General features: G+C 43.8%; 1 protein-coding gene across 1 annotated transcript; it reads right to left on the bottom strand.

Annotated features, from left to right (window-relative positions):
- Positions 1-35,772: 35,772 nt before the first annotated feature.
- Positions 35,773-69,633, bottom strand: LOC143988860 (cytochrome P450 2G1-like). Its single transcript, XM_077488762.1, has 9 exons — positions 69,457-69,633; positions 68,696-68,858; positions 67,670-67,819; positions 62,782-62,942; positions 52,217-52,393; positions 50,218-50,359; positions 41,949-42,136; positions 37,527-37,668; positions 35,773-36,015 (listed from the first exon to the last, which is right to left on the bottom strand). Exons 1-9 carry the CDS (start codon positions 69,631-69,633, stop codon positions 35,828-35,830), a joined length of 1,488 nt encoding a protein of 495 aa, XP_077344888.1. The 3' UTR covers positions 35,773-35,827.
- Between the last annotated feature and the right edge of the window lie 2,456 nt (positions 69,634-72,089).

The raw sequence follows: 72,089 nt of genomic DNA, 5'->3' as shown, positions 1-72,089 counted from the left end.
GCAATACAGAATTTTGGGTCGAATGTAGTCCATAGAAATTCAGGTCGAATGTCATCTATTCAAAAAACCAATTATTTCAACAAATTAGATATATAAACTATACAAGGGAAGAAAGAGAATAAAATATTCCGGGGCATATTTAATAACACACAAGTACCAGGGAATTCATCCTTCAAAAATGTATATTATTCTTGGATATAATACTAAATTTTAATCTTTTTCATTTTCATATATAATTCTGCACAATTTACGCAACCTGAGAGATCCTTTGTATCAAGCATTTTTTATCAAGTAATTTTAATCATAAAAATTGAACCTTCGCCTCATTTCAATTTTAATTTATTCATTTTCATCCAATTCATTCCCATTTTTATCCTTTATTTCTATTTTTATCTTTACATATATATATGTTTTTATTTTATTCCACATGGTGATTTCCGCCCCGGCATATACTGAGTGTTGCCAAGAACAGGTCCTCCTTTGTTTAAATTACCAATCACAATACACCTCTTTCCCTCAAATAATACATTGAAATTAAAACACCATAGACTAACAAATATTTCTATCATTATTCAATATTTAATATTTTTTCCCTAGGTCCCAATTGTCTTAAACATGTTTTTATTTCATTTCATTTTTCATTCTTATCTTATCTCAGTTTTATTTTATTTTATTTTCATACTGTTAGGTCGCCCGACTTCTCCTTGTGGCCTAGGCTCTTGGAGATGGCTCAGTGGAAGTCCTCGCCGGCGAGATAACCAATGACTCATACACAATTGTGATGCTGAAATGGTTACAATCTTTAATTCTGGTTTTGCCGTTTTATACTATTTTTACAAGACTCTGCCCCAATTTTGGGGACCAATCAAAATTATACACATTAGCTCACATTATTCATTAGCTCATTATTCTGTAATGTCTTGTGACCTTAACCTCTGTATTTCAAAGCTTAAGTTCAATTACTCCTTACTTTCTGTTACCGTCTGCTGACCATGACGTGCCAGCCACAACTTCCTAAAAACCAAGTCTAGCCTTTCCATACCCAGTAACAGTGTACAGAGAGGAAAACCACAAACAGATGCGTCCTGAAACAAAGACATTTTTACAGAAATAGATAGACATGATCATGAGATAATTCAGTATTAAGCAATACTATCATGAGATAGATTTTCTAAATTGTATCAAGTAAAGTTTCTTTAAATCACTTAAGCAGATAAGCAATCCTGTATTGATTTGTATTGTATTGATATAAGCAATATATCTCCAGGGTAAAAGCAATAATCAGAATCAACAATCAATAACGCAATGTATTATGGAATCTCCTTACAATCCTCCCTTTGACCATTCGATATTATCGAAATGGTCATTCTCTACCCTCTTCGTTAGGCCTCATGGATTCATATCCTCCGGCCTCATGTTCCTGACTCTCGTACCATACAGTGGGATCTCTGGAAATGGAAGTCAGCTTCATGGTTTCGGAACGTGCTTCGCTACCCTTCCTGCAGAGGCATTTGAGTAACATGAAGCATGCATACAAGAACAATAGGGGGTGTTCCATTCAGGAAAGGAGTGATGTTTAAGGGAATGGCCATTAATGGGATTCTGGCTGTACTAGGGTGGAGTTTGCTGCATATCCAACATTTCTTAAAACCAGACTTTTGTGCATAACTGTACTTAAACTTTAACAACAACATTCTGTCGGTGAAACCTGAAGGGGGTTCAGTGGGGTGTATACTTCTTTTATATTTTAAACTAGGTGGTGCATTGGCTGTCTGTGCTTTCCCACATATGCCTTCTAATAGCCCTGAATCTTCTGGATGGTACACACAATTTGCTATTAACCAAACAGGTATGAATACTATCAGAATCAGACATGTCCAGAAGCATAATGTTTTTCCTGACACAAAAGTGGAAATCATTTTTGTCAGGTACTGTGTACAAAGTTCTGCTACTCGTTTCTTCCTGTGGGTGAGGGATTTGTCTCGTCGTTCAGAGAGATTTGCTTTATGCCTTCTTGAACGTCCTTCAAGTCTGGTTGCTGTTCCTGGTCAGAGGAGTCCTGGGGTGCTGGAGGCGGGTCTGGGGTCTGGGGTTGCTGTGGACACTTCTTTAGCCGGCTGGCGTGGATCCAGGTGTTTCCTAGATCGGTCAGTACAGCAGTTCTGGAAACCTTCTCTATCTTCCAAGGTCCAGAGTAGATTGGTCCGATCCTCTTTTTGTGGGCCAGTTGCTTGACTAGCACTTGATCTCCTGGGATGAAGGGGTGTGTCGGCTCTGTGGAAAGAGGAGAAAAGGTGACAGAGACATGTTCGTTCATTTCCTGTAGCATACTTACCAGATTTTTCACGTACATTTCCTGTTGGGAATAGATGTTAATGTCAGTGTTTTGATCTAAGTTGTTTGTACAGAAAGACTTTGTGTATATGTTTGTTAGGGCGGTGGTACCTATATGTCCTGGACCATGGAGATAGGAAAGTATGAGAACACTGCTTGCTTCTGGTATGCCCAATATCTTCCCCTCTTTTGACCAAAGACCTTCTTGGTCCTTGGTCAAACCATTCTTGACCCAAAAAGAAACATCCTCCTCTGTAGCTAGTCCCTGTATCTGTGCCACAATGGTTTTAAAGTTGGGTGATGTAAAATGTTCTTTGAAGAACATTGTTGTGGGGGCTGGCTGACCAATGTATAGGGCAGCGGCCTTTTTTGCTTCTCTGTCTGCCAGCGCGTTTCCTTTGGAAATTCTGCTGTTATTTGATGAATGTGCCTTTACCTTGATGACCGCTATCCGCTTTGGGAGAAGAATCGCTTGCAAGAGTGCTTTAATTTGCGTAGAGTTAGCAATTGGCTTGTTGTCAGCAGTTTTAAATCCTCTATTTGCCCATATTACGCCATAGTCATGCGTGACCCCAAAAGCGTACCTACTATCTGTGTAGATGTTTACCTCCTGATCTGAGAAAAGTATGCAAGCTCTTGTGAGCGCCTCCAATTCTGCTACCTGTGCCAAGGAGGGTGGTAAAGCTTTTGCTTCCAACACCACATCAGGGAGTTGGACAATGGCGTACCCTGTCAGGAATGTTGCATCAGAGGGGCGGGAGCAGCTGCCATCTATGAAGACGTCCTGTACTCCTGGCAGGGGAATATCAGTGAGATCTGGGCGAGGGCTGGTTATTGCTGCAACCTGTTCAACACAATTGTGTTTCTGATCAGGGTCTCGTGGCAGCCTGAGCAAAGAATGCAAAAGGCGGACAGTGGGATTACTTGGTGGTGCGTGTTTGAGGGTGAGGTTATCAGTATTCAGAAGTGTGATCTCATACCCACTAAGCCTTTGTGCTGTCATATGCTGCGTGTTCATGTTTTGCAGGAGGTGAGTCACTGAATGAGTAGTGTAGAGAGTCAGCTCATGGCCTAATACTGATTTGTTAGCTTCTTGAACTGCCATTGCACAAGCAGCAAGGTTTTGTAAACAAGATGGCATCCCTTGTACTTGGGTAGGCAACCTTTTTGAGAGATAGGAGACTGGCCGGTACCCGGTTCCATGTTGCTGTGTCAAAACCGCAGCAAAAGAATTTCTCGACACCACACAGTATAATTGAAAAGGTTTGCCATATTCTACCAATCCCAGGGCGGGGGCCTGAGTCAGACTTTTTAACAAGGCCTGAAAAGCATGGAGCCTTTCTGTTGTCCAATCTATTGTCTTTGGGGCGGTGGATAAGGTAGCCTCCCTCAGAATGCCATCATAATATGAACAATCTGGGATCCATTGGCGGCAATATACGATTGCGCCCAAGAATGACAGCAAGGTTGCTTTGTCTCTCGGAGGACTGAGAGCCTGCAGGGCTGCGGCACGTTTGGGGGATACTAGCCTGGTTCCCTCCTTCAAAATGCATCCCAGGTATTCTACCTGACTTTGACACCATTGTATCTTCTTCCGCGATGCTAGGTGGCCAGACCTGGCCAGGTGATGTAACAGAGATGTGGAATCGACCGCACAATCTTCAGCAGATCGACTGCACAGGAGCAAGTCGTCCACATACTGTATTAGTACCGACCCGCGCTCAGCAGTCCATGACTTAACTGTCTCATTAAGGACCATGGAGAAGGCTGCCGGACTGTCCACATACCCCTGCGGTAATCTTGACCAGGTCAACTGCTGAGCCTTTTTTCCCCATTGCCATGAGAACGAGAACATGGGCAATACCCCTTCATCGATCGGTATGCTAAAAAATGCATTTGCCAGGTCCACTACTGTGTAGCAAAGGGAATCAGCAGGTATTTTCAAAAAGATGAAAGAAATATCTGCCACCAAAGGTGGCAGAGGTATAACCTGCTTGTTGACGGCCCTTAGGTCCTGTACAAGCCTCCACTCCCCATTCGCCTTTTTCACAGGGTAGATTGGTGTATTCCAGGGGCTTATAATGTGTTTCAGAATCCCTTTTGCTATGTAATCATCGATTAATGGTGTGATGCCTTCAATTTTTTCGAGTGGCAGGGGGTATTGCTTGTGATATTGTACTTTGGCGTCTGGACGCATTTGTGGTGTGTAAGGTGTACAGTTAATAAAACCCACACTCCCTTTGTTTTCTGCCCATATGGCATGTGTTTCTAGAGTGGGTGGTAATGATGCAAAGAGTCCCCTGTAAGTGTGTCTCTTTGGAGCATGTAAATCGCAAAATGGTGAGCTGGCAGTGAGGGAGCCCCCTCTGTCAAATTTAATGGTGATATTCAGTTTTGAGAGTAGGTCCCTCCCCATTAAAGATACTGGACAATCCACAAGGACAGCAAAACTCTGGGTACATAGTTCCTGCCCTTCTGGAGTAGCCACGGGCAATGGTGGAGTGATGGGGTGGGTAATTGATGTCCCATTTATGCCAATAGAGTTTCCCTCAGTACAGTGCGGTGTGTCATATATGGCATCATTCAAACTACTGAATGTAGCCCCTGAATCTAATAATAGACATATCAGGTGATTGTCTACCCGCAATAGTACCTGCGGAAGACTTTTCCACGATGGATTATAACACACAAGGCTGAGGGACGGGACATTCTCTTGGCATCCCTATTGTGGGGTCCGCCGAGCGGATGGCCACTGCATCGGGATGCGTGGGGGTGGTCTATGAGGCTGAGGCTGGTATTGGGGTTGTGGTGGGTGAGGATACCTGATATCCTGAAGGCGATGTGGGGCGGTGGTGTTTAGATTCCTACCTCTTCCTCTCTGAGCGTTTGTTCCAATTCTGTAGGGACATTGGGACTTCCAGTGTCCCAGTTCCCCACAGTTAAAGCATCCCTTGTCTGGTGGGTAAGCCTGATCTGGGGGATAAGATTGCATTGGTGGATAAGGTTGCATTGTCATTATGTGGGTGGGCGGAGTCTGGGTTGGTGTCAGGGAGGGAAAAATGCCACCCTTCTGCTCAAATACCCCTGATGTTTCTCGTGATCTAGTATCCTTTCGTATGCCTCTAAATCTTCCCTTTTCCTCTGTATCCTTTCTTCCTCTACCTGCTGTCTCTTATTAAATTCTTCCTGTTTCTCCTCCCATTCCTTTTCCCTGGGGCTCAACTTCCCGACTCCTTCCTCTTCCCCCTCTTTCAGGGTCTTTCCATCCCTTTCTTCCTTAGTTATCGCAGAATATTCTCTCATCTCACCTTCCCTCTTATCCAGCTCTCTTTTATACTCTTCCAGCTCTTTCTCCCTCCTAGACATTTTCTGCTCTATTTCCTCCTTTCTTTCTCTAAGCTCTTTTAACTTCTCTTCTAATTCCCTTTCCATTTTTCTAATCCTCTCTTCTTCCCTACTTTCTATACCTTCTGTCCGGACTTCCTCTTTCCTGCTTCTACTTTCGTTTTCCCATCGTGTAACTTGTGCCTGGTCAGCTGCCCCATACACTATGGTGGCCAACACTGCTGAGTCTAAGGATGGATACAGCTGAAGACATGGACCCAATGTTCCATCTTCCTGTTTAACCATCACATAAGGGGGGGGGTGGTGGTGCCTCAGGTTGCTGAGATAGGGCGGGTGAGTTTACAGGCTTTACTGTGGGGACTTTAGTTACATACTTTGTTTTGTACTTAGCTAAGCATTTATTCCATGTTTTGTAACAATCTTTCATGTACTGGGTGTCTTCCCATTTCCCAGGTGGATAAGAGTGCTTGTGCACCTGACACACCTTGCTCACCTCTTTCCATTCATCCTCTGAACAGGGACCTAGTGGTCCTGGGTCATGTATTCCCAGCTGTTGGCACCGTTCTCTGACCTGTGTCCAAAAAGGTTCTACCTGTGGCCCTGGTAGTGTGTTTTTAACATACTCATAGGGGGATGGGTTGGCCGTGGTCTGGGTTGCTGCAGAATTCCCCATCTAATAACCTTGGTAGGGTGTGTCTAGTACAGGGACACAGATGAAAGCAACCTGTTTGGGCTATAATTTGTTCCCTGACTTGTGAATATGTCCCCTCGTCTGTTATTGCTGTGGGGCTGCTATAGCTATGAAGGTTAACCCTCAGTACTCGGTATAGGAAACCCCTCCTCGTGGTAGGATATACTCCCCTTGCACCAAGTCGGTATGAGAACCCAGTTGGTCTAGTAGTTAGCAGGATCCACGTCCTGTCAACACTAAGGAACAGTAAACCAAAGGTGCAACGTGGGCAGGCGGGCGCTATCTCACTACAATCGGGTTCCTGATTTATGTTGTTCATTTAGTGCATATATGTGTAATGCCTTAATAAAACCCTTCAAATCAATGCAATACTTTACATTCAGTTATCGTACATATATATACCATACACTTATCTCTAATTCTCTATACACCCTAAATACTTACGGTGGTACCTAAAAGAAAAACAAGCAAAATCATATATATATATACAATGGCCAAACAAATTTACATTATATCAACATGTTATTATAAGTGCACTATATTTCCCCCAAAAAGATTGGGCGTCCACTCAGCCACTCCTTATACTGCGGGCGTATCCTATACTTCCCGAGTTTTAAACACACTTATTATATATATACCTCTCAATACAGTCAGACCAGCCTAGTCAGACTACTCAAAAAACCCAAAATACCTGCGAGCCCCTCTAACCTCCCAAGGGGCCAGCCTAGCCCGTTGCGAAGGCACAGTTATGTAAGTGGGTGGATATACAAGGTTATTTGAACAAGGTAAGCACCAACACCAGTTACCAAAAAATAGGTAAAAAGGAGCAGAATGTGCCTTACCTGTTCAAACAAACGCAAGACCCCACTCTCCTGGTACCAAAACTGTTAGGTCGCCCGACTTCTCCTTGTGGCCTAGGCTCTTGGAGATGGCTCAGTGGAAGTCCTCGCCGGCGAGATAACCAATGACTCATACACAATTGTGATGCTGAAATGGTTACAATCTTTAATTCTGGTTTTGCCGTTTTATACTATTTTTACAAGACTCTGCCCCAATTTTGGGGACCAATCAAAATTATACACATTAGCTCACATTATTCATTAGCTCATTATTCTGTAATGTCTTGTGACCTTAACCTCTGTATTTCAAAGCTTAAGTTCAATTACTCCTTACTTTCTGTTACCGTCTGCTGACCATGACGTGCCAGCCACAACTTCCTAAAAACCAAGTCTAGCCTTTCCATACCCAGTAACAGTGTACAGAGAGGAAAACCACAAACAGATGCGTCCTGAAACAAAGACATTTTTACAGAAATAGATAGACATGATCATGAGATAATTCAGTATTAAGCAATACTATCATGAGATAGATTTTCTAAATTGTATCAAGTAAAGTTTCTTTAAATCACTTAAGCAGATAAGCAATCCTGTATTGATTTGTATTGTATTGATATAAGCAATATATCTCCAGGGTAAAAGCAATAATCAGAATCAACAATCAATAACGCAATGTATTATGGAATCTCCTTACACATACATTTATGCTTCTTATATTACATTTCTCACAATACGTTGTTATAACATCCGTATGTGTACTTTTCTTTTGTATTTTTAGAGCAGGCATATTTGCTTGTATGTTTCTTATATATATGGGTTTCTGCAAAACCTTCAGTGGGTTAAATCACAGTCCCAGCAGCCGGAACATAATCACCATCGCGCTTCATTGTATTATGAGGGCATTCCCATATCAAAAATGGCGGCGATTGTCCGCGCATGCGCGATAGGTGTATTATGCTCTATATAGAGCGTAGGGTGTATGAAGATGGCCGCTCCAGATGACGTCCGAGTGACGAAACGCGTAGGGCGTGGCCTAATCGACATACACCTTCAGTATAGACGGCGGGGAAGCCGAACGGAACGCTCGTAGCTGCTTTAAAGCAATAAGAATAACTTAACAAAACCGCTACTATTCCTACTCACAATTTTAAGTAGTTTTAATCTTTTTCAATAAAACTGTTTCTCATACGGTATCACACTATGGATGGTCCTCTTTTTTAACATACATACCGTGGCACACTCCACCTGGAAATAACGAGGGATCCCCAGCACTTTACCAGAAGCAAGCCAGAGAGCGACACAATAGCTAATATTGTGAAGGCTGATCCACCCCGGATGGGGTCTTCTTTCCGGTGAGAGCACAACCTAGAAGTGACCACAATGCATGGAGAATAAGATCTGAATTTATTACACCCCCTCCCCCCATTCACGGGACAATCCCATCAATCCTATTTCACCAGAGACTTTTTATTTTTTATATTTTATATTTTTTATACTTTTTCATTTTTCAATTTTTATTCTGCACGGTTCACTTGAAGCATTGATATTTACCACTTATTTATTGTATCATTTTACTTGTTGCATGAATTTTATATAAACTTCACCGTCACGTTAGTGCACTAACAGTTTTGAAGACAGCACAGTCTGTCTCGGTTTTATACTTACTGGTACTAATTTATCAGCAATAGAATAGCACTAGCACTTTATTTGTACTAGCAATTGTCACAACCCTTTTGGGATTATCAGTTTTCATTATTTTTCTGTTTTTTCACTTACATAGCCAGCACGCTGGAAAATATTTACTGGTTTTGAAAAAAAAATTTTTTAAATTTTTTTAATTTTTCTTATTAATCTTTTTATTATATTTCACCAGTCCTACACTAAGTGGTAGGATGTTGTACACTTTAATTGAGCTGGTTTAACACTTTTTATTTTCATTTGTACACTGATATAACCAATCCCATTTCCAATTACCACCCGCCATTATGCTGAACACTTCGGATAAATGAGTCCCTAAGTGACACATTTTCTGACAATATATAGGTATAGCGCCAGATCTATTCACTGCAACCCCCTCTGGACTTAAAGGGGAACCCCAACGCCGAAAAAAATCGGCGTGGGGGTCCCCCCTAAGTCCACAACAGACCCTCGTCCGAGCACGCTACCCGGCCGGCCAGGAAAGGGGGGCTAGCGAGCGCCCCCCCCCCCTCCTGAGCCATACCAGGCCGCGTGCCCTCAAGATGGGGGGTGCCTTGGGGAAGGGGGGGCCGCGCGGCCCCCCCACCCCAAAGCACCTTGTCCCCATGTTGATGAGGACAAGGGCCTCTTCCCGACAACCCTGGCCATTGGTTGTCGGGGTCTGCGGGCGGGGGGCTTATCGGAATCCGGGAGCCCCCTTTAATAAGGGGGCCCCCGGATACCGGCCCCCCACCCTATGTGAATGAGTATGGGGTACAATGTACCCCTACCCATTCACCTGTGAAAAAAAGTACAAAAAAAAACACAACACAGGGTTAAAATATTTTATTGCACAGCTCCGGGGGTCTTCCGTCTTCGGGGGTCTTCTCGCCGGACTCCTCCGCTATCTTCTTGTAGCTCTTTTGCTAGCGGAGGAGTCTGGCTTTCTTCCTCCCCGCCGCCGGCCTCTTCTCCCGACTTCGGGGGTCTTGTCCCCCTCTTCGGTTCTTCTGCCGGGCCACCGCGCCTTCTTATAGCTCTTTTACAGGCGGTGGCCCGGTCTTCTGTCGCCGCTGTCGCCGCCGCCTTCCGTTCTTCTTCTTCTTCTTCTTCTCCAGGAGATGTTGCCTCGACGATCTCTCCGGCCAGAATGCCAGAGCCGCGCTGCGCGGCCACTTATATAGTGACAATGGGGCGGTGTCACATGGTATATGTCACATGGGTTGGTGTCACATGGTGACCCCGCCCCCTTACAATGTCATAGTCCCCATGTGACATGAACCCATGTGACCAACCCATGTGACATATACCATGTGACACCGCCCCATTGTCACTATATAAGTGGCCGCGCAGCGCGGCTCTGGCATTCCGGCCGGAGAGATCGTCGAGGCAACATCTCCTGGAGAAGAAGAAGAAGAAGAAGAAGAAGAAGAACGGAAGGCGGAGACAGCGGCGACAGAAGACCGGGCCACCGCCTGTAAAAGAGCTATAAGAAGGCGCGGTGGCCCGGCAGAAGAACCGAAGAGGGGGACAAGACCCCCGAAGTCGGGAGAAGAGGCCGGCGGCGGGGAGGAAGAAAGCCGGACTCCTCCGCTAGCAAAAGAGCTACAAGAAGATAGCGGAGGAGTCCAGCGAGAAGACCCCCGAAGACGGAAGACCCCCGGAGCTGTGCAATAAAATATTTTAACCCTGTGTTGTGTTTTTTTTTTGGTACTTTTATTTTACAGGTGAATGGGTAGGGGTACATTGTACCCCATACTCATTCACATAGGGTGGGGGGCCGGTATCCGGGGGCCCCCTTATTAAAGGGGGCTCCCGGATTCCGATAAGCCCCCCGCCCGCAGACCCCGACAACCAACGGCCAGGGTTGTCGGGAAGAGGCCCTTGTCCTCATCAACATGGGGACAAGGTGCTTTGGGGTGGGGGGGCCGCGCGGCCCCCCCTTCCCCAAGGCACCCCCCATGTTGAGGGCACGCGGCCTGGTACGGCTCAGGAGGGGGGCGCTCGCTCGCCCCCCTTTCCTGGCCGGCCGGGTAGCGTGCTCGGACGAGGGTCTGTTGTGGACTTAGGGGGCACCCCACGCCGATTTTTTTCGGCGTTGGGGTTCCCTTTTAAGTCCATACCAGGCGGCGGGGCCAGCGACGTCTCCGTCGCGGGCCCCGCCTACCTGGATACCCGCTCGAAATGAGCAGACTTTTCTCCGGGCGGGAAAAGTCCGCTCATTTCAAAAGTTGGGCGGACTGGCATACACACGGGCGGATTGTCCGCCCAAATGCGAGTCCAGCGGACAGTCTTTCCAACATTCCGAAAGACTTAGTCCGCCAGACTGTCCGCTGAAAAAGTCCGCTGAAGCCCACACACGAACGGACTGTCCTCTGAAATGTGTTTCGGCGGACTAAGTTGGGCAGACAGTCCGCCCGTGTGTACGCGGCCTTAATGGGACATGATGCTCTTTTTTTAATTAAAGCCAAACCTCCCAACATTTTGAGATAGGAATGAGGGACACCTACTAGCAAATGTATGTAGGCATAGGACACACCCCCTGTCAGCCCTTGTACACACGGTCGGAGAATCTGTCGGAATGAGTCTTATCGGACCGTGTCGTCAGATAATCCGACTGTGTGTGATATGCATCGGACTGATTCCGTCCGAATCTCCATCCGACCCAATTTTCCAACATGTTGGAAATATTTCCCGACCAACTGGGCCGGACGGACCTAATCCGATCATGTGTAGAGCATTTTCATCGGACCAAGTGCCACGCATGCTCAGATCAAATTCCTACATCAAAGCTATTGGCTACTAGCCTGAATGTAGTCCCATCGTAACGAAATTACGTCATCACGTTCTGAAAGATCTGATTTTTCACCAACTTAGTCCGACCGTGTGTATGCAACAGTTTCGGACACAATCCGTCGGACTAAATCCGACGGGCAAAATCCGACGGATTTGGTTGGCAAAATCTCCGACCGTGTGTACGTGGGCTCACACCCCTTTAAAGGAGAATTAACCAAAAAAAAAGGTTAATTAAATCCACAAGGTTTTTTTTTTTTACCACTACTATTCCTTTATAATGGCTTTTAAAATTTACAAATGTAGCAATTTAGAAATTGGATGAAAGGTTTAGCGCTAGGAGACACTTTTTGAAAGATAAAAAGTACATTTTATATACAACTATATAGATTAGACCAAAATGAGGGACAAATGAGGTGGAATGAGGGACAGAGGGACATTGCTCCAAATCAGGGACAGTCCCTTGAAAACAATTGGAAGTGGTCTTTTGTTTGATGGTATTCTCAAATTGAAAGTGAAGGGGGTACTCACCATCAGAATTCAACGTCAGAAGTGACGTAACGTGTTGAATTGTTTTGTATACGTTCTTTCATTTCTGAGCATGCCTAGTCTTGCTCTTCAATTTTTTTTTGGTCAGAAAACCATACTAATGAAAAGAAAATCGGACATTGTGGTCACATCAGACAAAAAATTTTCAAGCCTGCACATCAAGGTTTGTCTACCAAAAATTCGTAATCGGCTGTCAAAAGCAGTATACTAACGATCAGAAAATCTGCAGATCGTCCATCGGATGAAATTTATCTTCAGATTTTCTGACCGGCCTTAAGTCTTAGCCCTTGTACACATGGTCTAACATTCCGACGGAAAATGTCCGATCAGACCGTGTTGTCGGATAATCCGACCGTGTGTGGGCTCCATCTGACTTTTTCCGTCGGAATGTCCGACCAACAAAGTTTGAGAGCTGAATATAAAATTTTCCGACAACATGATCCGATCAGACTTTGTCCGATCGTTTGTAGAGAATTCTGATCGAACAAAGTGCCACGCATGCTCAGATTAAATTACGAGACCAAAGCTATTAGCTACTAGCCTGAACGTAGTCCCGTCGGAACGAACGAACGCCATCACGTTCCGAACGATCCGATTTTCCGACAACTTTGTCCGACTGTGTGTATGCAACACCAGTTTCAGACAAAATCCATCGGAAAAAATCTGACGGATTTTGTTGTCGGAATGTCCAACCGTGTGTACAAGGGCTTATGCCTTGTACACACGATCGGACTTTACGCCAACAAAACCGTGGAATTTTGTCCGAAGGGTGTTGGCTCAAACTTGTCTTGCATACAGAAGCTGTAGAGAAAAATGAAACAAAACAAAACAACGTTGTATATTAAAAACAATACAATACGCTGCTGTCAACTATATAAACCCCTGCACTTCCTTGTGACCCCGATATTGCACTCTTATAAAAATTAACTAAGCCGGGTATAGGGCACAGCAATACTTTCTAATAACCTCCTAATTGACCGCACCAGACCCATAATATGGAATATATTAGGATCTCACAGGTGTAGGTATGTGACACACCTGTGGGATTTCTTTTTTAGATGTCTGTGCATTTTGTTTTCAATAAAGTTTACCTTTTGATGATCAAAATATAATACTTTGTTGCTCTCTTTTCCCGTTGTGAGCAGTCTTTCAGCTCTTTAGCGCCACCCTTTGGGCTCCTTCTGCTAATTTCGAGTTAGTAGAAGTTTGGTGTTGAGTGTTGATTTGCACTTTTCTTTTTGCGTTTTTCATTTAGAGCTTTTCATTTCGTGCTTTTCAGTTCATTTCTGAACAGCCGTTCGTCAACCAGCCATTTTTTTTTTTTTTTTTTTTTTTTTTTCGCCTTCCTCTGGATCAATTGTGGGCATAAAATTGGGTATCTGGATTGTATGATTATTTTTTATTTTATTTATTTGTTTTTAAGGTTGAACTGGATGGACTTGTGTCTTTTTTCAACCTGACTAACTATGTAACTATGTAACTATGTATGTAACTATGTAGCGGAATTAGAGGAGATAATGTGTTATTTATTATTGGCTTTGGATCTATTGCTTTGACGTTATTTTTTTTTATTGGCAGATAGATAGCATATCTAATTTATTATTATTTTGTTTTTAATGAACAATAAAAAAAATTGTGGAGAATAATACTTTGCTATGTTACATAGTTACATAGTTAGTCAGGTTGAAAAAAGACACAAGTCCATCCAGTTCAACCTTAAAAGTGTATTACATCAAATGACAGTTTGGGAGTAGGCAGTTACATTTTAAAAAATACAATGTAAAATGAACAAGGGACACCAACATAGTTGTATCTTTGTTCTTAAAAAATACAGGATAATGGTGTTGCGATAACTTGCACAAAAAAAAGCATAATAATATTATTATAGAAAAAAAAGCCTTTGAAAACATGTTTGCAATAACTCCATCAGTATCACCAGCAATGCAGTCTCATCATTATCCCAATAACCACTTCAGCCTTGGAATAATTTACCCCCCTCCTAACCAGAGCACTTTTTGCGATTCAACACTGCGTTGCTTTAACTGACAATTACACTGTCGTGCGATGTGGCTTCCAAACAAAATTGACGTACTTTTTTTTCCCACAAATATAGTTTTCTTTTGGCGGTATTTGATCACCCTTGTGGTTTTTATTTTTTATAAACAAAAAAAAGAGCGACAATTTTGATGAAAAAATTGCATTATTTTTTACATTTTGCTATAATATCCCTCAAAAATATATTAAAAAAAACTTTTTTTTCCTCAGTTTAGGCCGATATGTATTCTTCTACATATTTTTGGTGAAAAAAAAAAAATCGCAATAAACATTTATTGATTGGTTTGCGCATAAGTTATAGCATTTACAAAATAAGGGATAGTTTTATGGCATTTTTATTCATTTTATTAATTTAATATTTTTCTATTAGTAATGGCGGCGATCAGCGATTTTTATCTATGACATTATGACAGACACGTCGGACATTTTTAGCACATTTTTGGGACCATTGTCCTTTATATAGCAATCAGTGCTATACAAATGCACTGATTCCTGTGTAAATGACACTGGCAGTGAAGGGGTTAACCACTAGGGGGCAGTGTAGGGGTTAAGTGTGTCCTGGGGCGTATTTCTAACTGTGGGGGGCGTGCCTACATGTGACACGTCACTGATCTCTGCTCCCAATTACAGGGAGCAGAGATCAATGACACTGTCACTAGGCAGAATAGGGAGATGCTTGTTTACATTAGCGTTCTTAGCGTTCTTCCTCCCGTGAGGCAATCGCGGGTATTCCTGCGGTGATCGAGTTCACGGGACCCACGACCCGACTCACGGAGCTTGCTGCGGGCACATGCCCACTGGCCGCCTCTTAAAGGGCAAAGTACAGGTACGTGATTCTGCCTGTATGAACCCTTCTGCCGATGTATACTGGCGTGAGGCGGTCAGCAAACGGTTAAAGAAGAAGAGAATGTGCGCTGCATTTGGAGATTTCATAATTTGCCATATCACAAATGTTAATTCTCCATTACAAACACTAGTTTACAGGACCGAGCGCTTCTGCTTCCGAGCATGCCTGTTTGTACTTTGGACTTTTGTCCAATGAACTTGTGTACACACGATTGGAAAATACAACACACAATTGTTGGCGGAAAATTTGAAAACATGCTAGCCAACATTTGTTGGCGGAAAGTCCGACAACAATTTTCCGATGGAGAAACACATGGTCGGATTTAGTGAGTGTACAGCTTGTATAACAGTGTAAATTTGCTGTCCCCTCAGAATAACTCAACACACAGTCATTAATGTCTAAACCGCTGGCAACAAAAGTGAGTAAAACCCTAAGTGAAAATGTCCAAATTGGGGCCAATTCGCCATAATTCCTCCCCGGTGTCATGCGACTCGTTAGTGCTACAAGGTCTCAGGTGTGAATGGAGAACAGGTGTGTTAAATTGGGTGTTATCGCTCCCACTCTCTCATACTGGTAACTGGAAGTTCAACATGGCACCTCATGGCAAAGAACTCTCTGAGGATCTGAAAAAAAGAATTGTTGCTCTACATAAAGATGGCCTAGGCTTTAAGAAGATTGCCAAGACCCAGAAACTGAGCTGCAGCACGGTGGCCAAGACCATACCACGGTTTAACAGGACAGGTTCCACTCAGAACAGGCCTCGCCATGAACTACCAAAGAAGTTGAGTGCACGTGCTCAGCATCATGCCCAGAGGTTGTCTTTGGGAAATGGATGTATGAGTGCTGCCAGCATTGCTGCAGAGGTGGGGGGTCAGCCTGTCAGTGCTCAGACCATACGTTGCACACTGCATCAAATTGGTCTGCATGGCTGTCGTTCCAGAAGGAAGCCTCTTCTAAAGCTGATGCACAAGAAAGCCTGCAAACAATTTTCTGAAGACAAGCAGACTAAGGACACGGATTTCTGGAACCATGTCCTGTGGTCTGATGAGACCAAGATAAATTTGGTTCTGATGATGTCAATTATGTGTGGTGGCAACCAGGTGAGGGGTACAAAGACAAGTGTATCTTGCCTATAGTCAAGCATGGTGGTGGGAGTGGGGAAGGGGATCACCACTGCAGGTGGAAATGTGGATATAGAACTCTCCTCGGAACTGGAACACCAGGTGCTGGCTAAGCATATAGCAACCTAGGGCAAAAAGCAAGTTCTGGACAGCCCCACTCCATAATATAGCCTTTATTTGTAAAATGTCCAACAGATACAAGTCACAGCAAAAAATGGGACAAACAAACTGACGCATTTCACACTTAACAGTGATTAGTCATAGCCACATGGTGGTGAGAGTGTCATGGTCTGGGGCTGCATGAGTGCTGCCGGAACTGTGGAGCTACGGTTCATTGAGGGAACCATGAATGCCAACATGTACTGTGTCATACTGAGGCAGAGCATGATCCCCACCCTTCTGAGACTGGACCGCAGGGCCATATTCCAACATGATAATGACCCCAAACACAACTCCAAGACAACCACTACCTTGTTAAAGAAGCTGAGGGTAAAGGTGATGGACTGGCCAAGCATGTCTCCAGACCTAAACCCTATTGAGAATCTGTGGGGCATCCTCAAAACAGAAGGTGGAGGTGCGCAAAGTCTCTAATGTCCACCAGCTCCATGATGTCATCATGGAGGAGTGAAAGAGGACTCCAGTGGCATCCTGTGAAACTCTGGTGAACATTATGCCCATGACGCTTAAGGCAGTGCTGGAAAATAATGGTGGCCACACAAAATATTGACACTTTGGGTCCAATTTGCAAATTTTCACTTAGGGATGTACTCACTTTTGTTGCCAGCGGTTTTGACATTAATGGCTGTGTGTTAAGTTATTTTGAGGGAACAGCAAATTTACACTGTTATACAAGCTTTACACTCCCTACTTTACATTGTAGCAAACTGTCATTTCTTCAGTGTTGTCACATGAAAAGGTATAATAAAATATTTTAGAAAAATGTGAGGGGTGTACTCACTTTTGTGAGATACTGTATGTATTAATTTATCAAAGGCATAGGCAACAACTGGGTCACTCAGCATTCAATGAATGACTTGTATATGAAATGTTGTAGTGCTAATGATATGAAACACTGCATCATGTTAATTGCTCTGACTGTTTGTGTCTATGTCAGATATAATTAGGCCGCGTACACACGGGCGGACTGTTCGCCCAACTTTGTCCGCTGAACAGTGTTTGGGCGGACAGTCCGCTCGTGTGTGGGCTTTCAGCGGACAGTTTCAGCGGACAGTTGGACGGACAAGGTTTTTCGGAATTTCCGAAAAACTGTCCGCTGAAACCTTGTTTCAGCGAACAGCCCGCTCGTGTGTAGGCTTGTTCGTCAAACAAAGTTGCGCACATGCTCAGAAAGGATTTTCACGCCGAAAGCTATAATGCAGTGTATAGGACGTCGTATTTTTCGTCCCGTCGTACGTGCTGTTCACGTCATCGCGCACGGTTTCAGCAAACTGTTCGTTCGTCGTGTGTGGGCATGTCCGTCCATGCTAATTTTGAGCGGACTGTTTGCTGAAACTGTTGGACGGACAAAGTTGGGCGAACAGTCCGCGCGTGTGTACGCGGCCTTACTGTTTGGCTCTCCTTTGCACCAGCTCTAGACTGAGTGGCAGTTCACACTGATGCATTGTGGAATTTGGAGTGTGAAAAGCCACATTTCTCCCTAAAGGGGACCCGTTATGCTCTATTACAAGAGATGTTTACACTCCCTGTAATTGGAATAAAAATGATCAAAAAATAAACATTTAAAGGGAAAGTGTAACCATAAAAAACAAAAAATGAGATAAACAATAAAAAGAAATTAAAAAAAATTTAAAGCGCCCCTGTCCCCGCGTGTTAGCATGCAGAAGCGAATGCATACGTACATCGCGCTCACATATGTAAATGGTGTTCAACCACACATGTGAGGTATAGCCTCGAGAGCAACAATTGTAACCCAAGACCTCCTCTGTAACTCAAAACTGGTAACCTGTAGAAAAAAATTCAACTTCACCTATGGATATATTTATGTACTGTGCGCAATTTTAAAGCATGACGTGTTAGGTATCTGTTTACTCATCGTTCACATTATACAAATAATTGGGCTGTTTTGTTTTTATTTTTAATTCACAAAAAAGTATTTATTTTTCTTTAAAAACATTTGAAAACTTGACATAACAAGTTGCAAGCAACAACCAATATTTTATTCCCTAGGGTCTCTGCTAAATACATACATATATATATATATAGTTCTGAGTAATTTTCTAGCAAACAAAATATTTGTAATGCAAAATTTCTATAACCACTTCAGGACCGCCCACCGCATTTATACTGCAGTTGGGAGGCTCTGCTGTGCTTTGTATTTCCGAGTAGGGGGTGTGCAAGCATGCGCCCGCCACCCTGGCTATTCTGCTATTCGCTAAAGCATAATGATTTATGGCCAAAACCCGCCAATCGACTGAGCGAATGACAGAAAAGAGCCCTGTGTAGGTAAAAAACACAGGGCTCTCCACTGTTAGGAGCAATGTGCCAGTTTTTTTTCTCCCTTCAAAGCAGGGAGTAAATAAAGGCCCATTGCTTTGTAAAAACAGCACAAACTACACATTGTTGGGCACCCTGTTAATCCTTTGATCGCCCTAGATGTTAACCCCTTCCCAGCCAGTGTCATTAGTACAGTGACAATGCATATTATTAGCACCGATCACTAGTGATGGCCGAACGGTTCGCCCGGCGGTCGTTTCGCGGCGAATTTCCGACTTTCGCCGTCCGCGGGTTCGAACGCCTTTTTCCGTCGTTCGCCCCGGCGGACTTACGTGTTTAATGTATACAAGAACTTTAACCTTTCGTGACACGTTTATCATGTGTTACAGGACAACCAATTGAGACATGACAGCTCATGGACACTTGGACATTCCCCCTAACCTATAAATACACCCGATCCGGTGGCCATTTTACATTCTTTCTTCTGTCACTGTAGGGAAAGGATCCTGTGTGGAGTAGGGACAGAGAAAACGCTAGCTATTTGGTACACAAAAGTTCTTTTCAGGACTGGTATAGGTGTTAGGTCAGCAGCCTGAGTTTCTTTTGTCAGTTTAGATAAAGGGACAGAGCGCTGTATGCTGCTATTTTAGGGACAGCTCAGCCAGATTAGTCTTTCTTCATCATCATCATCATCATCATCATTAGCTGTTACTATCAGGTCCACAAAAGAGCTGTTCCAGCTAATCGTTCCAGCCTACTCTTTTTTGCCAATTTGTATAGGGACAGGCAGGAAGCAGTGTGTCAGGCAGTGAGGATAATTTTAAAGACTTGCTGTTACTATTAGTTCCACAAAGGTTCTTTTCAGGACTGGTATCAGTGGTACGGTAATAGGCTTGTACACGTATAATATTCTTTCTTCCAAATATAGAAAGAATATTATACTTGACTGCTGCCCTTCTGCTGCAGTCTGCTAATCATTCACAACTCACTTGTTCCACAAAGCTCTTTATCAGGACTGGTAACTTGGTCTGTCTAGGGTGCTACGGTACATAGGCTTGGGTGCGGTACAGTCTGCTGTTCTGTAAGGACCGCTATCGGTCCACAATACATAGGGTTGCCGTGCACTACTGCTGACCGCTGCCCTATACTGCAGCAGTCCTTCATTGGTATAGGGACTGACGTACAGTCTGCTAATCACTAACACACAACCTGCTTGGTCCACAAAAGTTCTTATAAGGACTGGTAACTTGGTATAGGGTGCTACGGTACATAGGCCTGAGTGCGTTACAGTCTGCTGTTCTGTAAGGACCGCTATCGGTCCACAATACATAGGGTTGCCGTGCACTACTGCTGACCGCTGCCCTATACTGCAGCAGTCCTTCAGCGGTATAGGGACTGACGCACAGTCTGCTAAACACTAACACACAACCTGCTTGGTCCACAAAAGTTTTTATAAGGACTGGTAACTTGGTATAGGGTGCTACGGTACATAGGCCTGAGTGCAGTACAGTCTGCTGTTCTGTAAGGACCGCTATCGGTCCACAATACATAGGGTTGCCGTGCACTACTGCTGACCGCTGCCCTATACTGCAGCAGTCCTTCATTGGTATAGGGACTGACGTACAGTCTGCTAATCACTAACACACAACCTGCTTGGTCCACAAAAGTTCTTATAAGGACTGGTAACTTGGTATAGGGTGCTACGGTACATAGGCCTGAGTGCGTTACAGTCTGCTGTTCTGTAAGGACCGCTATCGGTCCACAATACATAGGGTTGCCGTGCACTACTGCTGACCGCTGCCCTATACTGCAGCAGTCCTTCATTGGTATAGGGACTGACGTACAGTCTGCTAATCACTAACACACAACCTGCTTGTTCCACAAAAGTTCTTATAAGGACTGGTAACTTGGTATAGGGTGCTACGGTACATAGGCTTGAGTGCGGTACAGTCTGCTGTTCTGTAAGGACCGCTATCGGTCCACAATAGATAGGGTTGACGTGCACCACTGCTGACCGCTGCCCTATACTGCAGCAGTCCTTCAGCGGTATAGGGACTGACGTACAGTCTGCTAAACACTAATACACAACCTGCTTGGTCCACAAAAGTTCTTATAAGGACTGGTAACTTGGTATAGGGTGCTACGGTACATAGGCTTGAGTGCGGTACAGTCTGCTGTTCTGTAAGGACCGCTATCGGTCCACAATAGATAGGGTTGACGTGCACCACTGCTGACCGCTGCCCTATACTGCAGCAGTCCTTCAGCGGTATAGGGACTGACGCACAGTCTGCTAAACACTAACACACAACCTGCTTGGTCCACAAAAGTTTTTATAAGGACTGGTAACTTGGTATAGGGTGCTACGGTACATAGGCCTGAGTGCGTTACAGTCTGCTGTTCTGTAAGGACCGCTATCGGTCCACAATACATAGGGTTGCCGTGCACTACTGCTGACCGCTGCCCTATACTGCAGCAGTCCTTCATTGGTATAGGGACTGACGTACAGTCTGCTAATCACTAACACACAACCTGCTTGGTCCACAAAAGTTCTTATAAGGACTGGTAACTTGGTATAGGGTGCTACGGTACATAGGCCTGAGTGCGTTACAGTCTGCTGTTCTGTAAGGACCGCTATCGGTCCACAATACATAGGGTTGCCGTGCACTACTGCTGACCGCTGCCCTATACTGCAGCAGTCCTTCAGCGGTATAGGGACTGACGCACAGTCTGCTAAACACTAACACACAACCTGCTTGGTCCACAAAAGTTCTTATAAGGACTGGTAACTTGGTATAGGGTGCTACGGTACATAGGCCTGAGTGCAGTACAGTCTGCTGTTCTGTAAGGACCGCTATCGGTCCACAATACATAGGGTTGCCGTGCACTACTGCTGACCGCTGCCCTATACTGCAGCAGTCCTTCATTGGTATAGGGACTGACGTACAGTCTGCTAATCACTAACACACAACCTGCTTGTTCCACAAAAGTTCTTATAAGGACTGGTAACTTGGTATAGGGTGCTACGGTACATAGGCTTGAGTGCGGTACAGTCTGCTGTTCTGTAAGGACCGCTATCGGTCCACAATAGATAGGGTTGACGTGCACCACTGCTGACCGCTGCCCTATACTGCAGCAGTCCTTCAGCGGTATAGGGACTGACGTACAGTCTGCTAAACACTAATACACAACCTGCTTGGTCCACAAAAGTTCTTATAAGGACTGGTAACTTGGTATAGGGTGCTACGGTACATAGGCTTGAGTGCGGTACAGTCTGCTGTTCTGTAAGGACCGCTATCGGTCCACAATAGATAGGGTTGACGTGCACCACTGCTGACCGCTGCCCTATACTGCAGCAGTCCTTCAGCGGTATAGGGACTGACGCACAGTCTGCTAAACACTAATACACAACCTGCTTGGTCCACAAAAGTTCTTATAAGGACTGGTAACTTGGTATAGGGTGCTACGGTACATAGGCTTGAGTGCGGTACAGTCTGCTGTTCTGTAAGGACCGCTATCGGTCCACAATAGATAGGGTTGACGTGCACCACTGCTGACCGCTGCCCTATACTGCAGCAGTCCTTCAGCGGTATAGGGACTGACGCACAGTCTGCTAAACACTAACACACAACCTGCTTGGTCCACAAAAGTTTTTATAAGGACTGGTAACTTGGTATAGGGTGCTACGGTACATAGGCCTGAGTGCGTTACAGTCTGCTGTTCTGTAAGGACCGCTATCGGTCCACAATACATAGGGTTGCCGTGCACTACTGCTGACCGCTGCCCTATACTGCAGCAGTCCTTCATTGGTATAGGGACTGACGTACAGTCTGCTAATCACTAACACACAACCTGCTTGGTCCACAAAAGTTCTTATAAGGACTGGTAACTTGGTATAGGGTGCTACGGTACATAGGCCTGAGTGCGTTACAGTCTGCTGTTCTGTAAGGACCGCTATCGGTCCACAATACATAGGGTTGCCGTGCACTACTGCTGACCGCTGCCCTATACTGCAGCAGTCCTTCAGCGGTATAGGGACTGACGCACAGTCTGCTAAACACTAACACACAACCTGCTTGGTCCACAAAAGTTCTTATAAGGACTGGTAACTTGGTATAGGGTGCTACGGTACATAGGCCTGAGTGCAGTACAGTCTGCTGTTCTGTAAGGACCGCTATCGGTCCACAATACATAGGGTTGCCGTGCACTACTGCTGACCGCTGCCCTATACTGCAGCAGTCCTTCATTGGTATAGGGACTGACGTACAGTCTGCTAATCACTAACACACAACCTGCTTGTTCCACAAAAGTTCTTATAAGGACTGGTAACTTGGTATAGGGTGCTACGGTACATAGGCTTGAGTGCGGTACAGTCTGCTGTTCTGTAAGGACCGCTATCGGTCCACAATAGATAGGGTTGACGTGCACCACTGCTGACCGCTGCCCTATACTGCAGCAGTCCTTCAGCGGTATAGGGACTGACGTACAGTCTGCTAAACACTAATACACAACCTGCTTGGTCCACAAAAGTTCTTATAAGGACTGGTAACTTGGTATAGGGTGCTACGGTACATAGGCTTGAGTGCGGTACAGTCTGCTGTTCTGTAAGGACCGCTATCGGTCCACAATAGATAGGGTTGACGTGCACCACTGCTGACCGCTGCCCTATACTGCAGCAGTCCTTCAGCGGTATAGGGACTGACGCACAGTCTGCTAAACACTAACACACAACCTGCTTGGTCCACAAAAGTTTTTATAAGGACTGGTAACTTGGTATAGGGTGCTACGGTACATAGGCCTGAGTGCGTTACAGTCTGCTGTTCTGTAAGGACCGCTATCGGTCCACAATACATAGGGTTGCCGTGCACTACTGCTGACCGCTGCCCTATACTGCAGCAGTCCTTCAGCGGTATAGGGACTGACGCACAGTCTGCTAAACACTAACACACAACCTGCTTGGTCCACAAAAGTTCTTATAAGGACTGGTAACTTGGTATAGGGTGCTACGGTACATAGGCTTGAGTGCGGTACAGTCTGCTGTTCTGTAAGGACCGCTATCGGTCCACAATAGATAGGGTTGACGTGCACCACTGCTGACCGCTGCCCTATACTGCAGCAGTCCTTCAGCGGTATAGGGACTGACGTACAGTCTGCTAAACACTAATACACAACCTGCTTGGTCCACAAAAGTTCTTATAAGGACTGGTAACTTGGTATAGGGTGCTACGGTACATAGGCTTGAGTGCGGTACAGTCTGCTGTTCTGTAAGGACCGCTATAGGTCCACAATAGATAGGGTTGACGTGCACCACTGCTGACCGCTCACCTATACTGCAGCAGTCCTTCAGCGGTATAGGGACTAAGAGTTTTGTCACAGGGTCATTTAAAAAATGACATGCAGAGGAAGAGGCAGGCCCTTCCGCAGGGGTGGTAGGGGTAGGGCAGGAGCAACAGGCTTGAGCCAAAGTGGGAAGTTGCAGAAGGTGCGTTCAATTACTTTAAAGGATGCACCAGACTTGGTTGAGTGGCTCGCTCAGCCTTACTCTTCTGCACCCTCCTCATCCTCTCGATCTGCACCCTCTTCTTCACTCTCTGCTATGTGCACCCCCAAAGACACTACCACCAACAACACGACCACCACCACCACCACCACATACCTTCCGCTTGAGTCACTGGAATTATTTTCCGATCCATATCAAGAGGACATTTCTGATGCGCAGCCACTCTTGGTATTGGATCAGGAAGAGGAGGTAGCAACAAGCGCTACTCAGCAGTCTGACGCCAGTACCCAGATCAGCCCAAGGAGGAGGTTGGTCCCCGGTGTTGCTGCCTACTCTACTTATAGCGGTGGGGAAGGTGACGTTGATGATGACGTGTCTAGTGATGTCACGTGGGTGCCCACAAGAGAGGAAGAGGAGGGGAGTTCAGAGGGAGATATGGACCAGCAGATAGGGAGGAGAAGCAGCAATGACTTACATTGCACAGCAGGGACAAAGCAGACTGCAAATGTATCAGGAGCGAGTCATCGACCATGTACGGTCACATCTGGCGCTCCCAGGACACCGGCACATGGCTCCGCAGTGTGGGCTTTTTTTAACGTGTCCGCTGCTGACAATAGCGTTGCCATCTGCAATCTTTGCAGTCAACGCGTTAGTCGCGGTAAGCCCAATACTCACCTAGGGACGACCGCCTTAAGAAGGCACATGAGCAGCCATCACCGAGCCCAGTGGGAGCAACGGAACACACAAAGCCACACTGCAGGCTCTCACCGTCCAGCCTCGTCTTCTACTTCTCCTTCTCCTCTCTCCTCACAATTGTCCTCCACTCCACCTTCCATCACGCCAAGCTCACATTTTTCTGCAAAAAGGCAGGCTTCCGTGGGCCTAATGTTTGAGCGTAAAAAAATGATGACGCCGGATAACCCTCTTGCCCAACGGTTGGCGGCTGGCTTGTCAGAACTCATAGCCCGCCAACTACTGCCATATAAACTGGTGGACTCGGAGGCCTTTCGCAAATTTGTGGCCATTGGAACACCACAATGGAAGGTCCCAGGAAGGAAGTATTTCTCAGAGAAGGGCATCCCAGAGCTATATGGCCATGTTCAGCGGCAAGTGAATGTATCTCTGGCACACAGTGTCGGTGCCAAGATACATCTGACCACAGACACGTGGTCTAGCAAACACGGGCAGGGAAGGTATATCAGTTTTACTGCCCACTGGGTGAACCTTCTGACGGCCGTCAAGCATGTAACCCGTGGCACCCGTGTAGATTTGGTTTTACCGCCACGGATTGCATGCAGGCCTGACTCTTCTTCTCCTCCTCCTACTCCATCCTCCTCCCTCTCCTCCTCAGCTGCCTCCTCCTTTTCCGCTGCTAGCGTCTCTTCCACTGCACCGCCCAAGCTCCCCAGAACCTATTCCACATGCCAGGTGAGACGTTGCCATGCCGTGCTGCGTCTGTTGTGCCTGGAAGCAAAGAGCCACACTGGCCCGGCACTCCTTTCAGCTTTGCGTTCACAGGCAGATGAGTGGCTAACACCGCTCAATTTGACAGTTGGTAAAGTGGTGTGTGACAACGGTGCCAATCTGCTTAGCGCATTGAAACAGGGCAAAATCACGCACGTGCCGTGCATGGCACACGTCTTAAACTTGGTCGTGCAGCGATTCCTTGTCAAATACCCTGGGGTCCAGGACATCTTGCGGCAGGCAAGGAAAATCTCGGCCCATTTCAGAAGATCTTACACGGCCATGGCTCGCCTTGCTGACATTCAGCGGCGACACCATCTGCCGGTCAGACGTCTTATTTGCGATTGCCCGACGCGATGGAACTCAACCTTCTATATGCTTGATAGGCTGCTCCAGCAGAAACGTGCAGTTAACGTCTACCTGTATGAACTCTGCGAAAGAAACGGTTCTGGGGAGCTGGGTTTTTTTTCACCGCGCCAGTGGCTGCTCATGCGCGACACATGCAGACTTCTGCGGCCATTTGAGGAGATCACCAAACTGGTCAGTCGCAGCCATGGCGCCATCAGTGACATGGTACCTTATGCCTTCTTTCTGGAGCGTGCATTGCGTCGTGTCATTGATCAGGCTGTGGAGGAGCAGGAGCGGGAAGATGAGGAAGTCGCAATGCTGGATGAATTCCCAGGGGGGGCTACTCTATCTGAGACAAGTCAACAACAGGAGTCTGATGAGGAGTCAGAGGAGGATGGTGCCGGGGCGGATGAGCAGGAGCAAGAAGAGCATGCTTTAAACCTTTCTGGGATCCCTGTTGTGCGAGGATGGGGAGAGGAGAATGAAGAGGACGACATTATCCTGGATGATGAGCAGGAGCCAGGCCACCACACCGCTTCCACTTTAGTGCAAATGGGGGCCTTCATGCTCCAGTGTTTTAATAGGGACCCCCGTATAAAAAGCATGAGGGTCAAGGACCAGTACTGGGTGGCAACGTACTTAGACCCCCGGTACAAACACAAAATGGCGGAAATGTTACCGCCGTCGCAGAGGGCTGTCAGAATGCAGCACTTCCAGGCCTTGCTTCGAGAAATGCTGCATTCTGCTTTTGCGTGCGCTGGCAGAGGAGCAATTCCCACTCCCAGAGAAGGATTTGCGGGTACCAATCCAACAGCGCCTGCAAGAAGAGGCCGGTTTGAAGATGTGTTGGTGACTTCGGATATGAGGTCATTCTTTCAGCCGACCCATCGACAGGTGTCATCCGGATCCAGCATCAGGGAACGCCTAGACCGTCAGGTGTCCGACTACATTGGGTTAACGGCCGATGTGGACGCTCTGAGGAGTGATGAACCCCTAGACTACTGGGTGGGCAGGCTTGACCTCTGGCCAGAGCTTGCCCAATTTGCAATCGAACTGTTGGCTTGCCCCTCATCCAGTGTCCTGTCCGAAAGGACGTTCAGCGCAGCAGGGGGGATTGTGACCGATAAGCGTACTCGCCTAGCTCACCACAGTGTTAACTACCTCACATTTCTAAAAATGAATGAGGCATGGATCTCGGAGGAATTCAACACATGTGATCAGTAGACCATGTATATGTCTATAAACAATTTTTGGAATCAAGCACACAGACCTTCTTAATTCATTTGGCTCACTTCCCTGACCCAAAAAAGCACACCGTACTATATGCCCCTACCCTCCTCTTTGAAGAGGTTGAGCGGTGTCATATTTCTACTGGGGCTGCTTATTATGAGGGGTTCCCACCATCCCTGTGCTGTGCTGACTTCCTCCTGGGTGTTCTTATTATGAGGGGCTCCCACCATCCCTGTGCTGTGCTGACTTCCTCCTGGGGGTTCTTATTATGAGGGGATCACACCATCCCTGTGCTGTGCTGACTTCCTCCTGGGGCTGCTTACGGTGCTGCTGTCAGCGCTGTATGTCACGGAGCTGCTGTCAGCGCTGTATGTCACGGAGCTGCTGTCAGCGCTGTATGTCACGGAGCTGCTGTCAGCGCTGTATGTCACGGAGCTGCTGTCAGCGCTGTATGTCACGGAGCTGCTGTCAGCGCTGTATGTCACGGAGCTGCTGTCAGCGCTGTATGTCACGGAGCTGCTGTCAGCGCTGTATGTCACGGAGCTGCTGTCAGCGCTGTATGTCACGGAGCTGCTGTCAGCGCTGTATGTCACGGAGCTGCTGTCAGCGCTGTATGTCACGGTGCTGCTGTCAGCGCTGTATGTCACGGAGCTGCTGTCAGCGCTGTATGTCACGGAGCTGCTGTCAGTGCTGTATGTCACGGAGCTGCTGTCAGCGCTGTATGTCACGGAGCTGCTGTCAGCGCTGTATGTCACGGAGCTGCTGTCAGCGCTGTATGTCACGGTGCTGCTGTCAGCGCTGTATGTCACGGAGCTGCTGTCAGCGCTGTATGTCACGGAGCTGCTGTCAGCGCTGTATGTCACGGAGCTGCTGTCAGCGCTGTATGTCACGGAGCTGCTGTCAGCGCTGTATGTCACGGAGCTGCTGTCAGCGCTGTATGTCACGGTGCTGATGTCAGTGCTCTGTATTACGGTGCTGCTGTCAGTGCTCTGTATCTCCTGCACCCTCTTGTTTGCCTACCCTGGTCCCTGACCTTCCCTCTCCTCCATTGCCTTCATTAGCTCCATAGTCCTGAATTGTCAGAACAATTTCCCAAATAAAAAAAAAATGCTTGTAGTTATCGATCCCAAATTCACCTCATACATGTATTATGCTATTGTCCAGGTGGTGGGACTACGTGCTACCCCCTAATAATTACCCCGTGGCCGCAAATTCGACCTAAAGGTTTGCGAAATTCGCCTCCCATTGAAGTCAATGGAGCCCGCGGCGAACGGTCGTTTTCGCGAACGTTTGTGTCCGTTCGCGTTTCGCGTTCGCGAAACGTCCCGTCGGAAGTTCGTCCATCACTACCGATCACTGTATTAGTGTCAGTGGCAGTTAGTCAATTCCCTCCCAGCGGTGGTTAGTGTCAAATTGCCGCTGCACTATTGCAGTCCCATTATTAGTCACTGCTCATTACCATTAGCAGTATAAAAAAATAGAAATAAAGAAAATTCCAATATATATCCCATAGATTGTAGACACTATAAATGTCACACAAACCAATCAATATACACTTATTGGGATTTTTTTTTTTTATTGGATATGTTTTATAGCAGAATGTAAAAAATATTGTTTTCGGTGTTTCTTCGTTTATATCACAACAAATAAAAAACTCAGAGGTGATCAAATATCATCAAAAGAAAGCTGTATTTGTATGAAACAATGATATAAACATTATTTGGGTACAGTGTTGCATGACCACTCAATTACCAGTTGATGTAACACAGTGCTTTGTTTTTTGTTTCCATATTATTCTTCACAGGGCCTTTTCTGTGGTTAAGGACCAGTGATCAGCACTACAGTCCCTGCCACCTTTCTTCATGATGTCAGCACATTGTTGCAGTCTTCAGGACCTGAGAGGACCCCACATCCATCAATTGTAAATCTCTAAATTGCCCAGGCAGTGACATGGGCACCAAAGGAAGGACCCTCCCCATCTTCAGTTCCGTAGATAGGGCCCAGCCGGTCACCTGACCAAGGCATTAGGTATGTGAAAGAGTCTTTTGGATTATTATTATTTTTTTTTTTTAATTTAACTATTCTTAAATTTAAGCAATTAGAGGTAGGTGGAGGAGGGAGATCAGCTGCTCAGACATCAGCTTACATTTCACAAACTTTTTTATAAAAGTGATTATGTAAGTAGAGAAAGACTTGTATGTATTGGGTTCAGCATTGCTAATAAAGATCAAAGATTAATTTTATCAGACCCTGAAAACTATCTGTAGGTTAAGCATGAAGATTAAATATGTGTATTGCATCAATTATTATATAAGAGTTTATAATTGAAGGAATTGAAGGCATGAACTGCAAATTAAAGTTTTATTACTTTAGGGTTTTAATTAAGTACTCTGAAGTTCTGGTAATTTCACAAGAGTTTGCGATCTGGAGAACTGCCACAATTGTACTTGTGCTGCTGTACACAGTGTACTTGTTTTACATGAACCGACACATACAAAGAACTGTCAGACAAATGCATACCTCCCAACGTTTTGAAATGGGAATGAGGAACACCTACTAACAAATGTATGTAGACATAGGACACGCCCCCTGCCACACCCCCTTAAAGAAGAATTAACCAACAAAAAAAGGTTAATTAAATCCACAACTGCTTTTTTACCACTACCATTCCTTTATATTGGCTTTTAAAATGTACACATGCAGCAATTTAGAATTTTAATGAAAGGTTTAGCACTGGGAAACACTTTTTGAAAGATAAAAAGTGTATTTTATATACAACTACAGTGGTGTGAAAAAGTGTTTGCCCCCTTCCTCATTTCCTGTTCCTTTGCATGTTTGTCACACTTAAGTGTTTCGGAACATCAAACCAATTTAAACAATAGTCAAGGACAACACAAGTAAACACAAAATGCAATTTGTAAATGAAGGTGTTTATTATTAAAGGTGAAAAAAAATCCAAACCATCATGGCCCTGTGTGAAAAAGTGATTGCCCCCCTTGTTAAAACATACTATAACTGTGGTTGTCCACACCTGAGTTCAATTTCTCTAGCCACACCCAGGCCTGATTATTGCCACACCTGTTCACAATCAAGGCATCACTTAAATAGGAGCTGCTTGACACAGTAAGGTCCACCAGAAGATCCTTAAAAGCTACACATCATGCCGAGACCCAAAGAAATTCAGGAACAATTGAGAAAGAAAGTAATTGAGATCTATCAGTCTGGAAAGGGTTATAAAGCCATTTCCAAAGCTTTGGGAATCCAGCGAACCACAGTGAGAGCCATTATCCACAAATGGCGAAGACATGGAACAGTGGTGAACCTTCCCAGGAGTGGCCGGCCGCCCAAAATTACCCCAAGAGCGCAGCGACGACTCATCCAAGAGGTCACATAAGACCCCACAACAACGTCCAAGGAACTGCAGGCCTCACTTGCCTCAGTTAAGGTCAGCGTTCATGCCTCCACCATCAGGAAAAGACTGGGCAAAAATGGCCTGCATGGCAGAGTTCCAAGGAGAAAACCACTGCTGAGCAAAAAGAACATCAAAGCTCGTCTCAATTTCTCCACAACACATCTTGATGATCCCCAAGACTTTTGGGACAACATTCTGTGGACCGATGAGACAAAAGTGGAACTCTTTGGAAGGTGTGTGTCCAAGTATATCTGGCGTAGAAGGAACACTGCATTTCATAAAAAGAACATTATACCAACAGTAAAATATGGTGGTGGTAGTGTGATGGTCTGGGGCTGTTTTGCTGCTTCAGGACCTGGAAGACTTGCCGTGATAAAAGGAACTATGAATTCTGCTGTCTACCAAGAGATCCTGAAGGAGAATGTCCGACCATCTGTTCGTGTACTCAAGCTGAAACGAACTTGGGTTCTGCAGCAGTCCACCACCGAATGGCTGAAGAAAAACAAAATGATGACTTTGGAGTGGCCTAGCCAAAGTCCTGACCTGAATCCTATTGAGATGTTGTGGTATGACCTTAAAAAGGCCGTTCATGTTCGAAAACCCTCTAATGTAACTGAATTAGGACAATTCTGCAAAGATGAGTGGGCCAAAATTCCTCCAGGACGCTGTAAAAGCCTCATTGCACGTTATCGCAAACGCTTGGTTGCAGTTGTTGCTGCTAAGGGTGGCCCAACCAGTTATTAGGTTTAGGGGGCAATCACTTTTTCACACAGGGCCATGATGGTTTGGATTTTTTTTCACCTTTAATAATGAACACCTTCATTTACAAATTGCATTTTGTGTTTACTTGTGTTGTCCTTGACTATTGTTTAAATTGGTTTGATGTTCCAAAACACTTAAGTGTGACAAACATGCAAAGGAACAGGAAATGAGGAAGGGGGCAAACACTTTTTCACACCACTGTATATAGATCAGACCAAAATGAGGGACAAACAGTGAGAGTTTTGGGCTTTCCTATTTTTTTTTCGGTTCCAGAAACTCCTGTTACATCCTCAATGCTATCAAATAATTCAAACATGTAACAGGATGACTTTAGAACTTGAGGGATAACTTGATGGAGAGATAGTATGCGGCGCATGCAGCAACCCACAGACCAACGCAGCTATGGATCTATTGCAGTAAATGCTGGACATGGCTTAATGGGACATGATGCTCTTTTTTTAACTAAGTCTAATGCATAGAAGGCATGCATAGAATGCATAGAATGCATAGAATCCTAAACCGTATAGATTTAGGAGATATTTCTTGGACCTACAGGTAAGCCTTAATCTAGGCTTACCTGTAGGTCCAAGAAATATCTCCTAAATCTATACGGTTTAGGGGATATTTACCCGAAGACAGCCACCGCTGTCTACGGCGCAGGTGCACTGGGCAGGCCGCAGATCGCAGCGACATGCCGCGAGTGTTGGCTCCCGTGCGCATGCGTGGGAGTGATGTCATCGCGGCTCCGGCGAATCACAGCGCCGGAGCAGCGAGACCCGGAATTCGCTCCGGGATACATGGCAGCGGCGAAGAGGAAGACGGAGGACCGCTTCGGGGGCTTCGTTCTCAGGTAAGTTATTCATAATGAGCTAGTATGCTATGCATACTAGCTCATTATGCCTTTGCGTTACAGGGTGTGTTTTTTTTTTTTTGCCTTTACTTCCTCTTTAAGAAGAGTATGAAGCAGCCAGGAAAATCAAAGGGGCCAAGAAGGCACATGACCCGTTCAGGGTACTTCAGGGTACTTCTTACAATGGCTGTGCAGTGTAGGAGAAGGTTGCACACTGAAGTACTCAGGAGTTGGGCTGAAGATAATATGTGAGCAATACTGAGGAGGGAGAGGATACATTTAAAGGACAACTTCAATAAAAGTGAAGATGTCCCTTAACCAGTTGCCGACCGCCGCACGACGATGTACGTCGATAGCATGGCACGGGCAGGCATATTGGCGTACATGTACGTCCCTTGCCTCCCGCGGGTCGGGGGCCCGATCGGGCCCCCGCCCGGTGCCTGCGGCGGTCGGTATTCGTGCGGGAGCGATCCCGGACGAGGGGACGGCCATTCGTTCATGGCCACCCCCTCGCGATCGCTCCCGACGAATAGGAATCCCCCGTGACATCACTTCCTCTCCTGTAATGTAAACACAGGAGAGGAAGTGATGTATTCTCTCCTCCGTGTCGGTATTTTTCGTTCCGACACGGAGGAGAGCGGATCAGTGAGTTGCACCAACACATCCCACACACAGTAGAACATGCCAGGCACACTCACACCCCCCCTTTACCCCCCGATCACCCCCCCAATTACCCCTGCCCCCCAGTCACAGTGACACCAATGTCATTTTTTTTTTTTTTTTTTTTTTTTTGCATTGGTGTCATTTGTGACTGTAATAACTGTTAGGGCAGTTAGAGTTAGCCCCCTTTAGTTCTAATGTACCCCCCTAACCCCCCCAATAAAGGTTTAACCCCGTGATCACCCCCCGTCGCCAGTGTCACTAAGGCTGGGTTCACATTGCAGCGGTTTATGAGAACGGATGTGATTCGCACCGCACTGCAGTGCAAATCACATCCGATCTCTGTGCGATTCGAGTTCAGCCATTCGCCGCACCCGCCGCACCCGCCACACCCGCCGCACCCGCCGCAAATTCGCACGGGACCCTTTTTTTGGCCCGCAGCAGAATCGGATCGCATGGGTGTTCACACCATGCGATCCGAGTTTGCAGATCGCACTGCGATATGCGAACTGATCTGGGGGTGTCATTAACATTTCACTGACACTCCCAGCAGTTCGCATAGGGCAGTGTGAACTGCCGCCGGGAGGCATGCGATGCGGGAACCCGCCGCGCATTCGTGGCGTTCCCGCATCGCTCCAGTGTGAACCCAGCCTAATAAGCGATCGTTTTTCTGATCGCTGTATTAGTGTCACAGGTGACGCTAGTTAGGCAGGTAGGTATTTAGGTTCGCCGCAGCTTTTTATAGCGCCAGGGACCCCCATATACTACCGCATAAAGCCCCCTGATTGCCCCCTAGTTAACCCTTTCACCAGTGATCACCATATAACTGTTACAGGTGACGCTGGTTGGTTAGTTATTTTTTTATAGTTTCAGGGCACCCGCCATTTATTACCTAGTCTCACTAGTGTACCCCTAAATTTAGGGGTGTCTACTTTCCAAAATGGGGTCATTTGGGGGGGGTTTGTGCCATCTTGGCATTTTATGGCCTTCAAAACTGTAACGCCCTTAGAAAGCCTGAAGGCGGTGCTTGGTTTTCGGGGCCCCGTACGCGGCTAGGCTCCCAAAAAGTCACACATATGTGGTATCCCCGTACTCAGGAGAAGCAGCAGAATTTATTTTGGGGTGTCATTTCACATATGCCCATGGCATGCGTGAGCAATATATCATTTAGTGACAACTTTGTGAAAAAAAAAAAAAAAAAAAAAGTTTGTAATTTTCCCGCAACTTGTGGCAAAATATAAAATATTCCATGGACTCAACATGCCTCTCAGCAAATAGCTTGGGGTGTCTACTTTCTAAAATGGGGTCATTTGTGGGGGTTTTGTGCCATCTTGGCATTTTATGGCCTTCAAAACTGTAATAGGTAGTGAGAAGTGAACTCAAAAATTTACGCCCTTAGAAAGCCTGAAGGCGGTGCTTGGTTTTCGGGGCCCCGTACGCGGCTAGGCTCCCAAAAAGTCCCACATATGTGGTATCCCCGTACTCAGGAGAAGCAGCAGAATTTATTTTGGGGTGTCATTTCACATATGCCCATGGCATGTGTGAGCAATATATCATTTAGTGACAACTTTGTGAAAAAAAAAAAAAAAAAAAAAAGTTTGTAATTTTCCCGCAACTTGTGGCAAAATATAAAATATTCCATGAACTCAACATGCCTCTCAGCAAATAGCTTGGGGTGTCTACTTTCTAAAATGGGGTCATTTGTGGGGGTTTTGTGCCATCTTGGCATTTTATGGCCTTCAAAACTGTAATAGGTAGTGAGAAGTGAACTCAAAAATGTACGCCCTTAGAAAGCCTGAAGGCGGTGCTTGGTTTTCGGGGCCCCGTACGCGGCTAGGCTCCCAAAAAGTCCCACATATGTGGTATCCCCGTACTCAGGAGAAGCAGCAGAATTTATTTTGGGGTGTTATTTCACATACGCCCATAGCATGTGTGAGCAATATATCATTTAGTGACAACTTTGTGTAAAAAAAAAAAAAAATTTTTTTTTTGTCATTATTCAATCGCTTGAGGCAAAAAAATTAAATATTCAATGGGCTCAACATGCCTCTTATCAATTTCCTTAGGGGGTCTACTTTCCAAAATGGGGTCATTTGGGGGGGTTTTGTACTGCCCTGCCATTTTAGCACCTCAAGAAATGAGATAGGCAGTCGTAAACTAAAAGCTGCGTAAATTGCAGAAAACGTACCTTAGTTTGTAGATGTGACAACTTTTGCGCAAACCAATAAATATACAATTATTGACTTTTTTTTTACCAAAGACATGTGGCTGAATACATTTTGGCCTAAATGTATGACTAAAATTGAGTTTATTGGATTTTTCTAATAACAAAAAGTAGAAAATATCATTTTTTTTCAAAATTTGCGGTCTTTTTACGTTTATATCGCAAAAAATAAAAATCGCAGAGGCAATCAAATACCATCAAAAGAAAGCTCTATTTGTGGGAAGAAAAGGACGCAAATTTTGTTTGGGTACAACATTGCATGACCGCGCAATTACCAGTTAAAGCAGCGCAGTGCCAAAGTGTAAAAAGACCTCTGGTCATTTACCAGCAAAATGGTCCGGTCTGAAAGTGGTTAAGTTGTCAACAGAAAAGATATTAGCACATGCCATTTACACAGTCTGAACCCCATCGAGCTGTTACATTCTGACTTTGGTATGGTACTTCCCAGCTGGTCTTCCTCATTCAATTTTATATGATCTATTGGCCAAAAAGCGGTGGAGCCCCCAGTCCTCTGCAATTATTTATAGTTGGAAACCTTGGCGAAGGCATTTTATCCCATGTATATATATCACAAGTGGCCCAGAAAAATAAGTAGCCTTTTATTATAGTATTTCATAGCTTCAGATAACCTTATAGGCCACATACTAGATAATGTATAGACACCATCCAGCATACACTTCAGGGCTCCCGTGGAATGAATGACAGTTCGTAGTGGGGGGGAGCGTTTAAGAATCCAGTCATCTGTGGAGCAATGTCAGACTCGGTGAATTCAGTCTGGGAAGTCAGTGTGAACTTCTGCAGGATGGTTGTGAGGAAGATAAAAAGTTCCATTGGGACTAAGCTCTCCCCTGGGCAGATGCGTTTGCCTGTGAGAAATACATAAACTTGATGATTAAATGTATTTTTATACAAAACAAGCTACATACAACTTTATTCTGCTTGTGTATATGTTGAAAAAAAGCAATGAAGAGGCGCCTCCTGGTGCAGAGATAACATACACTTTAATTAAAAAAACATATTTAATACAGGCAACTCACATTTTGGATGTGATGTATGAGCATTCAGTGACTTTAAAAGCTGAGCATGGATGTGGTCATCTGATAGTCCATCAAGCTGAGGCGCTGTAGCCGTTATCGGCCAGGAAGTGGCACAGACGCCGGCCGTGGAGTGCAGTTTAAAGCAGAATGAAGTCTGGAGCGCAGACGGGGAGAGATGACATCATGAGGTGAGTGCGACCGGTTTTGTGAGCGTACAGGCTGAGATTGTTTGACAGACACGCTCCTTCATTCAGTTGCTTGATGAAGGAGCGTGGCTGTCAAACAACCTCATCCTGTACGCTCACAAAACCGGTCGCAACCACCTCATGATGTCATCTCTCTCCGCCTGCGGTCCAGACTTCATTCTGCTTTGAACTGCGCTCCACGGCCGGCGTCTGTGCCACTTCCTGGCCGCTAGCGGCTACAACGCCTCAGCTTGACCAGATGACCACATCCATGCTCAGCTTTTAAAGTGACTAAATGCTCAAAGATCACATCCAAAATGTGAGTTGCCTGTATTGAATACATTTTTTTAATTAAAGTGTATGTTATCTCTACACCCAGAGGCGACTCTTCCTTTGCTTATTTTCACAGAGTTTGGAACATGGTTTCTGTCCTTCACTGATGACAGCCCTGGCTATAGAGATCCTGGTTTTAAATGCTTTCATTTGTTCTACTGGACGGTAGTTTTTATATTTATAATGATACGATTCTAAACATACTATGGACTCTCATTCATATAATTGGATTTTTGGTTTCAATTGGTGAGAGACTGGTGGACATTGGGAAGAATCTTTGACCCTGTTTTTGCGCATTTACTTGTGTATATTTTGCCATCCCAGGTTTCTCCTTTTCATCCTAATCTAATTAAATTTCAGTTTTCATTACATACCTTGTCATTACTGGGTTTCTGTGCTTCTCTATGCAATGCAAGCAGACCATGGCTGGTGGGAATGGTCATAGCATCCTGAGAACATCACAGCCGATAGCTATAGTGATGCAAGCAGTGGGCTGGCTCTTTGAAGGAAGTATGCAAATAACAAAATACCTTGATGGTTGGATGTCATTCTAGGGGAGTGGTCATTCTTTGCAGGCTGCAAAAGCATAAAGACTGCCCTAGGTAATGCACACACTACTGTCCCTTGGCGGTTTCAAGAACTTAAATCCAATGAGTGAAAGTGGCGGGACAGTCAGCTAAAAGATGTCAGATGTCCTCCAGCCAGGAATCTGACTTGCTGCAGCTTCTAATATACTAATATACACACAGTGTGCAGGAAAATCCTAATAAGCGATGACCTGTAATTTTATTTTCAGATCCTGCCACTTATCAAAAGATATACCTGCAGAGAATGGCATCAAAGCATCGTTCTTTCGGAACTTGCCACTGTCATCCAAGAAGTGGTTGGGATTGAACTTATATGGAGTGGTGAACTGTGTGGGGTCACGGTGGACAGTGCAGAGCAGAGGATAGATTTCTGTACCCTACGAATACGAAAAAATAAAATGAAAATTTTATAGAGAAAATACAATTCTTCTTTAAAAACAAAATATTTATTATAATAAAAATCCTTTTAAAATCCTTACAGTACCTTGTGCATTGTTAAGGGTATGGTCTGGAAAAACGCTCTTGGGTCTCATCCTTGGACGTACATGCCCCTGTCTTCCTCTGTGATTTTCATAGACCTTTTTTCCCTCAAGCCTGGTGGTCCTCTGAGGGGGAGGGGTCATTGAGGAGGGAGTACTGTCAGGGATGGGCTCAGCCCTTCCTTCTCAAAGCTGACTGCTCAGCTGTTGGCTAATTGCCAGTTCCTATCTCTCCACAGTGACTCACCTGTTGATGATATCCTGCTCGTCAATCCTGCCTACTTGAGCCGATGATCCCTGCCTTCGCCTTGGTCACATCTCTAGAGACGCTCTCCTCTTTTCCTGTTAAAGACTTGCTTGGCTGACATTCCTTCTGGCTCCAGATCCTGCTTGCTGTTCTACTATGCTCATCTCTGGCTTCCTGACGTTTTGGCTTGTCTGACTATCCGTTCCGGTTCCTGAACTTTTTTTATTATTATTAAACAAGTGTGATTTAACTGTACTTCTGTCTCAGTCTGATTCATGGTTTCTGACAACAATATAGAGTGAACTCTGTCCTCAGTGTAGCAGAGATGGCAATATAGCAAACTGTGCTCTCATCATTCCCATTTGCTGCATTCAGTTAGCTAGACACTTCCATCATACCCAAATGCCATCCATTTTGCCCTCCCATAGACAAGAATTCACCAAACAGGAATCAATTCACTTAGACACGCTCCAGCTGTACATCTATCCAAATAAGACCATTGCGCAGATAGTATAACAAAGTGATCTCTATTTTGTTAGGGTGAACCTCACTCACGCTTCCCTGCAGAATAGATTGCATATGGAATGATCAGTTGCATACAGCATAATGCTGTTTTTCAAAAAGTCACGTATCTAGTGACGCAACTAGTTGGGAGGAGGAGCCTGTGACATCGCCAGCCATATTTTGTGTGCACTGTCGGCGTATGAGGAGATCCAAGCGTTATGCTGTATGCAACTGATCATTCCATATGCAATCTATTCTGCGAAGAAGCGTGAGTGAGGTTCACTCTAACTAAATAGGGATCACTTTGTTATACTATCTGAGCAATGGTCTCGTTTGTTCTTTTTTTTTTCATGCTCATGGAAGCCTGCTGAAAGTTGGAAGTTAATCCATGGGAATCAGCAGTGAAATTTCTGAATGAACCATCTGTTACTCAGGAGACTCATTAAGGCTTGATTATCTAGTCCTGCATGTGTGAATTTATTGGCAGAGACTTTGGTTTGTACACAGTGGAATGTGATATTCTTTACTTGTGGTAAAGTTTTGCTCCATTGTTACCATTACACAGAAGGAATTTTATATATTTTTTATATATTATATTTTGTATGGTTCACTATATGTTCATAATAATTCACATAATTTGGTGGTACACTGTGTAATATTAGTAGGTTAATATTAGCGCAATTATTAATTTTAAACATTTTTATTGGTCTGTGTGAAAGCTATAGTCTACAAGCTATGGTGCAAATCATTGAAAATTGATCACACCTAATGTACTGATGGCCTATCTCATTTCTTGAGGCTCTGAAATGCCAGGAAAGTACATATACCCCCCAAATGACCCCTTTTTGAAAGTAGACAGTCCAAGGTATTTAGTAAGAGGCATGGAGAGTTTTTTGAAGTTGTCATTTTTCCCACGATTCATGGGAAAATTAAGATTTTTTTGTTCACAAAATTGTCATAATAACAAGTTATTTCTCACACACAGCATATGCATACTTCCAATTACATCCAAAAATACATTCTGCCACTCCTCCCGAGTATGGCGATACCACATGTGTGTGACTTTTACATAGCCTGGCCACACAGAGAGGTCCAACATGCAGGGAGCACCATCAGGGATTCTAGGAGCATAAATTACACCTCTAATTAACAACCTATTACAATTTTGAAGGCCCTGGAGCACCAAGACAATGGAATTACCCACAAAATTACTCTAATTAATTTTGGAAAGCAAACACCCCACGTCTATTCTATGAGGCATTATGAGTCTTTTGAACAGTTCATTTTTTTCCACAAGTCTTCGAAAAACATGAAGAGAAAATGAAAAATGTTTTTATTTTTTTTACACAAAGTTGGCAATTTATAAGATATTTCTAACACACAGCATGTATATAACAAAAATTACACCCCAAAATATATTCTGCTACTCATCCTGAGTATGGCAATACCACCTGTGTGAGACTTTTACACAGTTTGGCCACATAAAGAGGTCAAATACCGAAGTAGTAACTTCAGGCATTCTAGGAGCACAAATTACACATCTCAATTCATTCCTTCCTATCACTTTTTTGAAGATCCTGGAGCACCAGGACAGTGTAATTATTCACAAAATTACCCCATTTTGGAAAGCAAACACCCTGATGTATATTCTATGAGGCATGGGCTGCAGATAGGTACTCGGGTACTCTGAAGGGCTGGTGACAGGTATTTGGGTACTCTGACAGCCTGATGACAGGTACTCTGATGGGCTGGTGACAGGTACCCGGGTACTCTGATGGGCTGGTGACAGGTACTCGGGTACTCTGATGGGCTGCAGATAGCTACTCGGGTACTCTGATGGGCTGGTGCCTGGTACTTGGGTACTCTGAAGGGCGGTGACAGGTACTCAGGTACTCAGATGGACTGTGACAGGTACTCAGATGGGCGGTGACAGGTACTCAGGCATTTAGATGAACTGTGACAGGTACTCAGGTACTTGGGTAGTCAGCTGGACTGTGACAGGTACTCGGGTACTCAGATGAACCGTGACAGGTACTCATATGGGCTGTGACAGGTACTGGGGTACTCAGATGAACTGTAACTGGTAATCAGGTACTCAGATGGACTGTGATGTGACAGGTACTCGGGGACTCAGATGAACTATGACAGGTACTCAGGTACTTGGGTACTCAGATGGACTGTGACAGGTACTCAGGTACTCAGATGGGCTGTGACAGGTACTCAGATGGACTGTGACAGCTACTCAGATGAACTGTGAAAGGTACTCGGGTACTCAGATGGACTGTGACAGGTACTCAGGTACTCAGATGAGCTGTGACAGGTATTCGGGTACTCAGATGGGCTGTGACAGGTATTTAGGTGGGCTGTGACAGGTACTCAGGTACTTTGATGACTGGTGACAGTTATTTTGATGGCTGCTGACAGGTACTTTGATGGCTGATGACAGGTACTTTGATGGCAAGGTTGTCACCTCATCCTTTTAAATCCGAACACATATGAATGACACAGGTTCTGAGGCTAATTTAATGCAGATAAGGCACCAAGTGATTTTAATTACCACCTTAATCAGCCACAGAACCTGTGTAATTAATATGTGTTCGGTTTTAAAGGGATGAGGTGGCAACCCTATTTGATGGCTGGTGACAGGTCCTCTATATTGGGGGGGGGGGGGGGCAATCAGTGTGTGTTTGGGTGCACTGTAAGCGGTAATGAGCTGTTACTGCAATCTCCTTCTCACACACGATCGGTGTGTGAGGAGGAGAACCTGGTAACATGTTGACATTCTGTGATCGGCTGTGATTGGACACAGCCAGTCACGTGGTAAAGAGCCAATTTCATTGGCTATTTACTGTGATCTGGGTTGGGCTGTGTCAGGGTGACAAGTCTCATCCCCGATTGGTCTGCACAAGCACTGTGCATGTGGCAGGCTGTGATTGGACACAGCCAGTCACGTGGTAGAGACATTTTGTTTATTGGCTCTTTACACAGATCTGGGATAGGCTGTGTCCGAGGGACATGCCTCATTCCCAATCGCCATGCTGCGGGCCCCCGGGAGCTGATGACGTCATATGATGCCCGCCCAGGATGAGAGAGCCCATCTGCAGACATCATATGGCTATGGCCCGGTATTGAAGTGGTTAATAAAGCGCCACCATATTTGGGGTAACAGGCAACTGTGAAACATGACCAGGAGCACTTGGAGGTACCTGCACTAGCCTCCCGAGACTGATTTTGATAGTGATTATAGCCCATAGGTACACTTAACTATTGTTCACACTATATTATTTATTCATGTGCTGTTAACAACAGTAATAATTCAGTTCATTTATATGCAGTCCATGGAACAAGACCAATAAAATATCATTTATGATTGGTGGTGATAGTGGAGGTCACCCTAGGCAAGTAACAAATTAATAAGATTTCCTACCTTGGGGATCACATATCCTCTAAATTCTGTGTCTTTGGTCATCATGCGAGGAACATTTAGGGGTATCACATCACAGAATCTCTGCACCTCACTCAACACAGCCTGCATAAATGGCATCTGTAATCGGTCATCAAATTTTGGGACCCGTCCTCGTCCGATCACTTGGTCAATCTCATCATGGAGTTTGGCTATACAAATACAATATTCATGAAATCATATTTCAGACAAATACAGTTTTCTATGCCAGTTCAATACGGGTAGTATAGAATGGATTTAAGTGTGCAATGTAACATGACCATGCATAATGTAATTCAACCTCTTCCATGTTAGTTCTGGAGATCCAAAAGACTCCTGTGGTTCACTTGTATGGAGCCCACCAGGGTTGGCCCACAGACGTCACCCTTTTGAGAAGCCCTGCGGTCAACCCTGCCTTGCCTGACCCGAACCTAGGACCCCATCAAGCCCACTCTGCATGCCAGCTTTAGTCCAAGTCCTTTCCATGGGCACAACTCTTGACGAAGAGTAATCCCCAGTTGGAAAAGACTAACTAAACTAGTCCACACTAGGTTCTTTCATTGCTACAAACAGGCTTTACTCAAGAAGGTCACATGTACAAACAGCCATACAGGACAATGGCGGCACCACACTTGAATGAGTTACTAAGTTCTTAAAGTCCCAATAACACATTGAAAGAGGTATTTCAAGACAGCAGACCTGCACCCTAGCAACGGGTAACTCTATGTTCCAACATGTCAGCAATAACTCCAATATCAGGAGAGATCCTCAAGTCCAGGTAAAATAGTCCTTTTTTACACCCTGATCCTGAATGGCTTCAAACTATTTTTTTTTTTCAGACCAAAGGCCCACTGACTGACTCCTTATACCCCAGCCCTACAGAACCTATTGCCTAACAGGGCATGTTTACCACACAACCTGGAGCTGGGTGCCAACTGAAAGGGCTTTTCTACAATCACGGCCCAAATAATGTTCTCTGCATCCAAACTTGACCTGGGTTCAGCCCACTTGCACCCCACTATACTGCAGAACTCAGACTAGGAATGGGAGGAACAGCATAAAGAAGCAGTTAGATGTGCTGTAGCGCTCATGTACTAAAAAGGGGCATGCTGATAGAAGGTAAGGGCAGTGTGACAAAGAGATGATATTATCAGTCAGCTGTTTCTCCTTTTACTGGGAGAAGAACAAGACCTGCGAGTGTTACTTCAAGGGGAGTTAAGACACAGTTAAATCCACAGATGAATTACATACTGTATATGGGAGATGTTTTACGTCAAAGGATTGGTATTCTCTCAGGCTTTGAGATATACACAGTCCTACCCAGGGCCGGCCCAAGACATTGTGCTGCCTTTGACCAAGAATGAAATGCTGCCCCTCCCAAAAAAAATCACGCCCACCAAAAGGCCCCCAGATCCATTATTTTATATTATGATTACTAAAGGGGACCCGTCATGGCTCTTTACATGTATATGAGTATAAAGTATTTACATGTATATGAGTATAAAGAGGACCTTTCATGGTTGTTTACATATATAGGAGTATAAAGATGACCTGTCATGGCTCTATACATGTATATAGGAGAATAAAGAGGACCTGTCATGGCTCTATACATGTATAAAGGAGTATAAAGAGGACCTGTCATGGCACTATACATGTATAAAGGAGTATAAAGAGGACCTTTCGTGGCACTATACGTGTATATACAAGTATAAAGAACACCTGCCATGGCACTATACATGTATATAAGAGTATAAAGAGGACCTGTCATGGCTCTATACATGTATATAGGAGAACAAAGGGGACCTGCCATGGCTCTATACATGTATAGGAGCATAAAAAGGACCTATCATGGCTCTATACATGTGTATAGGAGTATAAAGGGGACCTGTCATGGCTCTATACATGTATATAGAAGTATACAGAGGACCTGTTATTTCTCTATACATATATGTAGGAGTATAAAGAGGACCAATCATGGCTCTATACATGTATATGGAAGTATAAAGAGGACCTGTCATGGCTCTATACATGTATATAGGAGTATAAAAGGACCTGGCAAGGCTCTATATATGTGTATAGGAGTGTAAAAAGATGCGTCATTGCTCAATACATGTATGTAGGAGTATAAAGAGGACATGTCATGGCTCTAAACATGTATATATAGGAGTATAAAAGGACCTGTCAGGGCTCTATACATGTGTATAGGCATGTAAAAGTGTGTCATCAGAAGACTGGGCTAATATATGGATTAACACCAAAATCTCACCGTAAAATATTGTTGCATTAGAAGCAAGCTATAAGGTTCTTATGAGATGGTATTTGGGCCTGGCTAGGATTGCCAAATTCCTACCATCATAGTCACCAAACTGTTTTCGAAAGTGTGGTGAAAAAGGCACACATATACATATATGGTGTGCTTGCCCAACGGTACAGCGCTTCTGGGCAACAATATTTCAAATGATTTCTACTCTGCTTCAAGAGCCCCTTGACCCCGACCCATCCCTAGCCCTGCTAAATTGTCTCCCAAAAGACTATACTAGGGCACAGCAACGTCTTCTTCTCCAGCTCACTACTGCAGCGAGGCAAACAATCGCTAAAGCATTGAAAACCCCAACCCTAAATATAGCTGAAGTAAAAAGCAGGGTCACCCAGGCAATGATTCACAGTAAAATTTAAGCCACCATCCTTGACAAAATCCATTGACACTTAAAGACCTGGTAACCATGGATTGATCACTTTCTACCGCATGATTTTGACAAGCACCTACTGGAACCATAAACCTCCCTGACCTCCTAAAGTAACCGACCATAGATATTTGGGTGTTCTGCGTGAGCCGCCCGACCATACCTTTCCTTGTTATCTCTTTTCTTTTCCTTTCCCTCTCTCTTCTTATCTTTTGCATTATCCACCCTGTCACCCATTTCCCTCCCCTATTTCCAATAGTCGCTATGGGTAACGTAACTAAATGTTAAATGCTGTTTGGCTAATACAATGTCTCCCGTATTACGGAGTACCACCCATCTTAGAACCTACCCGTGTTAAGGGCTCTGGCCCGTACCTTTATAACGAGCACTTACGCTATCATGACATTATGTGATTGTTTTTCAATAACATGTAACGCGTATTTTAACTTGTTCACGTGATATTGCTTTGCCAAAACATACTCTGTTGACTGTTATCACCTTATGTTAAACTGAAGATGTTTATATATGTAACTTGCTTGTTGCCAATAAAAATCTTTTAAAAGAAGGATGTGTCATGGCTCTATTCATGTATGTAGGGGTATAAAGAGGACCTGTCATGGCTCTATACATGTATGTAGGAGTGTAACGAGTACCTGTCATGGCTCTATACATGTATGTAGGAGTTTAAAGGGGACCGGTCATGACGGTCTACATGTATAGGAGTATAAAGAGGACCTGTCATGGCTCTATACATGTATGTAGGAGAATAAAGAGGACCTTTCATGGCTCTATACATGTATATAGGAGTATAAAGGGGACCTGTCATGGCTCTATACATGTAAATGGAAATTTAAAGAGGAACTGCCATGGTTCTATACACGTATGTAGGAGTATAAAGGGACCTGTCAGGGCTCAACACACAGCCATCAATGTCTAAACTGCTGGCAACAAAGGTGATTACACTCCTAAAAATGTAAAAATGTCCAAATTGGGCCCAAAGTGTCAATAATTTGTGTGGACACTATTATTTTCCCGCACTGCCTTAACCCCATTGGGCATGGGTTTCACCAGAGCTTCACAGGTAGCCACTGGAGTATAAAGAGGACCTATCATGGCTCTATACATGTATATAGAAGTATAAAGAGGACATGTCATGGCTCAATACATGTATATAGGGGTAGAACGAGAGCCTGTTATGGCTCTATACATGTAAAGGAGCATAAAGAGGACCTGGCATGGCTCTATATATGTATATAGGAGTATAAAGAGGACCTGTCATGGCTCTATACATGTATAGGAGTATAAAGAGGACCTATCAGGGCTCTATACATGTGTATAGGAGCATAAAGGGGACCTGTCATGGCTCTATGCATGTATATAGATGTATAAAGAGGACCTGTTATGGCTCTATACATGTATGTATGAGTATAAAGAGGACCTATCATGGCTCTATACATGTATATAGGACTCAGAGTATAAAAGGACCTGCCAGGGCTCTATACATATGTATAGGAGCGTAAAAGGATGTGTCATGGCTCTATACATGTATAGGAGTATAAAGAGGACCTATCAGGGTTCTATACATGTGTATAGGAGTATAAATGGGACCTGTCATGGCTCTATACATGTATGTAGGAGTATAACAAGGACCTGTCATAGCTCTGTACATGAATGTAGGAGTATAAAGGGGACCGGTCATGACGGTCTATATGTATAGGAGTTTAAAGAGGACCTGTCATGGCTCTATACTTGTATATAGAAGTATAAAGAGGAACTAGCATGGCTCTATACATGTACGTATAGGCAGTGGCGGAATTATAGGGGTCGCCGAGATCACCATGGTGACCAGGCCCCTTGAGGCCCCCCTCTACTCTTTGATAGGGGGGAGGCTGAGAGGAGCTCCCCAATCATCAGCCAAACTGAAATTAGCACTGTGCAGGGAGCTTCTCACATTAGCCTAAGTGAAAGCACAGTGTGTGCTCTTTGTCTCCCCCTACAGTGCAGTACCCGGCAAGAAGAGCCAAGGTAACATAGTTGTCAACTGTCCCGAATTTCCTGGGACATTCCCGGGATTAGGACATTTGTCCCAAATTAATTTTGTCCCGGGAAATATCCCAGTAAATTCGGTCTGTCCCGGGAAATTGAATTTCCCGTTTTTTTGCTGCCGGCCGCTAGAGGTCTCCGCCGGTTGCCATTTTTAAGAAGACCAGAAGTTGGTCTTCAATAGAGAACCTGTGGCGCCGCCCACCCCCGCTGCCAGTGTGTGTGTAAAGTGCAGTGGGCGGCGCCACAGTTCAATGTCTCCGCGCGGCAACGGCGGCATGTCGGGGGCCAGTCTGTCATTGTGGATGTCGGGGCGGGTGCCAGTGGTATGATAATGTCGGGGGCCAATCTGTCACTGTGTGGAAGTCGGTGGGCGGTGGCCAGTCGGATGTCGGGGGCCAGTGGTATGATAATGTCGGGGGCCAGTCTGTCACTGTGTGGATGTCGGGGCGGGGACCAGTCGGATGTCGGGGACCAGTGGTATGATAATGTCGGGGGCCAGTCTGTCACTGTGGATGTTGGGGCGGGGGCCAGTCGGATGTCGGAGGCCAGTGGTATTATAATGTCGGGGGCCAGTCTGTGGATGTGGGGGCCAGTCTGTGGATGTGGGGGCCAGTCTGGAGATGTGGGGGCCAGTCTGTGGATGTCGGGGGCCAGTCTGTGGATGTCGGGGACCAGTGGTATGTCGGGAGCCTGTGGTATGTCGGGGGCCAGTGGTATGTCGGGGGCCAGTCTGTGGATGTCGGGGGCCAGTCTGTGGATGTTGGAAGCCAGTCTGTGGATGTGGGGCCAGTCTGGAGATGTGGGGGTCAGTCTGTGCAGTATGTGGGGGCCAGTCTGGAGATGTGGGGGCCAGTCTGTGCAGTATGTGGGGACCAGTCTGGAGATGTGGGGGCCGGTCTGTGCAGTATGTGGGGGCCGGTCTGTGCAGTATGTGGGGGCCGGTCTGTGGAGTATGTGGGGGCCGGTCTGTGCAGTATGTGGGGGCCGGTCTGTAGTGTATGTGGGGGCCGGTCTGTGCAGTATGTGGGGGGCGGTCTGTGGAGTATGTGGGGGCCGGTTTGTGCAGTATGTGGGGGCCGGTCTGTGGTTGTGGGGGGGCGGTCTGTGGATGTGGGGGGGGGCCAGTCTGTGGATGTCAGAGGGGCACCAGATGTCAGGAGGGGCTCCGCTGATGGACACAGATGTGAGGAAGGTACCTCTGATGGGGCACCTGATGTAAGGACAGACTTCGCTTGGGACACCTGATGCAATCTGGTGGCAGGCAACATGGCTAGTGATGCGCTCAGGGCTCCCACTGATTTGGCATTATGGTGAGTTGAATGATTTAATTTGATATTACAATGTAATAATAGAAATAATGCGCTTCAATCATCCTGACACCATAACAATCTTGGCGCCCCCGGATGATTGAAGCGCTAACACCAGGTATTTGGAGTATCTTTATCTGCTGATTGTCAAACTCTGGAAAACACATATTGCTATTGTGGTGTAGGATCGGGGGGCTGCTGTCCCTCCTTTCCCTCTCCCCCCCCTCCTTTCCCTCTCCCCCCCTCCTTTCCCTCTCCCCCCCTCCTTTCCCTCTCCATCCATCTCAGACTCTAACCACACCCCTTTGAGCCACGCCCCCATGTAAGCCACACCCACTATTTTACGTAAACCACGCCCATATTTTGCGCCGCATTTTCACCCTTTTCTATGCCACACCTATAACCGCATGCCCCGCCCCCTAATTATAATACAACTCTGCCTACTGCCAAAAAAAGTGTCCCAATTTTTTTTTTTTACAATGTTGGCAACTATGGTGTGTGTGCATGTGTGTGTGTGGGTGTGCATGTATGTGTGTGTGTGTGTGCATGTGTGAGCATGCATGTATGTGTGTGTGTGGTCATATATGTATATCTATGTATGCATGTGTGTGTGTGTGCATGTATGTGAGTGTGCATGTATGCATTTGTATGTATGTGAATGTGCATGTGTTTATCAGTGGCCGCCCCCTCTCTCCAGCCACTCCCTCTATGACCAATGGATAGATTCATGCATAGCATAGCATATTGGCTTGAGAGTTGGCTTAATTCAGGTAGCAGCTCACTGGGAGTGAGGTGACTTCAAAGATGAGCTGGAGAGTTGAATACAGACTCCATGGTATCCCCTCAAAGGTGCTGCACCATGGAAGGAAGTCTGTGTACAGTTAGTCAAGTGTAACGTTGCTGTAAAGTGAATGAGACACGAAGAGTTAATTGTGTCATGACGTGCTCACTTCTAAGTGCCATCTTAATGCATATTTCCCATGACTGCAGCCTCCGACTGCTTAGTTGGGCATTAGTGACTAGTGAGCAAAGATTTCAGAGTTCCCCTTTGGGGCGCCTTAAGATAAAGCCACAACCTTAGGTATGAGATGTACTATTGTTGGATATTCCAGCCTTTCCAATCCCAAAACCACTGTGGAGTACTAAGCCTGGGGTAAAGGTTATCTCAACCGGGGGCTCCCACTTGCATTACATAAGGTTCAGCTGAGTGGAGACACTGCCAGAGAGACATGTTTGGGACCCCTACACCTACCTTGTCATGCTGACTACTAGTGTACTTAGTACAAAGAGAATAGAGCTGGTATGAGATGGGTAAAGGTTATACTCAGTCCTCAATAGTATGCACACAACAAAAAACAAAATTGTCCATGGAACTTTTAAAGAGCACACCTCAGAATGTACCAGGTAACATTTATACATGATTTATAAAAACAACATGTAATACAGACAAGAGAAAATATATTAAGCATCAACATATTGGTACATTTTACATTCATGTAATAAACCTTTCCATGAGACCTGGATATGTCATAAAGATGACTGTCAGTAATCTGGGATAGCTGTGCTCGGTCTCAATGCGTTTCACAAGAGGAGTCTTGCTTCTACGGGAGAAGCACAGATAGATACAATTGATGAGAGGCTCCTGGCCTACTGGTGTAGTATAGATGACTCTTTGTAAAGTATTTGAAAGATTAATGTCTATGAGTGGGTAGCCTGCCAAGTTACCGGCCACCAGTATCTGTGCTTCTACCGAAGTAGCGGGACTCCTCTTGTGAAATGCGTCGAGACCTTGCACATCTATCCCACAAAACTGACATCTTTATGACATATCCAGGTCTCATGGAAAAGTTTATTACATGAATGTAAAATTTACCAATATGTTGATGCTTAATATATTTTCTCTTTTCTGTATTGTTGTTTTTAAATGTGTGTTAAATAAATCATTTGTACTCTTTAAAAGTCCCACAGGCAATTTTGTTGTTTTTTGTTGTGTGCATACTAATCTACTTAGCGGTTTGCTCAGAGTTCTGTATTTCATACATTTCATCTACCAAACATACCATGTACATTAATTGATTGATTACATCATTAATTTGAGTCTGTGTGACAGCAACATGACAATTTTACATTAAGAAAATTTGCAAAAAGTATCTGTTTCCCCACTGCAACCAATCAAATATTTAAACATTCTTCATTTAGTTTACCCCTTGTAGTCACCTTGTATCTCTGGGTACTTCAGCATGATGAGAAGGCCATACCGAAAGGTGGTACTCACAGACTCAATTCCTGCTAGGAATAAGTTATGGGTGGTAACTAGGAGATTTCGTATGTTAAATTCGGTGTTGGGGTTATCCTTTTCCTGCAGAAAGATGGGAAATGTTACAGTTCATATCAATGGCAGAAGCAAAACCCTCCTTCTCCATGCCATGTCTGATAACCTTGTTCAGTTATGATTCCTTTCCCTGTGATATACCCCGAATGGGAGGGTGTTTCTGGCTTATTCCTTCTTTCATAACTAAACAAGCTTGAGTAATTCAAGCATCCATATGAAACATTCAGCTACCAGACACATTTGTATGTTTAAGTTGGCCTTAAAAACTGACAGTTTCACTGCTAAGTTTTCCCCCTCCAATGCAATTCTGTGAGAATATAACGCACACAAGGCCATTTTAGGAGTGTATTTCAGTGGATTTTCAAGCACCCAACTTTTCCAGGTGGCAACAATGAGGAAGGTAACATCAACTGCGTCTCCCTAAACTGTTGCAAGCAGGGATAGAGGTTATTTTTTTAAAGTATTGTTAAAAACTTTGTGACATACTTTTTTAAATATTATATATTAGATATTTGCATTACGGGGTGCGCAGAAGTCAGTAAAGAAGATCTTACATTTTAATGGCCTTCTGTACTTATAGTGGTCAAAATAATTAGACTGTTATGTGTAAAGCAGATAGCTCCATTTGCTTGCTTGCAGCTTCTACATACCAGGAGCCTAGAAAGTCATCATTTGGCTTATTCTTCTCCTGTCTCTGGTTTATCTAGATTGACCCATCAGTGTGATAGGTGGTATCTTTGTTGTCACAATTTTGTAAACCAGTATAATTATCACCTTGAGCTACAGGCACAGAATTCCAATACAGATGGCCTATGTAATCTTCCTGCTCCATGGTGAAAGGCTTTGACATTCCCCCACCTGGGAAAAAGCTAATCTTCAAATCACCATTTCACAATTTCACATGGTACAGTACTTACAAACTGCTTGTCACCTGAATTCCAGGTTGGTTCCTGTTCTTCTCTTGGTTCAGCTTTGTGATCATCTCCAATGCTGGTTCTATCACACACAAGGCTGATGCTATCACACACTCTTTTGATTCCCAAGATACTGAAGCTCCCGTTAAACCAGAATTTATTATTTTTACCACTTGCATCCTGGTCCTAACCTTTGCCCTGGTGCTTATCTTTATTTGCCTCTGTAACCTCAATGTCCACTGTGACTCCAGAACAACCGTAGTATCCTGAGACCTTTGCGACTCCAGGCACCCTGAGCATCCTATGTTACCTATGTAACAGTACCTAGTGACTGCAGAGTACCCTAAGCATTCTGTTTCACTCCTGTGACCCTGGTGACTCCAGAGTATCCAGAACATCCCATGACTTCCGTGACACCCAGAGCACCCCAAACACTCTGTGTACCCCATTAGCCCTGGGACTCCAGAGCCCTGAGCATCCTGTATCACTCGGTGACCCCTGTGACTCCAAAGCACCCTGTAGCCCCCCTTGGTCCCTGTGATTTTAGAGCATCTTAAACATCCTCTATCATCCTTAACCCCCCATGATTCCAGAGCACTCTGAGCATTCTGTATTGCCCAATGATCACAGAGCATTCTGTGTCAAGCAGTGAACCCAGAGCATCCCGTGTTGGCCAATGATCCTAGAGCACTTTGCGTCACACAATGACTTCAATGTGCCATGTGCACCTTGTGATTCCAGTCTATCCCAAGTATCCTTAATCAACCTGTGACTCCAGTGAATCCTGAGTACCTCTCAGACACCAGTGTCCCCATGAAGCCTCGGGCATGCTCCTGTAATATTTTGTGCTGTCTCTCTCTCTCATTGTCCATGGCTTGCTATTTTGACTATGGTAAATTTTGGCACATTAGGAGGTAGGATTTGTGGGAACTAAAATTATACAACTTAAAAGATTTAATGACATAAATACCTGTTCCATTTTAATAAGGAAACTGTCAATAAAGTGCCTCGAAATGCTGGGATCCAGGGTCTCTTGACTGGACTTCACCTTCTCAAGTATATTTTCAGCAAGTTGCTCAGATAGCAGCGTTGTCTTGTGGTGAGGTCCAGGAATGTATTCCATAAGGGTAGGAAGAATACTATGCAGCTAGAAAAATTTGAAAGATTTCCATCAAAACTCAGTCACTGAAAATATGATCGAGATAGCTTTCCTATTCTAAATAATATTGGTATACTGTACATCAAAGAAAGTAAGATTTAAGACTTACTGTAAGTAAATTTAAGATCATTCAGATACAAGAATTTATTAAAGTCGCAATAAAATAATAAAACAGTAAATCCCTCCCTACTGAAAGACCCTGAAATAGTTCACCAGCTATCAATACGGCTTTCTACTTATTTTGCAGAAAACCCCACTCCTTATGCCTCTCCTGTCATCCTATGGGAAGCACATAAATATGTGATCCATGGTGAATTTTTATCACTAGCTACGAAGGTTACGAGGGAATAACAGGAGACAATCAGAGCATTGATTGAAAGAATCAAACACTTGGAATGGAAAGACTACACCAACGGTCTCACCCACAAAACACCCTGCTAGATGAACTTGGGAAATGTACACAGAGACGTTATCTGCTTCGCAAAAAAGTAGCGCCAACAAAAATTGTAGACCTCTGATGCATGCAGTGCAGGCCTCCAAGACCTCTCTTACAATTCACCATATACATGACTGTCATGGTGAACTATTTTCAAGAAATTAAGACATAGCAAAACACTTTGAACTATTACTTGAAACTATACAATTTGAGCTCTGACTGCCCTGACCCAGCCTCACCAGAACTTCGTACTGTCCGGATTCTGGACTTTTTGTATAAATATGGTCAAACAGCGATTCTCTGCACAACAAGCTAAAGAGCTGAAACGCTCCCTTTCCCAGGAGGAATTGACTGTGATCTTGCTCACACTCTTGCCTAACCTGATCTCTTTGCACCAGGTGGGTTTTATCCACCTGGTAAGGAACAACACTATCCGAGCACTTAACATACACCATTGGCTGTCCTCTTCATTCACTCAAGGGCTTTCTCCTTTCCCTGAACACGAAGAAGGCATTCGACAGAGTGGCCTGGGACTACGTGTGAAAAGTCCTTTGGACTTTGATCCTGAATGTTAGCTAGTATTTTAGTGCTCTAATCCACTTCTTCTGTGAGTCAAGGACCAAATGTCAAACGCCTTCACTATCAGTAACAGGAATCACCAGGGCTGCCCCTTATCCCCATAATCTTCATTTGACACTAGAACCTTTTCTTAACAGATTGAATTCTGATTTGGATGTCAAAGGGCTACAAATAGGAGACAGGGAATTCAAGGTTGCAGCCTTTGCAGAACCTTGTACCTCCCTGCCGAATCTATTAAGAGACATAAAACACTTTGGCGGCCTGTCAAACCTGAAAAATAACTTTTCCAATTTGCATGCCTTGAATGTCTTTCTCCCACCAGATGGAGTCACCCACTGTCAAGATTTCTTCCCATTCCTTTGAAAAAAAGATGCCATTACATACTTGGGAAATCAGATTCCATCCAAGTTGCCTTCTATGTATCTTTAACTGCTTGCCGACCACACCATAGATGAATGACGGCTACAGCGCAGCTCGATAACTCTGGGAGAGCCCAATACTCATCCATCCATACTTAGCAATACTCATCCATCCATACTCAGCAATACTCATCCATCCATACTCAGCAATACTCATCCATGCTCAGCCATCCATCCATACTCAGCAATACTCATCCATCCATCCATGCTCAGCCATCCCATCCACCCCCATCCATACCCAGCCACCCCCATCCATACCCAGCCATACCCAGCCGCACCCGGCTGTACGCAACTGTACCCAGCCCTACTCAGCTGTACCCAGCCGTACCCAGCCATACATGCTCAGTCATCCCATCCATACTGAGCCACCCCCATCCACGGCTCATCCATCCCTATTCATGCTCACCCATGCCACATCAGTTCTCATCCATGCCACATCCATGCCACTACAGTGCCTCACAAAAGTGTAATAGGTAGTCAAATTAGATTTCACATTTATGCCCATAGAACACCTGACGGTGCTCTCTGCATGTTGGGCCTCTCTATGTGGCCAGGCAGTGTAAAAGTCTCCCACATGTGGTGTCGCTGTACTTAGAAGGTTTAGGAGAATCTATCTTGGGGAGTAATTTTTGGTATGTACATGCTATGTGTTAGAAATATTGTATAAATGGACAGCTTTGTGTAACAATGCGTTTCCATTTTCTTTACACATTTTCCAAAAACGTGTAGAAAAAAATGACACGTTCAAAAGACTCATTATGCCTCATAGATTATACATTGGGTGGTTTTCTTTCCAAAATGGGGTAATTTTTGTGGTGTTTCCATTGTCCTGGTGCTCCAGGGCCTTCAAAAATGTAAGAGGTAGTCAATAAATGATATGTGTAATTTATGCTCCAAGAACACCTGATGGTACTCCCTGCATGTTGAGCCTCTGTATGTGGCCACACTGTGTAAAAGTCTCACGCATGCAGTATCGCTGTACTCAGAAAGAGTAGCAGAATGTGTTTTGGGATGTAATTTGTGCTATGCATTTGCTGTGCGTGAGAAATAAACTGTTAATATAACAATTTTGTGAAAAAAAAAGAAAAAAAATCTTGATTTTGCAAAGAATTGTGGGAAAAAATTACAACTTAAAAAAACTCACTATGCCAAATATTATACACTGATTTGGGTTATTTTTACCAAAGATATGTAGCAGTATAAATTTTGGCCAAAATTTATGAAGAAAAATTACTAATTTGCAAAATTTTATAACAGAAACAGAAAAATTCATTTTTTTACAGAATTTTCTGTCTTTTTCCTTTCATAGCGCAAAAAAACCCAGAGGTGATTAAATAGCACCAAAAGAAAGCTCTATTTGTGTGAAAAAAGGACAAACATTTCATATAGGTACAGTGTTGCATGACTGAGTATTTGCCATTCAAAATAGGAGAGCATCGAAAACTGAAAATTGGTCTGTTTAGGATGGGGGTTTAAGTGCCCAGTGGTTAAGTGGTTAAGAAGAGTCCAAACTGACCTTAAGGATTGGGTGGGTCTTAATGTTTTGTTGTTTGGACTTTCAGCATTGATTAAAATGACTATCTTTCCACGCTTTTTATACCTGATGTAGACTATCCGGATCCATTTACCATAATTTTTTGCGGCCAACAGGAAAGCCTGCTCATTGTTTATCTGGAGAAAATTCTCTGCCTTGCATCAAGTAATCCTGTCTTACATGCCCAAAACTTAAGAGGGGTTGGTTTATTGTACCTTCACAAGTATTACCTGGCCTGCCACCTTACAAAATTAGTAGATTGGAGTATTCACATAGAGAGGAAAAGCTGGATGTCATTAGAAACACATCCCTTCATTCACTCTTGCCTGGCTTTCTTCAGAAAGGTGGCAAAATCCACTGCCTTTCCCTCAGTTCCAGGTTGCTTAACCATGATAAGAGGAAAGCCTGATTTTCCATTGGGGGAGGTAGGATAAATTTATTGAATCCAAGATCTGTCAGGTTTGGTGTCAGAAGGAAACCTGCAGTCTTCCCTTACGAATGACGAATGGGATATCATTCACAAATACATACATAAGGGTTCCATGAATGATCTAAAGTTACAGACAGTCTGGTTATTGTAGGATCCAAGGTTTAAACTGTATGTTGAGCTACATACACGCCAGGGGCAAACGTGTAGTGAGAACAGAACACTTTGCTTCAATTAAATTTAAAGAAATGTAACAAAGTAATGAAAAATAATGTAATGTGTAAAGAAATTTTTTAAAAAATGACCATTAAGTTAAATTAGGGACTTTATTTTCGTACTTCCATACACAAAATTGGTGTGCCCGTTGCACAGATCATAGCAAATCACGGCTGCTGGAGGTGCTCATGCTCAAAGGGCTGGAGGAAAAGTTCCAGGACCCTGTGGGTATAGGGTAGAAGTGATGTCAGCTTGGGGCAGACCGCCTCTATATCTCCTCCAGCCCTGTGAGCACCTCCAGCAGCCGTTCTTTTCTATCACTGGTGGGACCAGGAGACCTGCTGTGCAGATTTTGCATTTGAGCTGTACTTAATGTGAGTTCTAAAAATGTTTTATGAACTGCCCACTAGATGGTGCTTTTCCCTTTCTATACACACACAGGAGCAGTAGGGAAAATGGCATGTGATTCAGACAGGAACCGCACCGCATTCCTCTTCAAATGGCATGTGATTCTTTGAAGTGAAATTTGCGCCCATTCATTTTGTATTGATGCAAATCGCACCACATAGTATCGGTTTTGGTACCAGGAGCATTTGCGCGAGTTTTGATACTATTGGTGCATCCCTAATGCCGAATATCCAGAGTATTATTATTATACAGGATTTATAAAGCGCCGGCAGTTAACACAGCTCTTTAGTGTATAACAATATACTTTGGAAAAGTCAGGTGAAGAGAGTGAGCAGACTGCAAAGTTCAGTGAAGCAGGGTAGACATTTCAGGGGCATTAATCTTCTTCTTCCAATATAGGGCACTTACAGCTCAACTCAAACTTTAATTTTAATTTTGAGCTGGGAAGGCAAATAACCTATTTTATATTTTTGTCTCTCCATATTTTAATGATATTAAAATACCTTCTATAAAGATTTTATACAAAGGCTCTGTAATCTTACTACTTTTTTTTTTTAACACATTTTTTTCTTTGCCTATGTACATCATCACTACCTAAACCAGGACAAACCAGGGGTACCCAAACAAGTCCAGCAAATAGGGATAGCTGTTATGGAAAGGCTTAGTGTCAGGATCGTGTTGGTTATTATAAAAAAAGGTGATAAAAACCACGCTAAGAAAAATTCTGAATGAAAAGTGTAAGCAGCAAACATTCTGTGAGACATATACACAGGGAATAAACATAAAATAGATAAAGGTCGCTCTATTTAATCATGTATATACAAATGTAAAAATTAGATGATTAGAACAGCCCACAAGTGATGTGAAAATAAATCCTGATGGCAATCTCCACCATCCATCACCGTAGTGATCTTAAATATCCAACCATGTCATTAAGTTATTAGCAAAAGTCTTAACGACCCACTTAAATAGTGTAATAGGTTCTTTAACCACTTCCGTATATGCGCCGATATACGTCCCTACTTTGAAGGGGGATATGGATGTTATGGCAGCAGCTAGCTGCCATAACCCTGGTATCCTCTTCTTTGGCCAGCTGTCCGGTTTCCGATAAGAGTAGTCTTTGCGGCAGATTCGCCGTGACATCACTTTTATTGGCGACGGGCCCCCCCCACTACCGTCGCACTCCGGTGCCACTTACCAGAGCCATCAGCAGCGGCAGAGGCGATTGGATATTCACCCTTGCTAGGCATGGAGACGAGTGAGAGGAAGATGGCCCCCACACATCTCCATAACAATGCAGGGCGGAAGCGACGTCAAAACGTCACTTCCGCCCTAAGCTCTTAAAGGGCCATTTTTTTTTTTAAATGACAATATTTTTTTTTCATTGCATTTAAGTGTAAATATGAGATCTGAGGTCTTTTTGACCCCAGGTCTCATATTTAAGAGGTCCTGTCATGCTTTTTTTCTATTACAAGGGATGTTTACATTCCTTTTAATAAGAATAAAAGTGACACATTTTTAAAATTAAAATAACTTGCATGCAGAAGCAAACGCATACGTGAGTAGTGCCCACATATGAAAATGGTGTTCGAAACCTTCTAGCCATAAACATAGAAGGAAAAGTACAAACATCTTTGACCTCGCAATACCCATATCCATGGGCAAATAAACCCATTCAATACCTGGGCATTCATTTAACAACACCAAGCTCTAATTTATTCAAAATAAATTATGCCCCCCTCATTTCCTCCTTTCAACAAGAATTGAACAGACTTAAAGTCTTTTACTTATCTTGGATGGGAAAACTGGCAGTATATAAAATGGCCATTCTACCTAGGCTCTTATATTACTTTGGAGCTCTCCCAATCTCTATACCTGCAACGTTTTTTAAGGCAGTACAGACTCAACTCCACAAATTTGTGTGGGCGGATAAAAAACCAAGATGCCCCCAGTCTTCCCTGTCAAGAAGCAGAAAGATAGGAGGAAAGGGACTCCCTATTTTACAGAACTACTATACAGCAAGCATATTAGATCAGATGAAATGTTGGTTTCAATCACATGACTCGAAACACTGGGCCACAATAGAAAATCCATGGATAAAGCCTAACTCCTTACGTTCGACACTATTAGCAAATTCATTCTTAAATACACAGTTTAAATCCCCGCACCCTATTATACAACTAGTAATGGACACCTGGAGAAAGTTTTGTATAGGTGTGGAACATGATTCTAATCTTACTGAAGTTCCAACCATCCTAGCCTCAATTTGCACCTATATTAGTGACCTTCCAGTAGCTTCTTGGGAAAAAAAAGGTATCACACTAGTCACAGACCTTCTGACTCAGGGGAAAATTACCCCCTTTAAGATACTAGCCCAAAAATACTCATTTCCTATGACTGATCACTATACGTACCAGAGAATCGCAACCTTCTTAAGATCACACCCTATTATGCCCTCAAAAATTCCCCATCAGGCCTGGGCCTTTTGGAATGACACGACCAAACCAATAAAAAGGATCTCTCTTTTTTATAATTTATTACGACAAAAGAACCTTTTTACTAAAATCCCACCACTCCAAAAATGGGAAATAGATCTCTCTGCATCTTTCTCAGAGGATCAGTGGAAGAAAGCAATTAAATGTAACCACTGTTACATTAGATCCATAACCCACTGGGAATCGGCTCAAAAACTGCTCCGTAGGTGGTATTACACTCCCTATATCATGGCAAAATTCTTGCAAGGCAGCTCCAGTGAATGTTGGCACAGCTGTGGCAAAGTGGGCACACTATTGCACATGGTATGGGAATGCCCGAGTCTGCGGAGCTTTTGGTGGGCTGTATTCAAATTAATATCCAAAACTACAGGTATCATTAAGTCAGGAAACCCGGAAATGGCCATATTAAGTATCCATGTGGACCAATATCCACCCTCCTTTAGATTAATGGTTATACAGATTTTAATGGCAGCAAGATTGACAATTACCAGTAAGTGGAAATCAACCAATTCACCAAATGTCAGCGAAGTTATTAAAAGAGTAGATGAAACTTTCAAATACGAACAGATTATGGACAATATAGAAGGAAAGACGTCTCATTTCTATACTCACTTGGATCCGAAATAGACTGATTAAGTGAAAGTTTTATAGTATATAGTCCTAGTAGATTATATAGCCTCAGTATTATCTGTTGATAATGAGCCAGAGCTACAGCTCCCTTGGTAACTAACAAGATGTTGTAAAGTTGGGTTAATTCAGGGCTCGACAAACCCCGGGCGCCAGATCGCATTGGCGACTAGAATTTGTGATCTGGCGCCTGGGGCAGCACAGCGGGGGTATCCTGTCTCCTTCCACCCCCCCCCCCCCTGGCGTGATCGTGTCGGGCCGCGCCGCCGCCGGCCGGTAATTGAGGCCGCGGCTTTGAGGCCTTCTGTGGTCCTATGTTTAGTTCTGTAATCTGGCGCCATCTAGTGGTGGCTGTTGGTATGACAGCCAGCGATGCTAATGAAGCTTTCACTGCCCACCCATCTCACCTTTACTTAGAATAAAAAAAAAAAAATGTGTGTGTGTGTGTGTGTGTATGTGTATGTATGTGTGTGTATATATATATATATATATATATATATATATATATATATATATATATATATATGTGTGTTTAGGAGTTCTAACAACCTAGAGAATAAAATGGTGGTCGTTGCAATACTGTCTGTCACACCGTATTTGTGCAGCGGACTTACAAGCGCATTTTCGGGGAAAAAGTCTTATTTTTTTAATTAAATATAACAGTAAAGTTGGCCCAATTTTTTTATATTGTGAAAAATAATGTTACACCGAATAAATTGATACCCAACATGTCACGCTTCAAAATTGCGTCCGCTCATGGAATGGCGACAAACTTTTAGCCTTTAAAATCTCCATAGGCGACGTTTAAAAAATTCTACAGGTTGCACGTTTTGGGTTACAGAGGAGGTCTAGGGCTAGAATTATTGCTCTCGCTCTACCGAACGCAGCGATACCTCATGTGTGGTTTGAACACCGCTTTCCTATGCGGGCGCTACTCACGTATGCGTTCGCTTCTGCACGCAAGCTTGGCAGGACAGGGCGCATTTAAAACATTTTTTTTTTTCTTATTTTAACTTTTTATTTTTTCACGGTGCTTTTAAAAAAAAAAAATTGTCACTTTTATTCCTATTACAAGGAATGTAAAAATCCCTTGTAATTGAAAAAAACAGGACAGGTCCTCTTAAATATATGAGATCTGGGGTCAGAGAGACCTCAGATCTCAAATTTACACTAAAATCCAAAAAAAAAAAAAAAAAAAAAAAAAAAATTGTCATTTGAAAAAAAAAAAAAAAAAAAAAAATGTCCCTCTAAGAGCTATGGGCAATGACATGGAGACAGGTGGGGGGGCCGCGCTATCCTCCCCTCACTCGTCTCCATGTCAGGCCAGGGACAGGTCTGGATTGCCGTTACCGACCCGGCTCCTAACTTTTTTAGCTGGCTCCTAGATTCCAAGCAAATTTGTCAAGCCCTGGGTTAATTAATAGATTCATAGTTTATGCTCATGCACAACATCAATGGCGCAAGAGCCACGATGTACTGTTATTAAGAAATACTCCACAAATATTGGAAGTTGTAAAAATATGCTGATGTTCATTGTAATATTACTTTACTTGTCAATAATACTTTGCAAAGTATGCAACTTGGATTCTAAGTTGGAAAATATTTCAATACAAATTATTTGAAAATGGTGTTCAAACCACACATCGGTATTGCCACGATCGGTAGAGTGAGAGCAATAATTATAGCCCTAGACCTCCTCTGTAACTTAAAACATGCAACCTGTAGAATTTTTTAAACATCGCCTATGGAGATTTTTAAGGCTAAAAGCTTGTCGCCATTCCACAAGCGGGCGCAATTTTGAAGCGTGACATGTTGGGTATCAATTTACTTGGCGTAACGTTATCTTCCACAGTATAAAAATTGGGCTAGCTTTACTGTTGTCTTATTTTTTAAATTCAAAAAAGTGTATTCTTTCCAAAAAAAGTGCGCTTGTAAGACCCACTGTGCAAATACGGTGCGAGAAAATGTATTGCAATGACTGCCATTTTATTCTCTAGGGTGTTAGAAAAAAAATGTATAATGTTTGGGGGTTCTAAGTAATATTCTAGCAAAAAAAAAAAAAGTTTTTAACTTGTAAACAACAAATCTCAGAAAGAGGCTCAGTCCTTAAGTGGTTAATAAATAAAGACCAGGTCAGCTTTATCCCACAGCACCAAGCGGCAGATAATTTATGCAGGACTACTTTACTAATTCAATTCAAGCACCACAAATACCCATCTATCTCTTATCTTTAGATATCAAAAAAGAATTTGATACACTTCCGTGGCATTACCTACATTTCGTCCAGCAGCGTTGGGGCCTTGGTCCTCATTTTCTTAGATGTGTCTCATCATTATACAAAAATCCAAAAGCTTATGTTAAATATGCTAGATATAAATCAAACCTATTTGACATCTGTAGGGGTACGCATCAGGGATGTCTGCTTTCCCCACTCTTATTTTCCCTACTTATTGAACCCCTTGCTCAATCAATCCGTACTGACCCCTCTAGTAAAGGTCTAGATTTAGCTGGTCACCAACATAAACTTTGACTATTTGCTGACAATATCTTAATCTTTATGTCACCCCCCATAGTTCTGCTCCTAACCTTGATCACTTTGCCCACATATCTGGTCTAATTATTAACTATCAAAAATCTATAGTCTTAAATATATCTTTACCTCCTCATATCAAGCGCAAATTTTCTCTTGGCCCACTTCACTCCTTCTTCACCTAGGGATATCTCTCACACCCAATCTTTCTGACATTTTCACTGCCAATTATCCTCCAATTTTGCGTCAAATATCTAATCTTCTGACACAATGGTCCTCTTTACCATATTCTTGGATATGTAAAATTAACATAATAATGATGGCTATACACTCTTTACCTTCCAAAGCCCAAAGGGCAGTGGCGCCCCATGCATTAAGGGCGCACGGGTGCCGCCCCCTCTCTCCTGCCACCCTTCTATCACCAATAGATTTCTCACTCAGGTTCCAGGTGATGCATCTCCTCCATCTGGAGTAAACACAAAGACACCGATATTTAAGATCACTATGGTGGTGGATGGTGGAGATTGACATCAGGATCAATTGTGGACTGTTCTAATCATCACATTTCTACATTTGTATATACATTAATGAATATCGCAACCTTTATCTATTTCATGTTGGTTATTGTTGATCCTCTTAAAGTGGTAGCAAACTCTTCTATTCTCAAAAAAAAAAATTTCCTGCAAGTTACAAACATAATTTTACCTGTCCCCATGTAGAACTTGCAACACTGAACGACTCCCTGACAATGTCCAGGAGTTTAGAAAACTTCTCATCTTCATAATCAAAGCGATCTCCAAATATGATAGAACAGAGAACGTTGGAGAAGGAAATCATAAGCAGATCATCTGGAGCTAATGGAACATCTGGAACAGAAAATATTATCATGTGACTTTTATCTCAACCATGCTTTATCCTAAGATCTTACATTTACATTTTAAATTATTCCAAAAACTGATCTCTCTAGTTGACTGAAAACCTCTAAGGATTAGAAGAATAAAGCTGGCCATTGACTGATCAAAGGTTTGATCGGGTGTGGATGGGTATCCATAGAACTTGTTTTTAGGGGGGATCATTTGAAGGCCACTCATTCTCTGCCCCATTTTTCCCAATGTCATGAAGGGGAGGGGCTTAGTCATTATCACATAATGCGTGATAACGCTCCCCCTTCCACTGCCACATTTAGCACTTTTTGGGCGGAGAGCGTACCTGGTTTTACCATGACAATCTGAGCCACATGCAAATTCATACATGCAAATTCATGCGAAATATGCTTCAACCACATCAAGTGAAGGTATAAATAAACATATAATCAGGCAATCGATCAATTACAAAAAAATAAAAATACACCTGCATGGTACAGCATTGGCTTAAGTTGGTGGAGATTTTAAATTCTATTTGGGCAAATTAGCATCTTTATGCTATTGTGCCCTTATAGATACTGTTGTGCCCATATAGATGCTATCGTCCCCTTATAGATGCTCTTGTGCCAATATAGATGCTATTGTGCATCTATATGGGCACAATAACATCTTTATGCTATTGTACCCATATAGCTTCTGCTGTACCCATATAGATGCTTGTGCTTCTGCTCTCATAGTATATATAGCTGATGTTGTTTCCATATAGCTGCTGTCGTGCATCTATATGGGCGCAAGAGCATCTATATGGGCACAATATCAGCTATATGGGCGCAATAGCCTAAAGATGCTATTGTGTTCATATAACTCCTTTTGCATCCATATAACTCCTATTGTGGCCATACAAATGCTACTGTTTCCTATTGTGCCCAGTGACATTGACCATCATGTTGTGGGGATGCTTTTCTTCAGCATGGACAGGGAAGCTGGTCAGAGTTGATGGGAAGATGGATGAAGCCAAATACAGGACAATCTTAGAAGAAAACCTGTTATTCCGTGTACACATGACCGGACTTTCCGGCAGACTAGGTCCGACGGTCTTCCTGACAGACTTTCGGCGGACTTTCCGACTGACTTTCCGAACGAACGGACTTGGCCACACACAATCACATTAACATCTAAAGGATTCGACCGTGATGACATACGACCAGACTAGAATAATGAAGTTTATAGCCAGTATCCAATAGCTGCCCTAGCTTCGGATTTGATCCATCGGACTAGCATACAGACGAACGAAATCTAAAGTTTGTCTGATTTTTCAACAGCAAAGGTCCGATGAAGCCCACACAAGGTTGAATTGTCTGACGGATTAGTTCCGTCTGACCTTTGCTGACGAAAAGTCCGGCCGCGTGTACACATAAGAGTCTGCAAAAGACTTAAGACTGGGGTGGAGGTTCACCTTCCAGCAGGACAATGACCCTAAACATACAACCAGAGCCACAATGGAATGGTTTAGATCAAAGCATATTCATGTGTTAGAATGGCCCAGTCAAAGTCTAGCCCTAAATCCAATTGAGAATCTGTTGCAAGACTTAAAAATTGCTGTTTGCAGACACTTTCTATCCAATCTGACAGAGCTTGAACTATTTTGCAAAGAAGAATTGGCAAAAACTTTACTCTCTAGATGTGCAAAGCTGGTAGAGACATCCCCAAAAAGACTTGCAGCTGTAATTGCAGCGAAAGGTGATTCTACAAAGTATTGACTCCGGGGGGGGGGGGGGCTGAATACAAATGCACACCACACTTTTCACATATTTATTTGTAAACATTTTTAAAAAACATTTATCATTTTCCTTCCACTTCACAAATATGTGCCACTTTGTGTTGGTCTATCATCTAAAATCCCAATAAAATACATTTACGTTTTCGGTTGTAACATGACAAAATGTGGGAAATTTTGAGGGGTATGAATACTTTTTCAAGGCACTGTAAAGCCCCGTACACACGAGAGGACTTAAGTCCGACAGACTTCCGAAGGAGTTCCGTCGGAGTTCTGCTGGAATTCCGACGGAGTTCTGACAGACTTTTCGGCTGAGCGGACTTGGCCACACACGATCACACTAAACTCCGACGGATTCGAACGTGATGACGTACGACTGGATTCGAATAAGGAAGTTCATAGCCAGTAGCCAATAGCTGCCCTAGCGTCGGTTTTAGTCCGTCGGAGTAGCATACACACGAGCGAATTTTTCGAAGGGACCGGGTCCGGCGGAGTTCCTTCGGAAAAATTTGAAGCATGTTCCATATTCTAAAGTCCTTCGGACTTTGGCGAGTCAAAAGTCCGTTGCAGCCCACACACGATCGAATAGTCCGACGGACTCAGTCCATCGGACTTTGGATGTTGAAAAGTCCGCTCGTGTGTACGCGGCATAACTCTAGTTTTCTCCATGCACTCATCATATTCATCTATATCCTATGGGCCCTTAAAGTGATTGTAAAGGACATATTTATATATATATATACATAAAAAATAACAAACTTGTTATACTTACCTGCTCTGTCCATTGGTTTTGCAAATGCATTATATTGAACATACTTTAGTGGGTTTTAATGAACAAAAACACTAAATAATACCCAATTGTTTGGTAAAATATAAAAGATGATGTTATACTGAGTAAATAGATGAGTAAATACAGTAAACATGTCACACTTTACAAATTGTGCACGCTAGTGGAATGGCATCAAACTACAGTACTTAAAAATCTCCATAGGCAATACTTTATAAGACTTTACAGGTTACTGGAGCAAAAATGATTGCGTTAACAGCAATACCTCATGTGTGATGCGAACACTGTTTATATATGCATGTGCAACCTACATATGCGTTTTCCCTTTTTGTGCAACCACGTAGGGAGTGGGGGCTTTGTATTTTTTATTTATTTATTTATTTATTTATTTGTGTTCCAAGAACTTTATTAAGTTTTCAAGGAAATACATAGGTGTTAACTGTACAATCTTAAAGGTACAATTATGAAGACATCAAATGGGGCTGATACCCCTGCAGAAAAGGTAATACAAAGGTGCATAAATCAATATATAGGGAAACATAGAGGGTTATTTACGAAAGGCAAATCCCCTTTGCACTACAAGTGCACTTGGAAGTGCAGTCGTTGTAAATCTGAGGTGTAGATTTGAAATGAGGGGAAGCTCTGCTGATTTTATCATCCAATCATGTGCAAGCTAAAATGCTGTTTTTTATTTTCCTTGCATGTTTCCATCGGACCAACAGGGACTGTACTTCCAAGTGCACTTGCATTGTAGTGCAAAGTGGATTTGCCTTTCGTAAATAACCCCCATAGTAACTAAATAAACAATAATAAACATTCCTCCCCATATATCTTTATTATAATTGCAAAAGTTCATGTTATTGTAGATATATAATTTTTTTGTCAGTTGGATGAAATATCTACAAGCTATCAGAACTAGTAAGATGCATACTCTAAATGTGTAGCTCTAATCAAACTGAAGAAATTGAGAAGGTAGGGGGATTTTCGTACCCTTTGGAGAATCTGGAGGAGCTTAAGTTGCAACTGAGTGGTGGTATGGGAGCCTACTATATCTGATGTTATAATGAAGAAGAGAGGCAGAGGAGTACGTTAATCTTGGTCTGTTTGCCCAATACCTTCAGAATAGTCTCTTCACCAAGGTGGTAATGAGACTGTATATTCTCAAACGGTTTTTAAATTTAAAAACGAAGAGAAATTAAATAAGAGAAGAAGTGCTGGGTGGGGGTCGGGGTACAGATAGAGGGGTTGGAGGGATAGAAGGAAGGAACCAAAAAAGGGGAGGACCACCTCTCCCTCTGTTATAGTACCTGACTAAGAAGAGCACAAGTGAGCTATGTTTTGCATATAGTCTGTGCATAGTGGTGCCAACAAGCCAAGATAGATCTATACTTGGTCGGTGTCTTCTATTATTTATTTTATTAAACATTTTTTACACTATCTCTTAAAATTTTATGGGATCAACTTTATTGACAGCAGGGCCCCCCGCCCCAAAGCACCCCCCCTCGTGTTGAGGGACATGTGGCCTGGTATGATTCAAGAGGGAGCCGAGCAAGCGATCACCCTCCTTTCCTGACCTGCCAGGCTGTATGCTCAGATAAGGGTCAGGTATGGATTTTGGAGGAGACCCCACATCGTTTTTTTTTTTTATTGCCAGCATTCTTTTTTTTTATATTCAGCTGTCAGTGGGGAAACTCAATGACAGCTGATGAGTCATTGGTTTTTAAGGACAAGGCGGCCAGTTTCCCAGCCCGCACCTTAACAACCAGCTATTCTTCACACAGAATTGGTCAATCAATTTTTGACCGATTCAAATTCCAATTGTTCTGAAAATATGGAATTTGTTCGAAAATAAAGAAACCTAACAAATTTTTCATTTCTGCACAAGTCGCACTCATCCAAAGTAGTATCAAAGTCGCATCAATGTCCCCTCAAGTCGCACAAGTGTGAATAGAGCCTTACCAAGATCTGTAATCAGCTGTGTCCGAAGGGAAGATGAACACCCCAGGGGGGCACGTGGGAGGTGGGGCTCTGGGAGGACACCCATGGAACCCTCCCAGAACTGGACGACCAAGCTGTAGCCATCTTTTGGCTATAGCGCTGTCGGGAAGTACTGTAGTTAATTAATTTTTACTTTTTTTTTCTTTTAATGAAATTCTATGTACTTACCTTGAAACTTACTGAATTCTTCCACCAAACACAATGCTTCCTCTTGTATCTTCCCTTCAATATTCTTATTTCCAAACCCAAAACTCTTCAGTGTTCTTAACGTGAAGGTCCGCATGATTCTCCACCTTTCCCCGTTGCTGAGACTCAGCCCTGAATTAGAAGATGGTTTTGATTTATGGTATGCATCAGTAAAAAAATTTAAACATTTGCCATTTAAACTTATTCCTGAGACCCAATCTTTCTATTAATGGATTTGTTTGTATCACATTTTTATTCTGCATTGTAGATTAACCCTATAGATGTACATCTGCTGAAAGATGCTGAATATAAGCCAATTAAATCCCAGATCATCATGTTTTTTATAGCACAGATGTGTTTAATGCTGAGGCCCCCACTTGAACCACTTTAATCTGAAAGCAGACCACCCGTCATTTAAGAATATACCATTGGATGGCATCTGCTGCCATAACAAGGGTATTCAACCTCACCGACGTATAACGATGGTGGGTGGTCCAGAAGTGGTTAAGGGGAGTCCTTGGGGACCCCCAGCTCATAAGAACTAGTGTCCCCATTAGAAGAAGTGTCCCCATTTATTGTTGTTTGTGCCCCCAAAAAGGAGAGCAATCCCCTCTATTTGTCCTGTTTACCGTTACAATGGAAAGTGAAAGTAAAAGAAAATCCCAAATTTTGGGTTGTCCCCAGAAAAGTAATAGAGGGAAACTCTTCCAATGGGGACACTAGTTCTGGTGATCTGGGGGTCCCCAATAGATTACCTTAATTTGCTGGGATTTCCTCTCACTTTCTGTTTGGCTATGGGGCAGGAAGTGAAGGGAAATCTCTGCAATGGGACACAGATGGCGGAAAAAATCAAACAGGGTTATAATCCTCTCTTACACTATCCAAAATGTAAAAAAAAGTGTTGCCTATAGTTCTACTTTAAGTGTAAATATGGAATAGTAGGCTCAATGTATACAGTAAATTATTTGGAATAGACTGGACAAGTGATAATAGTCATGAGCTTTTTACCATAGCCTTGGGTGTATTTCTCAATGTGGTGTACAGGACCCCGAGCACCAAACTCTTCTGCTTTCTCTACCAGAGCTTCCTTCACCGCTTCATATCCACATATGACAACCACGGGACGAGAACCAAAGTACAAAGTGTAGACTGGACCATATTGTTTCCACAGCTTCAATATAATAAAGAAAAATCATTTCAGAGTTTTTTTTCCTTGATTCCTAGTGGAGAAAATATATGATCTAAATGCCATTCCTTGGCCAACTTATATGATAAGGCTCCATGTACACTGAAGCTCATAAACGGCCGTTTTTGTGAGTTTGGGTATTTTCCATAAACTCCCCTCTATGTTATCCTATGTATCCGTGCACACATGGATGTTTTTGGATGTTTATCAGTGAAGTTTATGGGCTGTTTTCTGAACGCCAAAAAATCACGTACAGGAGTCATTTTTCTGACCACAAAAAAATGTCAAATGCTCTTAAACGCTGTTAAACTTTGATAAACGCTCAAAAACTTGACTCACCAGGGTTTTTAATGTTTGTGATCCTTTGGAAAAAATAAAAAATAAAAAAAAGCTAAAAAATGCTAACGCTAATAAACACTATTGCAAAAACTTTAAAAAACATTGAAAGACTCACCGCAAAGCTACTGGCATTTTTAAAACGTTATTTTAACATCCAGTGTGCATGGAGCCTTATGCTACCCCTAAAAAAAAAAATCACCTTTTTCAAATGAGGACCTGTACATAGAATTAAAAATATACCAACCTTCATTAATGAGCTCACTAGCCCACCATATTTAATGTGCAGCAAAGTTCCGATAAGGGGCAGAGGTGTAGGACCTGGAGGTAGGTTATGTCTTCTGTGCATTGTGTTCCATGTTGAATAGATGAAGAAGCAGCAGATCAGTATGAGGATCCCTGTTAATATCCCTGTTATGTCCATCGTGGAAGAAAAAACTGAGACACACGGTGCTGAAGAAGAGTTTATATAGAGATCTGCTCTTCTTCTGTTGGGTGGAGCAACCCTGGAAGACCTCCAGCTCACAGCAGTCCATAAATCCTCATTCAAGAATAAGCTTTTAATGCTACTATATGATAATAAATCAATTAAAGAACAAGAAATGTAAATCCTAATAAATCTCTGTTTATGCTCAAAGTTTGCTATTGCGGGCCTTTTTTTTTTTTTTGCAGACTTATGTGGTAATGTAATATTAAATCCTCTTTTTTTAGCTGATTTAATCATTTATGCATCTTCTTCGTCTTTTAGGCTGGGTTCACACTGTTGTGCGGAGAGGTTCACAGAGGGGGTCCAGTGCGTCCCTGTTCTCCTTTTCAGGGACAAATCAGGCCCAAATTTTTGCCTGAATTCTGACCTGAAATGGAACCAAAGACACACAGGACCCTTCTGCTGTGTGCTCCGCAGCAGCCCCGAAGATGTGTGAACCGGCTCCATTGAGAGCAGGTCAGTCTCCTGTCATGGATGTGGGGAGACTAGCACTCGATTCGCAATAGTGTGAACCCAGACTGAATCCTCATTCAAGTTTAAGACGGTTCCATGATTTCTACCCCGGGTTTCCTGATTCAGGGCTACTCTATCTTTTCTTGCATTGTCTAATTTATAAGTCTCCAAACTTTCTAAACAAAGGGCCAGTTTACTGTCCTTCAGACTTTAGGGAGGCCCAGTTTGTGGCCATTGGGAGTAGAAAATGTCTGCATCAGGTGCAATGAACAATGCCCCATCTTTTGTGTCAGTGAGCCAAACTGTGCCCCAATGTTGATGTCATTGGGAGGGACTGTGCCCACCCCATTGTTGGTGTCATTGGTAAGAATTGTTCCCCATGGTTGTTGTCATTTGGAGGAACTATGGCCTTTCATTGGTGCCCGGACCAAAGGCCGTAAAAAAAAGCAAGCAGAGGGCTGCATCCAGTCCCTGGACCACAGTTTGGAGACCACCTGTATAATAGAGCCACCCTTGCATGCAGAGACTAAAATTGTGTCTCCTTACACTGTGTACATCAATCAACACAGACCCATAGCCTAGGATAGCAAGCCACTCCCTTTCACCTTCTCCCCCTTCCAACAACATTAAATGTTGCAAACTGCAAGTGCTGGGGGTAAGGATTTTAACAAAACAAAGGGGGTTATTTACTAAAGGATAATCCACTTTGCACTGCAAGTGCACGTGGAAGTAAAGTTGCTCTAAATCTAAGGGGTAGATCTGAAATGAGTGGAAGCTCTGCTGATTTTAACATCCAATCATGTGCAAGCTAAAATGCTGTTTTTTTTTTCCTTACATGTCCACCTTGGATCTACAGCTACTTTACTTCCAAGTGCACTTGAAGTGCAAAGTGAATTTTCTTTTAGTAAATAACCCCCAAAGAGTTTACTGGGGAATGTTCATTTTAATGTGTTAAGCTTAAAAGAAATAAAACACTGAGGGTTTATTTCTACAAATTAGTTATTTTTAATCATTCTTTACTATAATTGCATAGAAAGAATGTCTGTTGACGATACATTATATTGTCAAAAGTACTGGGGCGCTTGCCTTTACATGCACATGAACTTTAATGGCATCCCAGTCTTAGTCCATAGGGTTCAATATTGAGTTTGCCCACCCTTTGCAGCTATAACAGCTTCAACTCTTCTGGGAAGGCTGTCCACAAGGTTTAGGAGTCTGTCTATGGGAATATTTGACCAGTCTTCCAGAAGCGGATTTGTGAGGTCAGGCACTGATGTTGGATGGAAAGGCCTGGCTCGCAGTCTCCTCTATAATTCATCCCAACGTGTTTTGTGTGGTTGAGGTCAGGACTCTGTGCAGGCCAGTCAAGTTCCTTCACCCCAAACTCACTGCTCCATCTTTGGGGACTATAATTTGTGCACTGGTCCATATCATTTGGTAGAGGGGGATTATAGTGTGGGGCTGTTTTTCAAGGGTTGGGCTTGGCCCCTTAGTTCCAGAGAAGGGGACTCTTAAGGTGTCAGCATACCAAGACATTTTGGACAATTTCATGCTCCCAACTTTGAGAGAACAGTTTGGGGATGGCCCCTTGCTGTTCCAACATGGCTACACACCAGTGCACAAAGCAAGGTCCATAAAGACATGGATGAGTGAGTTTGACGTGAAGGAACTTGACTGGCCTGCACAGAGTAGTGACCTCAAAACCAATAGAACAATTTTGGGGTGAATTAGAGTGGAGACTACAAGCCAGGCCTTCCGGTCCAACATGAGTTCCTGAACTCAAAAATGCACTTCTGGAAGAATGGTCAAACATTCCCATAGACACACTCCTAAACCTTGTGGACGGCCTTCCAAGAAGAGTTGAAGCTGATATAGCTGCAAAGGGTGGGCCAACTCAATATTGAACCCTACGGGCGAAGACTGGGATGCCATAAAAGTTC

This window comes from Lithobates pipiens, unplaced genomic scaffold (genome assembly GCF_037356315.1).
Source record: "Lithobates pipiens isolate NorthernLeopardFrog02 unplaced genomic scaffold, aLitPip1_a1.2 Scaffold_1, whole genome shotgun sequence".
NCBI classification, from domain to species: domain Eukaryota; kingdom Metazoa; phylum Chordata; class Amphibia; order Anura; family Ranidae; genus Lithobates; species Lithobates pipiens.
Note: the sequence above shows the minus strand (reverse complement) of the source record. Positions and strands in the feature narration are given on the sequence as shown.

Coding starts and splice junctions, on each gene's coding strand:
- LOC143988860 (XM_077488762.1), bottom strand. CDS start 69,633: ATGGACATAACAGGGATATTAACAGGGATCCTCATACTGATCTGCTGC. Junction 62,943..67,669: donor AGAATTCAGTAAGTTTCAAG/GTAAGTACATAG, acceptor TTTCTGTTCCAG/ATGTTCCATTAGCTCCAGAT. Junction 52,394..62,781: donor CAAGTTCTACATGGGGACAG/GTAAAATTATGT, acceptor AAATTTTTCTAG/CTGCATAGTATTCTTCCTAC.